The 61,130-nt window shown below is 47.6% G+C and overlaps 5 protein-coding genes, 1 long non-coding RNA gene and 1 pseudogene across 6 annotated transcripts; 3 read left to right on the top strand and 4 right to left on the bottom strand.

The window, feature by feature from the left end:
- Positions 1 to 9,490: 9,490 nt before the first annotated feature.
- LOC124663154 (pentatricopeptide repeat-containing protein At2g38420, mitochondrial-like) lies at positions 9,491 to 10,510 on the bottom strand. Its single transcript, XM_047200887.1, has one exon. The coding sequence runs from the start codon at positions 10,508 to 10,510 to the stop codon at positions 9,491 to 9,493; it is 1,020 nt and encodes a 339-aa protein (XP_047056843.1).
- Positions 10,511 to 11,188: 678 nt separating this feature from the next.
- Positions 11,189 to 13,946, bottom strand: LOC124660232 (epoxide hydrolase A-like). Its single transcript, XM_047198025.1, has 4 exons — positions 13,779 to 13,946; positions 13,491 to 13,673; positions 12,080 to 12,321; positions 11,189 to 11,645 (listed from the first exon to the last, which is right to left on the bottom strand). Exons 1-4 carry the CDS (start codon positions 13,929 to 13,931, stop codon positions 11,399 to 11,401), a joined length of 825 nt encoding a protein of 274 aa, XP_047053981.1. The 5' UTR covers positions 13,932 to 13,946; the 3' UTR covers positions 11,189 to 11,398.
- An 862-nt stretch (positions 13,947 to 14,808) lies between these two features.
- LOC124660234 lies at positions 14,809 to 16,329 on the top strand. The gene is made up of 3 exons (XR_006989823.1): positions 14,809 to 14,950; positions 15,478 to 15,564; positions 15,679 to 16,329. It is a non-coding gene; the product is annotated as an uncharacterized LOC124660234 (long non-coding RNA).
- A 3,518-nt stretch (positions 16,330 to 19,847) lies between these two features.
- On the bottom strand, positions 19,848 to 25,149 carry LOC124660233 (epoxide hydrolase A-like). The gene is made up of 4 exons (XM_047198026.1): positions 24,844 to 25,149; positions 24,547 to 24,729; positions 20,788 to 21,029; positions 19,848 to 20,341 (listed from the first exon to the last, which is right to left on the bottom strand). Exons 1-4 carry the CDS (start codon positions 25,138 to 25,140, stop codon positions 20,095 to 20,097), a joined length of 969 nt encoding a protein of 322 aa, XP_047053982.1. The 5' UTR covers positions 25,141 to 25,149; the 3' UTR covers positions 19,848 to 20,094.
- Positions 25,150 to 39,343: 14,194 nt separating this feature from the next.
- LOC124666451 (syntaxin-22-like) lies at positions 39,344 to 45,429 on the top strand. The gene is made up of 7 exons (XM_047203788.1): positions 39,344 to 39,690; positions 40,245 to 40,338; positions 41,615 to 41,754; positions 42,683 to 42,757; positions 44,502 to 44,659; positions 44,779 to 44,879; positions 44,995 to 45,429. Exons 1-7 carry the CDS (start codon positions 39,500 to 39,502, stop codon positions 45,058 to 45,060), a joined length of 825 nt encoding a protein of 274 aa, XP_047059744.1. The 5' UTR covers positions 39,344 to 39,499; the 3' UTR covers positions 45,061 to 45,429.
- Positions 45,430 to 51,590: 6,161 nt separating this feature from the next.
- Positions 51,591 to 54,508, top strand: LOC124663152 (ABC transporter F family member 4-like). Its single transcript, XM_047200885.1, has 3 exons — positions 51,591 to 52,088; positions 52,163 to 54,187; positions 54,268 to 54,508. The coding sequence occupies exons 1-3, from the start codon at positions 51,591 to 51,593 to the stop codon at positions 54,340 to 54,342; spliced, it is 2,598 nt and encodes an 865-aa protein (XP_047056841.1). The 3' UTR covers positions 54,343 to 54,508.
- A 3,806-nt stretch (positions 54,509 to 58,314) lies between these two features.
- Positions 58,315 to 60,259, bottom strand: LOC124663151 (annotated as a pseudogene).
- Positions 60,260 to 61,130: the final 871 nt, after the last annotated feature.

Here is a 61,130-nt window from a genome sequence, read left to right as displayed (position 1 = left end):
ATGTTTCAATTGGGTTGAATTGATCATTTAGTTTAGACTTTTAATATCACCATATGCTTTAATTAATAAGTTTTGTCGCTATGCATGATTATGACCATTATTTCTCTCTTAGTTGGTCGCTATGTTTCTTTTTGCTAGCCTTCATTCTGTACTGAGTATGATCTCTACTCATGCATCCAACCACCAAAAACCAAAATATGCCAAAAGTGTCCACCATACCTACCTATATGTGGTATTTCACCGCCACTCCAAGTAAATTTACATGTGCTACCTTTAAAACCTTCAAAATAATTCTTTGTTTTTGCAATACATAGCTCATGGGAAGTAGCCTAAAAAAATATTGTGGTGAGGAATATGTCACTTATGTATCTTAGTTCTTATAAGCTGCTTGTTGTGTGGAAACCATGCTGACATGGGGACACCATCATCATATTTTTGATAAATATCATGTGAGTTACTATGCATGTCCGTCTTGTCTCGAAGTAAAGGAGATAACCATGATAAAAGGTTAGAGTATGCATATTGTTAGAGAAAAACATTGGGCCGCTAACCAAAGCCATGTTTACATGGTGGAAGTTTCAAGCATGGACATTAAAACCTCAAAAATCTCTTATGAGAAATTTATGTTGCCAAAAGCTTTAAGCTTAAAGAGGAGTCCATTTGTCTGTTGTCCGTGTTGTCCCGGTATGGATGTCTAAGTTGAGAATAATCAAAAGCGAGAAATCCAATGCAAACTTTCTCCTTAGACCTTTGTACAGGTGGCATGGAGGTACCCCTTTGTGAAACTTGGTTGAAACATATGTAACGTGATGATAATCCATGGAAATCCGAGCTAATTAGGACAAGGTGCGGGCACTATTAGTATTCGATGCATGAGGCTTGCAACTTATAGGAAGTCTTATACATAACCTATATTACTTATTGCTACCATTGACACAATTGCCTCTCTTAAAATTTTATATCTCTATGTTTTCAAAATAAAAAATCTCTAGCACATGTTTAATATCTCGCTTCCCTCTCGCGAAGGGTCATTCTATTACTTTTATGTTGAGTCTTCATCTTCTAAGTTATATGCACTGTCTTATGAGAGCATAGTTGTCATTCTTAGTTCTATGTGCATGGTCCCAAAATTATTATTGATTGAATCATGAATGTGTTATTAATTGTTTTTAAATCATTTGTATCTAGTCATCCTTTGAACTTTGAAGGTGCATGTCACCTCAAAAATTATTCTTTTTGTCACTTACCTACTCGAGGACGAGCAGGAGTTAAGCTTGGGGATGTTGATACGTCGCAAACGTATCTATAATTTTTGATGTTTCATGCTTGTTTTACACCAATTACTATATGTTTTAAGGGACTAACCTATTAATAGTTGCAAAAGTGCACAAGTTCTTGGTTTCAACTTTGTTGTGCGGGAAATAGGCAAATATGGAAGGAAATAGCTCATTATGGTGAAATCTGGAATTTCCCGGAATCTGTCCCTACTAAACACTTTTTAAAGATCGCTTTGAAACTCCATCGAAACGATGTCTAATGGAAAAGTCGTAGATAATTTCAAACCGAACAATTTGGACATCTTATTCATCCATAACAGACAACGGATGCATCCGGCAGAGCAGAATTACTGCGGAGGTTCGTGCAGTCTCGGGACTCCGAAAGTTGGTGACGTATTTGACACAAACTCTTTCCATACCTGGATATTTCGGCCCAGCCACGAGTTGTGAGGCTCATGAAGGACAGAGGGGAGTCCTACGAAGGTTCTAGAGGTGCGCAAGAGCCCTTGGATCAAAGGGGCATCCATCCAATGGCCTAGATTGCATCTCCAACACTATATATTGATGGGAAACCCTATATTTGGAGGCCCCCAAGCATTATGACAAAAATCCTCCTCCTTGGCAGCAGACAAGGAGGGGGAAACACTCATCTACACCAGCACCAACTCAAGGAAGAAGAAGGCTAAGGGGCGGCGCTCCCCCATGATGCCGGCGGCGGGGAAGGAGTCCCCGCGCCGCCGCCGCCCACGCCTCCCGGCGCTACTCGCTGAGCCCTCCAACGTCTTCACCGCCATCTTCATCACCAACTCCTCATTGTATTCAGTGGTCCATCCTCTCACAAACCTCTGTACCGCCCTATGTAACCATGGTGTTTGATGCTATAAGTTATAATCCTATGATCTATGTTATGTTGCCATAGTTTATTTGTTCTTTGATTGATTGGTTGTTTCTCTTTGGTTCATTAGAGTTGTATGTTGATATGTTACCGTCCTTGGTGCCCATTATATTTGTGCGCGCATGGATCAAGCACCATAGGGTTGGTAGTACTTGTATACTAGAAGGGGGAAGTTCTGCCGGAGTGACAGAAACCTAAGGACGCGAACCGGATAGTTGCATGTATTGGAGTAAGAGGACCATTTACTTAAGGCTATGGTTGGGGAAATCTTAAAGCTTGCTAGTATTTACGGATGTTTGCTAGCAAGCCAATCATATAGTACTTGTAATCCCGGAGGGAGAGCATGTATATTTAGCCTCTCCTACATAGAAAGCTGCATCGAAGATATTGAACCCAAGATCTTCACTAATTGATCTTGGACAAAGCCACCACTATTACCACCGCCTTTCCACACTCATTGTACTGTTAGTTTAGTTTATTTTATTGCTGCAACACAAACATTTATTCCGTGTATTTTATTGTTTTGTAAAGTCACCTCTCATACCCGTTATCGCTCTAGTTTTATTTCCTAGATATTGCAAACGCTTAGTGTGCGTAGAGTTGTATCAGTTGTTGATAGAACTTAAGAGAATGTTTATCCTAACTTTAGCTCCTCGCTGGGTTCGACACTCTTACTTATCGAAAAGGCTACACACGATTCCCTATACTTGTGGGACATGATATGGTAAATATCCGGATCCGAATATAAGAAAATAATAGATTCATGTCTTATAATGAACCAACTATAGAATGGTAGAGAGATAAATATACTGATATAATGCATAGTAGTTTCAAATGAAATGACATGAAAGACCATTTGGCCCATTTCTTAGTTTCTCTATGTTAGATAATTGGCATATTGGGGTCGAATTACTAAAATTGGATGACATAATCTTACTCGAATACGGATATATCAATTTCCATACATTTGCTTCAAAATTGAATACCATATTTGTATTTTCTTTTTGTAAAACGTATCCGCTCCGAATTGAGAAAACACCCGATCCGTATTCATATTCGAGTAACATCCGCTCCGAATTCGTATTCAGTAATATCCGTATCCGCATTCGTATTCGTTTTGGAAATATGGAAACAGATATGGGAAGGGCACTATCTGATCCGCATCCGATCCGTTTCCACCCCTACTCGTCCTCGGTGAGGTCGACGAGCATGGGGTGTGTACATGGCCCCTGCGCTGCGGCAACTCAGGATTTTTTGGTCGCGCCGTTGGAGCATGCGCGTTCGGTCCTCAGGGCATCTCCAACGGGGGCACCCAAACCAAAAAACGGACGTCAGATAGGTCCGTTTGGGTAAAACCTGCTCCCAATGCGCGGACCCATATTAAAAACGGACTGTCGTGGTATCCGACACGACCCAAAGCCGGACCAAATTTGGGAGCAATTTGTGGCGAGCCGGACGCGTGCGGGCATTTCTGGTTATCCGCGCGTGTCCTCCCATACCCCACATGGCTATTAGAGATAGAGTTAGTTACGGTTCATGTTGAACCGTACTCGATACAAACACCTCCTCCTGTAACCTGTAAAACCTGCTATATATATGAGATCATTGGGGCTCGGAGATTCAACCGAGTAGACCCGTTATATCTACCTGTGGCGGTGACCGTGGTGATCGCCGCCCTGACCGTCGGGACGACAGGCGCGCCTACAACAATTACTCTGATGATCGCTCACAGCAGGCCGGGCGTGGCAGTGGTCGTGCGCAAGGGGGAGGCCGTGGCCGTGGTCGCCGCCGTACCACGCCATGGGTAGATGTGACGTGCCAAATCTGTGGCCGTGATGGTCACCCTGCCAAGGATTGTTGGTACAGATGGACTGAAGCTGATGATGACTCGTTTGAAGGCAAAGGAGCTCATGTTGCTTCCTATGTCATTGACACAAATTGGTATCCCGACACCGGTGCTACTCATCACATCACAAGCGAGCTCAACAATTTGACTGTTCGAGACAACTACCAAGGCTCTGACAAGGTCAACACTGCAAACGGGCAAGGTATGAAAATTTCCCATGTTGGTCATTCTATTGTTCATCACCCTGCTCGAAATTTCCATATTCGCAACATTCTTCATGTTCCCACCGCTTCTAAAAATTTGCTATCTGTACATCGTTTCACCCTCGATAATGGTGTCTATATAGAGTTTCATCCGTTTTTCTTTTTGATCAAGGATCAGGTCACTCAAGCAGTTCTTCATAGAGGCAGATGTGTTGGTGGACTTTATCCCTTTATTTCATCCTTGGTGTCTTCTCAAGATTCAAAGCATGCCTTCATCGTCGTCAAGCCCTCACAAGACAAGTGACATAGTCGTCTAGGTCATCCATCTATAGTTATTGTTAAACAAGTTGTTAGCAAAAATAATCTTCCTTGTAGTAGTCAGTCTTCCTTAGAGTCTATTTGTGATTCTTGTCAGCGAGCCAAAAGTCATCAACTACCTTACCCTATTTCCACCAGTGTATCTTCAGCTCCCTTACAGTTAGTGTTTACTGATGTATGGGGTCCTGCACCTACCTCTGTTGGTCGCCATAACTATTATATAAGCTTTATTGATGATTATAATAAATTCACTTGGATCTATTTACTCAAAAAGAAGTCTGATGCTTTTGATGCCTTTGTCAACTTTCAAAAACTTGTTGAAAGGAAACTTGATCGAAAAATTCTTACTGTGCAATCTGACTGGGGGGAGAATATGTTAAGCTTAATTCTCTTTTTCAGTCTCAAGGCATCTCTCATTTAGTTTCTTGTCCTCATGCGCACCAGCAAAATGGTGCTGCTGAACGCAAACACCGTCACATTGTTGAAGTTGGATTGTCCCTTCTTGCCCATGCCCATATGCCTTTGAAGTTTTGGGATGAAGCTTTTCTCGCTGCCACCTATCTGATTAATATGTTACCTAGCAAAGTTATTCATAATGACACTCCTGTGCATCGTCTGTTTGGTACTCAACCAGACTATAAATCCCTGCGTGTGTTTGGTTGTGCCTGTTGGCCCAATCTCCGTCCATATAATCAACGCAAACTTGCTTTTCGATCCAAGCAATGTGTGTTTCTAGGGTATAACCCTCGACATAAGGGAGTTAAGTGTCTAGAGGTCGCCACAGGACGTGTCTATGTCTCTCGTGATGTTGTCTTTGATGAGGCTGTGTTTCCCTTTCAAAATCTTCATCCAAATGCCGGTGCTCTCCTCCGTAGAGAAATTCTACTACTCGATCCATCTCTTCTCAATTTTGAGCAAGGGGGTGACAATACTAATGACTCACATGTGGATAATTTTCCTACTAATCCTGCTTCTAGTTCCCCTTGTTGTGCTCCTCAGGTAACTACAGGTCCTCAGCTGGCTGCAGGAGAAAATTTGGCTCAAAACGGACAAAATTTGACTGAAAATTGGCAGAAGAAGACAACAGCACAGAACACGGTACAGATTTTCTGCCAGATTCGGCATCTTCCTCGGATCGCGCGTCGTCGGATCACGCGCCGACCGCCTCAGACCCTGCGCAGTCTGCGTCACCTGTCGCGTCGTCTGATTCGTCGCGTGCGCGTGCTGGCCACGCCGGGCCCTCGCGTGCGACAGGGTCGCCCGGATCTTCTGCGCGCGCCTCGTCCCCGCCGCGATCTCCGCACACCGCCACATCGATGGCCACAGGATCGTCTGTGTCGCGCGGGACCAGCACAGCTGCAGCAGGAGATTCTCCCAGCTTGTCTCCTAGTGCCGGATCTTCTGTGCCCTCTCCAGGTGTGGATCACACTGTGCAGCAGCAAAATGTTCGCAGGACCACACGCCCTCGACAGCCTCGCAAATATACGGACGGTACGATACCGTGGTGTCTCTCCTCTACGGTTGCTGAACCAAAAAATGTTCAAGATGCTTTGATAATTCCCCAATGGAAGGAAGCTATGGATGAAGAATATGGTGCCCTTATGCACAATAGCACTTGGAAGCTTGTTCCTCCACGCTCAGGTGTTAATGTCGTTGACTGTCGATGGATATACAAGATCAAACAAAAAGCTGATGGCACTGTTGATAGGTATAAAGCTCGGCTCGTTGCAAAAGGGTTCAAGCAGAGATTCGGTATTGACTATGAGGACACGTTTAGTCCAGTTGTTAAAATTGCGACTGTTAGGTTAGTTCTCGCCGTTTCTGTTTCACGGGGATGGAGTTTGCGACAGTTGGATGTTAAGAACGCGTTTCTTCATGGTGTTCTCGAAGAAGAGGTCTACATGCGACAACCTCCTGGTTATGAAGACAGGGGGAAGCAGAACTATATTTGCAAACTCGAAAAGGCGCTCTATGGTCTTAAGCAGGCACCTAGGGCTTGGTATGCCCGGTTGAGTTCTCAGCTTGTTAAGCTTGGTTTTGTTGCTTCCAAATCTGATACTTCCCTGTTTATATATTGCAAGCGTCATATCACTATCTACATGCTCATATATGTTGATGATATCATCGTGGCCAGTTCCTCAGAGCATGCAACTCAGGCGTTGTTAAAGGATCTCAGCAAAGAATTTGCATTGAAGGATCTTGGCAGTCTTCATTATTTTTTGGGCATCGAAGTTCATCAAGTTGCTGATGGATTGCTTCTTAATCAGTCGAAGTATGCTCAAGATGTACTAAAACGTGCTGGTATGAGACAGTGTACAGGTGTGTCTACACCTTTGTCATCTTCTGAAAAGATTACTGCATATGAGGGAGATTTGTTAGGCCCTGAAGATGCTACTAGCTATCGGAGTATGGTTGGTGCTTTACAATATCTTACTCTTACTCGGCCTGATATAGCATATGCAGTGAATAAAATTTGTCAATATCTGCATGCACCCACTACAGTTCATTGGACAGCTGCTAAAAGAATACTGCGGTATATCAGTGACACATTGGACATAGGACTGACCTTTATGCGATCTAGTTCTACACTGTTGAGTGCCTTCTCTGATGCAGACTGGGCTGGTTGTGTTGATGATCGTCGCTCAACTGGAGGTTTTGCTGTGTTTTATGGACCAAACTTGATCTCTTGAAGTGCTAAGAAGCAAGCAACTGTTTCCAGGTCCAGTACTGAAGCTGAATATAAAGTTGTGGCTGATGCTACAGCAGAGATGATGTGGATGCAGTCTTTACTTGCAGAACTTGGCATCAAGTTGAGTCAAGCACCTTGTCTTTGGTGTGATAATTTGGGAGCGACGTATCTTTGTGCTAATCCAGTGTTTCATGCACGTGCCAAGCATATTGAGATAGATTTCCATTTTGTGAGAGAAAAGGTTAGAAGGAAATAGTTAGAGATTCGGTTCATTCCGTCTAAAGATCAATTGGCAGATGGTTTCACTAAACCACTTCCTGTAAAAACGTTTCTTGAGTTTAGACATAATCTCAACTTGTCTAAGTTGTGATTAAGGGAGGGTATTAGAGATAGAGTTAGTTACGGTTCATGTTGAACCGTACTCGATACAAACACCTCCTCCTGTAACCTGTAAAACCTGCTATATATATATGAGATCATTGGGGCTCGGAGATTCAACCGAGTAGACCCGTTCAATCTACCTGTTCTACGTTTTACAATGGCAGCCACACTAGTTAATCCACTCAGACTCCCACAGCCTTCTATCTCCTCTGTCTTTCTCTTTCTTTTTTCTGCCATAGATGTTGGCTTCGTTCCCCACCGGAATAGGGCTCGCCGGCCAACCGCCGCCGTCGAGCTCGCGTGGAGGCTCCCTGTTAAGAACGACCCCTTTTTTTCGTCCATGCCGGAGGTCGCCGCGGCCGAAACGGAGCACACTCAGTCTGGCGGTGGTGCTGGGCATGGCCGGCGATGCAGGCCTCGCTGATGGCGCGAGGAAGCTGCATCGTCCTGGCCGCGCTGCATCTCTGTCCGCTCCCAAGCCGCGCATCTGGCCTCGCCGCACGGGGGCGTCGGCAGCAGGGGATGGAGCGGGCCGGAGCGGGCGGGGCAAGCCGGGCGTGCGCGTCTCCCGCGCGGGGGCGGGCGTCGGCAGCAGGGGTGGAGCCGGCCGGAGCTGTCCGTGCGCGCCTCGACTTCGGCCGCGTCCGTGCTTGGCAACTAGTACTAGTACTAGGAGAAAAGGAGTGAAGAAATAGTGATTTGAGTCTCAGTGTGCGTTGGGGAATAAAAAAAGGCACGGACGTTCTCGTCTGTCCACGTCTTCGGAGGCCGACCCAAACAGCCAAAATCGGACGCGAAAACGTGTCCGTTTGGGTAGTAGCATTGGAGATGCCCTCATGTCCACGCATTGCGGCAGGACCGTTTGGATCGTGCAGTTTTGTTTGAGTCGTGCGGTTTTGAGATGCCTTTGAATGGGGTTTTCCCACCAATGAGCCTGACCTCACTGGCTCACTATGGTTGTCGACCTCACTTCGGCACTGACCATCCTTGGTGCTGAACTGCAATACTCCAGCTTCATTCTTGCTAGCTCAGAACAATAGAGAATAGAAACATAAGGTGGCGAAATATAGAGAATGTCATTCCAGGGAATGTGTTCTAGCAGCCTTCTCTGAACCTCCTCTAAAGCCCTATAGAGAGTAGTTTTTAGAGAATTTTCTAGAGTTGCTCTTTATTTAGCTTTGCATTAATCAATGTCTATTTCTCTCAAAGAAAAAGAGAATTATTGTTGCTGCTAGGAAACGACCAGTTTTAAAATGGGTTCGTTACAAAAGGTTTCATGAGACTACGAGTGAATGTAGACACCAGTAGTTTGGCAAATATAATACTAGTACCACTTTAATTTCTTCATATTTTAATATAGAACAAAAGTGTGTGTCTATGTCTCAGTCCACTGAGAATTTGTATGTCTCAGTCAACTTAGAAAATTGCAACTGTAGTTCAAAGAAAAATGCAACTCCATCTAGTAGTGCAATTGCACTTTTCTAAAAAGTGTAAAAGTGCAATTGCTCTTTTTTAGTAGAAAAGTGCAACTATAACACTTTTTTGTAGATGGCTGAGACTTAAAAAATTCTTACATAGCAAACCTGGAAAAAAACACCTAGGGACGAAGTGAGTTAACCCAGTTTTGTTCAAATTTTCATTTTAGGCCGAAAAATATTATCCAAAATATTTAGTGTTGTTATATGGTTCACTATTTGATGCTGGAGTATATATTAGTAACAAATCACAAATCTATGAAGTATTTATATTTCCCACATCCATGTAGTGCAGCAATCCGTCGTTGAAACATTCGGGACAGAAGAAACGAAACATGGACCTCAAATGTGAAATTTCCTTCGGACCGACTCTTGCAGCATCGGCGGTCGACCGCCACCGCAATCACTAGAAGCTCGGCGAGCAGTCGTCGCTGGCACATATCAGCTGCCCGAACGCCGAGGCGTCCACTCCATTGCACCCGCCATGCAGGAACACCTCCAGCAGCAGCCCGTGCGCGGCCGCGACGTGTCCGTCCGCACGGAGCAGGCCGACCATCTCCGCGAACGCCGGCGCGTCCCACCGCAGGCCGCGCCGCACCGCCTCCGACGCCACGTCCCTGGCCGCGGCCGCGTCCCCGGCGGACACGCACCCGGCGACCACGACGCCGAACGTCCTGACGTCCGGCGGGCACCCGGCGCGCTCCATGCAGCCCACCATCAGGCGGGCGCCGGGCAGGTCCCCTTTCCTGCACAGCGCGGCGACGTACACGTTGTACACCGCGACGCCCGGCACGAGCCCGCGCAGGAGCATTTCGTCGAACGCCTCGTCGACGGCGTCGAACTGCCCGCTCTCGCTGAATGCGCGCAGCACCAGCTCGAAGTCGGCCACACCCGGGGCCACGCCGTCGGAGCCCATCTTCTCCCTGACGACCCCGTACGCCTCCGCGACCATCCCGTCCCGCAGGAGCGCGCGGAGGACGGCGCGGTGGTCGAGGCCGCTGGGGGACACGCCCCACCGGCGCATGTCGTCCAGGAACGCCGCCGCGTCCCGGGCCGGCGCGCACCGGCAGAGGGAGGAGAGCACGGCGCGGCACAGCGGCGAGTCCGGGTCGAGGAGGAGCGGGGGCATGCAGCGCAGGAGGTCGGCGGCGGCGGAGGGGCGGCGGGCGCGGCAGAGCGCGGAGGCGAGCACGCGGAAGGTGGCGGCGTCCGGGGCGGCGGTGGGGGCGGCGAGGAGGAGCACGGAGGGGGCGACGCGGAGGAGCGACGGTGTGGAGCAGAGGGCGGCGAGGATGGTGTTGAGCGCGCGCGTCGTACGGACCGCGGTGGAGAAGAGCGTGGCGGCCGCGGCGAGGCGGCCGTGGCGCGCGAGGGTGGCGAGGAGGCGGTGGTGGTGATCAGGCTCCGGCGGCGGCGAGCAGCTCATCTCGCGGCCGTCTGCTGCAAAATGGAAGCAACCCTGGTAAGAAAACCACAAGATCTACAGGGTAGTCGTTAGTCTGTCAGTGCATTGGCAACGCGTATATTCAGTTGCAGGCAACAACTGCAGGCCTGCAGCAGCCATACCATTCCCCATTTGGCGCGCAGTAGAAACCAAATCGAACAGAAGTCGAAGCTCGGATGCGGGTGGCGTGCATCCGCGCCTCTGCCTCCGTGCCGTGCAATGGTTCTAGCGCCGGCGAGCCGGAGCTGTCTAGCCACCGACGTTGACCATGACGGCCGCGACCACAAAGAGGATGCCGCTGCCGTTGCCCATGCTGAATTGCTGACCGCGTCCCCAAGAGGAGGATGGCGAATCCGGCGATGCCATCTTCTACTGAGTCACTGAGCACAAACAGCAGTGCCAAAATTTGCAAAGTGAAGGCAGACTGTAGTGCAAGACCTGTCACCTATTCACGGCTGTTAACTGAATTTGAAACTGAACTAATTGGCAATTGTTGAATTGAACTAAATGGCACATACAACTGCTTCGGCTGAACTAAACGGGAACTGTAACACACAAGCCCACTTTCAGAACTAGTACAGAATATCTATCTACATGGGGTGAATTCATCCCAACACTGAAGCAAGAAAACAAAGAACACACACCAACAGAATGTTGCAGTTTCCTCAGAAAATATTCAGAAATGCTATATAGATACACAGGTAGGTTCGCATAATTTATTTATTCAGATAATACTTCTCGCTTAGTTTCATGGTATGTATAGTTTTTTTTAGATGTCATGGTATGTATAGTTGACATCATTAATAACATTATAATAACCATATAAACACACCGAAGCAACTAGGCTTCCCTGAGACGTTGCTTATATCTTCAGAACTTGCTAAAGAACTCGCAAATGTGTTCTGAAACCTCATTAGGCTTCTCCTGGTTGAGGAAGTGACCCACTCCATCCATGATAACCACATCCTCCAGATTCGGCACGCTCGCCTTGAAGCCACCCTTGTGAATGTAGTCTTTCACCCCCGGTGTGTTGTATGTGAGGTCCAGGTCCCCAACGATGAACTTGGTCGGTACTTTTACTGGAGCTCCAGTCCATGGTGCAGAAAGCTCCCAATTCCTGCATGAACACAAAAGAAGTTGGGGGGTATCTCATGAATGTTTGCGCTAACTCTGACCAATGCCTTCACCAATGAACTTTTGAACTGAAATTGACAGAAACGGTTATGTGGTTCACACATACATATATTGGCTTAAAGTTGATGAACAAAACAATTTTGGCAGATTTGCCACTAGATTCCTTTCTTTTTAGATTACAGACTTACATATAGAACTTAGGATTTTAGGAGGTAACTCCCACTCATATGATGTGAATTCTAAAGGATAAAGACATGACTCATGAGTCATGAGTCACCAGTTGACATGATTCTTCCTTAGTAAGTCTGTAACCTAAAAAGAAAGGAATCTAGTGGCAAATCTTTCCTGACTAAAAACAATAAATAAAGTATTATTTTGTAAAATCAAGACGATGAAAATGAGCCATCAACGACATACAAGTCCAGGCATCTGTAGAAGTTTAGCCCTCCTGTAAACCCTGTCTTCTCAAACTTTTCAGCGTAGTAGGAAATATCTTCTTCAGACAACCATGCAGGGAGGGTACCATCCGAATCAAGCGACTCAAAGAAGGTCTTGCCCTTGGATAGAATAATAGGAGCTGCCTTGCGCATTCCAAGGATCGTCTTAAACTTATATCTATGGTCGTATAGAGCAAATTCAGCTTCAGCAACTCCAGGGTCCTGCATGCATAATTTAGTAATTAGTATGTGCAACTGTTTCTGACAGACCAAATCCTGAGAGATGCTGGTGCAAAAGGAAAACGATATCTGAGACCAAATAAATAATTAATTAAACAGTAATATCTTGATTCCAAGCTAACCTGAATCTGCAGGTAAGAATTGTTGAAGTTCTATACTCAAAAGGGAAAAGCCATGTGATTACATAATAGACAATTACATTCGAAGACAAAAGTCATTTAAAGGTTTTAAGGCCAACTGTACTGCTGTAATACACCAGATTGTTAGCTTTTACAGCTCCGCAGAGAGATGTTGTGTTCAAATTCAATGAAACTTTTGGTGTTCGTTACCGAGATGTTTTACCTGATGCCTAGGGATACTATCACAATTTCTGTGTGCTGCTTCAGATTCAAATAAATTAAAGAACAAATCCTCTACATCTGCTCACAGATGCGTTTATATGATGTTACCTGAAATGAACCGACCACTTTCATGGCGTCAACGAACGACATTTTTATAAGAGTGAAGATAAAGATTTCCGTAGTAGTTCAGCGAATAAAGCTTCAATGGAAAACATGGGGTCTTTCAAGAAATTGATAATGCGATAAGTTAAATTTTGGGCTTCGACAAAAAGACAGTGCTAAGTATCTGATTTCCATTCAACCAAGAGCTCTAGTTCAAGTTACCAAGGTTTTACCCCGATAAAGGCATGTGTAGAAAAAAAAGCTTCGATACAAATCATGGCATGTTCCAAGAAACAATGGTTTTACTAGGCTCCTTACACACTCTGTATCTCATAAATGCAACAGCGTTAAGTTTCTGGCTTAAAAAACGATAATGATAAGTACTGTATCCGATTTCCATCGAACCAACAAAAACAACTCAATTTCTTACTGAAAAACAATATTCCACCTCCAATCAAATAATACTACTTTTTTTGTTTCTTAGCCATTACGCCAGTGTTCTATCCGGAGTTCCGATGTCAATGGCTTACAGTATCAGTTAGCTGCTTATGAATAATTACTATCAATCAATTCAATTGTCCGCAGTGATCAGTAAAACAAACCAGTGCCAAATAATGTCAACAGGACAGGGGAACGCAACAAATTATACCATTGATTCTGTCTGCCGCAATCAGGAGTTCACGACCAGGAAGGATGAGGGAGTTTCACCTGGAAACGGCACATGTAGTGGTCTTCCCCGCAAAGGGCCCTGATGGCCTGGAGTGGAGTCCCTTCGGACCGGCGCGGGTGGTACTCCACGCTGAGGTTGACGAGCGCCCGCACGAGGTCTGGCCGGAGCAGGCAGAGCTGCCACGCCACGTAGGCGCCCCAGTCGTGGCCCGCCACGAACACCTGCAGCCGGAGGCCGGGAGGCCGGAGATCAGTTAAGTTAACAAGGAGCACAGCCTGCGCTAGGAAATTTGGGAATTGAAGGCCTAACGGGTCCGAGGGTCAAACCTGGGGCTGCCCGAGGTCGGCGATGAGGGCGACGAGGTCGCCGACGAGGTGGAAGGTGGTGTAGGAGTCCTTGGCGGGCGGGACGTCGGAGTCGCCGTAGCCGCGCAGGTCGGGCGCGACGGCGCGGAAGCCACGGGCCGCCAGGGCGGCCATCTGGTGGCGCCAGCCGTACCAGAGGTCCGGGAAGCCGTGAACGAGCAGCACCGCCGGGCCATCCTCGGGTCCCGTCTCTGCCACGTGCAGCCGCACACCGCGCGCCACCTCCACCGTCCGGTGCCGCACGCCCTCCGGCTCCATCGCTGCTCGCGGCCCGCCGAGGGATTGGATTAACCCGGAATCCCGGATGTTTACGGGAGAGCCTGAGCGCGCTGCTTCGGGTGCGTCGCCGGTCGCCGGCTGTGGACGATAATTCCGTGGTTTGTGTTGGCCGGCAGGTTGGGGTTTTTGGCAGGTTGCCGAAACTCCCTGGAGCTTGCGACTTCGTTGGACCGGTCGGCATCGCGTGCGCTTCCCTCGACTGTGATGCGTGGATGGCAACTGCCACAACGAGAGGGAAAAAAATGTACAGTACTGTACTTTTTTTTCTGAAACGGAGAGGGAAATTTTGTCTTCTCTGAATTTCTTTGCATCGCATGAATTTGAAAACATGACGATAAGAAACGCAATTTCTATTACTCAGTCGACCTTGTTCCAAGGGTTACAGCGAGGTCACGTTTCATGGCCGCGCGATCGCGATCGGACGACCCGACACGAGCGGGGCGTTTCACTCTCTTGGCCCCAGCGCGCAGAAGCCTATCCAGTTGTTACCTATGGACGAGTTGTTTCCTCTTTTAGTCGATTCGCTCGATCTCGCCGGCGATTCACAGCACCGGGGGAGAGATTCGTCGGCACCGGCTGTTTCCTCTCGCCGGGGGCCGCTTCCTCATGCCGGCGGCTGCTTCCTCGTGCCGGCTGCTACATCGTGGCAGAGGTTGCTTCCTCGCGGCGGCGTCCGCAGCTACCTCATGCCGGCGGCGGCCGGGTTCTCGTGGCGGCTTCAGCGGCTACCTCACCGCGGCAGCGGTCGGTTTCCAGCTACCTTCTCGCGTCGACAGCTAATTCCCCGCGTTGTCCGGCTACATCCCCACGCCTCCTGCTAAATCAGCCGCGTCTCCGGCTACATCCACTGTAAGGTAATCTTCGATCTAACTGAAAACTTTTTGATCTAGTAGATTTGTGTGGTTTTTTTTCGATTCATGCTAGGAGAGATTTCTGCCGCTGATGAACATGTGTTTCTCTGTACATTTTGTGTTTGTATGTGCTTTCTAGATGTAACCTAATATATTTTTCCCACTAAATAGATTACCTAGGGAGCTTAGGGTGAGCCAATATTTAGGCCCCATGTCATACTAGAATGGAACTTCTCAGCCGATGTATCCAGTGAACACTAGTTGTAACATAGACGATGATAGGTGGTAGTGTTGTACATGTGGTTTTCCGATCATTAGATGTTAATTTGTGTGTTACATTTCATATCATTATGTTCGCCGGTATGGTTGTATCCCACTTTTTATTTTGCATTTCTTGTTGTTTTTACACATAAGAATCAAAAATAGCTTACATGTCTGGATTGCCATGAACTACAAGGAATTATGTCATTCATACTTTTGAGAAAAACTGAATGATTTTTTTGCAGCCAAATTGACTGTTTCTTGTCCAGGGTTTGGAGTATAAGATCAAGATAGTTGAGATCGATCTGGCAGACTGGCCGGTTTGGTACAAGGAGAAGGTTTACTCGAGGAACAAGGTGTGGTTCATCTCAATTCTGTCTCACGTGTACAATATGCTACATTGTTTCAGGATGCAGTCCATTATCTCTCTATTATTCATCCACACTTATGTACTTTCATTGTCTTGACAGGTGCCTTCTCTGGAGCATAACAAACAGGAGAAAGAGAGCTTGGATTTGGTCAAGTACATTGACAACAATTTCAAAGGCCCAAGCCAATGTAGTAACAAAACGGGGGCGGCGCATGGTTTGCCCAAAAAAGAGAAAGGAAAGAAGCATCTGGAGTGACCAAAATCACGAGACGGGGAGGCCGAGGCCCCGGTGACCGACGTCTCCCTCAGTTCCTCGGTTTGCCGACGTGCTCGTGGTGGAAGCCGAAGTCCACGGAGTAGCGCCGCCAGCCTGATCAAACTAATCGACGACGCTGGCGCTCGTACACCGCTCCGAGTCTAGAACCACCTGTATGTCAACCAGTCGTGTCCTGTCTGCAATTTAGATTTTTCACCTATTGGTTTTGAAAATCCCATAACTTGCATCAGTCTAAAAATAGGAGGCGTGCTGGATAATTTCTATTCTCTTTACTTTGCTTTAGATTTTCTCTCGGCCTTAAAAAGCATTGACTTGCAATTGACCTACTCAGCCATTTGCGGCATATAAGCTTGACAGGGAACACATCTAGTGGAGAGTTAGTTTTTGCGTGTTTCTTTTCTTTTTCTTTCTTTTTGAAAAGTGGTTATGTATTAATTAAGAAACTGAATTTGGATTACACCCAAGCCGGTCTCGACGCGCAGGTCCGTACCGCACTTAGTAACACACCACCACTAAACTCTGAACGTCCAACCTTATTACATGATCTATCAGCCTTCACCATGGATATCCACTAGCAGACGGTTGTTGTCAGACAGCGCGGCGGCGGCGAAGTGTCCATCGGCATCGTGGTGACCTGGTGGTGCTACATGACCTGGAGAGATGGCTGCCGGGATGACTTGTCGCAGGACTTGGAGAGATGGCTGTCGGGATGACTTGTTGCTGGTGCGTTGACTGATGGTGATGCAGTTTCAGACTTCACCGGTAGCTTATAGCAAAATAGTAGGGCCTAGCGACGAGCAGTTACTTTTTCTGTTTGCAGAATGAAGTCAATGATAGACAACTAGATCTAGTTAAATTTAGTGCGGCTCAGTTCACATGGATGTAGTTAAATTTAGTGCGGTGCAGTTCATTTGATCTCTTTTCTGTTCGCAGAATGTAAGTCGATGATAGATAACTGGATGTAGTTAAATTTAGTGTGGCGCAGTTCCCATGAGATGGTTGAATTTTCACCATGATGTAACTGACCGGGCTGTTAGTGCAATTTTTATCGCAACATAACTCACCGGAATGTTAGTTAAGTTCATGTTATCGTAACGTAACTTATCTGGGATGGTGATTTATTTTTATCATCAACGTAAATGACCAGTGACCAGGATGTTAGTTTATTTTATTTGTCAACGTAACTATCCTGGATGTTTGTTAAATTATCGTGATGTAACTCACCTGGGATGATACTTTATTTTATCGTCAACATCATAACCGGGATGTTAGTCTATTTTACTGTCAACATCGTGACCAGGATCGTCTTCATTTCCCCTTTTTCAACAGACTTTTTTAAAAATGCATTGGAACAATAAGTTTTGTATGGAATTTGTAATTCTAGTGAAGGAACTAAAGCTATTTGTAGATGTTGGTTGAATTTTCACTGCGGCGCAACTCGCAGGGATGTTAGTGCAATATTTGCCGCAGCGTAACTCACCTGTGTGTTATTTAATTTATTGTGATGTAACTAACCTGGGAAGGTAGTTTATTTTTATCATCAATGTAACTCACCGGGGAAAGTAAATAGCCGTGATGTGACTCACTTGGGATGGTAGCTTACTTTATTGTCAATATAACTGATCCGATTTTTCTTAACCGTCGATGTAACACTGCGTAATTTCTCTAGGTGTAATCTTTTTAGGTATGCATTTTTCTGAACTGTAGATGTAACACATGGACAAGTTTTTCTAGGTGTAATGTTCCTAGAAATATAGAACAAAAAGTTACTTTTTCTCCAAAAAAAAGTTCCATGTAAAGTAATGACGAGTTATTTGTCTTATGTAATTCGTGTCAAGTTATCCACTTATCTCACTTATATATAGATGTTCACACTTTTTTTACACTGCAGATTTATGTTTCTACTGGGTAGGATCTTTCTTCAAAAGAGGTGCAATGCAGCAAGTAGTTTGATAATGCGAACACTCATCCTCATCATATAATGCAACATGAAAGTAACAAAAAACCATCATGGGTCCAATCTATTTTCCAGTTACATGAAGAAGTTGTCTACCTTGGTGATGTCCAATTAGCAAGTGAATATTAACTTGCAGATTGTTCTTTTTATGTGCATGTTTTGCCTTCCTATGATTTTCTTGCTTGGACGGAACCAGAGTTCCAATATGTTACTAATGATTACTATTTCTGTCCCTCAAAAGTCCCCTAGATGTAATGAAAAACAAAATATGCTACCAACAATAAAGTTCGGTCTTTTACGTGCTCTGAAAATACATAACCTGCCGTTATGCAGTTGGGGACACTACAGTTAATAGATGTATCTTTTTAAAGATAATTTTCATGCTTACAATACTACAGTTTATCATGTTCTGAAATCACTCTGATCTTCACTACATGTAATTGCTTCTAAGTAGGATGAGACTAGTAGTATTTCTTGTACTTGCAGCTCAATATGATGTATAGTATAGGTACATGTAACCTACCAGGTGCATGAAAGTTTTTTCATGCTAATCTGTTCCTGGTAATGGATGTTTGGTAAATACACTTAACCTGGATGTAGCCAATTGACACCCAGGTACATGCAACCTACCCAAATGTATCCAATAATATTTTCCATCAGATAGAACCTACCCAAGTATATCTAACCATAGAGTACAATAGCCAATAATATGTTCCATTAGATAGAACCTACCCTGGATGTATCCAATTTACACCCAGATACATGTAACCTACCTAGATGGAACAATTAATTTTCTATAGTGTTAAATCAACGGTACAATGTAACTTACCTAGATGGAACCTGCTATTGTAATTCTCCTGTTACATTGGATTCCATCCGGCCAAAATAAATGGAATCCAATGTTCTAATCAATATACATGTGATTTATTTTCTACCAGTTCCATCCATAATTTTTCCTGGATGAGATCTGACATCTGACCAAAAGATGTAGGCATTGAAGGTTAAGTTGCAGCTACTATACAGATGATGGAACCGATAATATTTTGTGTGTGAACTTCTGATGGAACATATTTTTGGTTCAGAATTCGTCCCATTTTTTTTTTTTTTGGATGAAAGAGCAAAGAGGCAATGGATGGAACTGTTAGATACATGGATAGATTGTGAACTTACAGGTGATTACAACTGCAGAGAAGCATGGCGCCTGGAGATGTAGCTTGTTCCAGTTTATTGGTGTTAAGGAGATTGATTTTAATTTCCTGGGTGTTATTCACAAAAAAATCCTGGGTGTTCTTATGATCTATTTCTCCCTTTTTTTTTGCTGGGATGTAACAGTCGTTTGAGTCGTGCATGCATTCGTTTTACTTGGTTCAGTGTAGTCGCTATCGTGGGCACATACAAATAAAGGTGGGCCAGCCGGGGCCAGGTAGAAATATCGCGAGCGCGAAGTCCTCCACCCCGCGCGCCCCATAGGCCGTGCCTTTTTCTGGAAAGTTCGTCCGGCCGGAAACGGTATGTTTAACATGGTCGGACTGACCTCGCGTTAAGGTCAAAACTAGGTCGACCTTGATGTAGGTCTAAGGGCTCAGTAGAGTGAGACCTAACTTATTGTTCAGTAGGGTCGTCACCTCCTTTTCCAGTGCCAGTGTGCCCCCACCACCACCGATCAAACCACCGACCTGCTGGCTCGCGCTGCCACGACGCCCCGCCCTGTTAAATCTCCTCCTCCGCCGGTCTATCGCCACACTGGCGATCCCTCTAAGCCACACCCCCTTCTTCACCGGCGCCGGCACCTGCACCCTAAGATCCATCCTCGCTATCGCCGTCTCCACCACGGCCAGCCGTGCCATCACCAGGTCTAGCTCGGCGGACGTTCCCCCGCCCCCTCCCTCCCGCTTGGTGTGTGCAAGGTAGAAGACAACCAAACGAATCTTGGCGCGATTCAACAGCAGCAGATTCTAAGGTAAAACTCACTTTACTAAGAATTAGCAAAACCAATTTAAAAACACAAGCCATGTTTACGGTGAATATCAGAAAATGTCTCTAAAAATCATATTATTGCAGGCATTATTAGAAAGTGCCACTAAAAATCAAATTTTTACAGGTGCCTTTGAATGTATTTTTCCTGCTAGGAAATTGCCCCCAAAAATCAAACGTTAGTAGTGCGTGTCTTGAGAAGACGAGTAAAAGAGCTAGAGTTTATCCATAAGTATAACTGTTTCATAATCGATAGCAACATCATCCCTTCTACTTAAATTAGGCTTCCCGCGACCGTGCTTATATCATCAGAACTTGCTAAAGAACTCGCAAATGTGTTCTGAAACCTCAGCAGGCTTCTCCTGGTTCAGGAAGTGCCCCACTCCCTCCAAGATAACCACATCCTCCAGATTCGGCACGTTCGCCTTGAAGCCGCCCTTGTGGATGTAGTCTTTCACCCCTGGTGTGTGGTATAAGGCGTCGAGGTCCCCAACCATGAACTTGGTCGCTACTTTTATTGGGGCTCCAGTCCATGGTGCAGAGAGCTCCCAGTTCCTGCATGAACACAAAAGAAGTTAAGTGATATCTCGTCAATGCCTGCATTAACTCTGCCTAATGCCTACAACCATGAACTTTGGAACTGAAATTGGCACAAACGGCTACTTTGGCAGATTATCCACTTAAAGTTGCTGGAAAGAGCTATTTCGGCAGATTATCCACTTGGTTCTTTTCTTTATAGGTTACAGTTAGCATTTAGAATTTTGAGAAGTAACTAATTCATTTTTTGCGGGTAACTCCTTCGTATGATGTCAATCTAAATCATACAGACATCAGTGACCAGTTTAAATGACTATTCCATTGAAAACAAATAGTTTTCCTGCAACTCCTAAGAAAAACAACTTTCCTATAAATCCTAAAGAATTAACTTTCCTGACTAATGACAACAAATAAAGCGGTATATTGTAAAATCAAGAGACCGAGAATGAGCATCGACAACATACAAGTCCATACATCTGTAGAAGTTTAGCGCTCCTGTAAACCCTGTCTTCTCAAATTTGTCAGAGTAGTAGGAAATATCTTCTTCAGACAACCATGCAGGGAGAGTGCCATCCGAATCAAGCGACTCAAAGAAGGTCCTGCCCTTGGATAGAATAATAGGATCTGGTTTGCGCATTCCAAAGATCGTCTTAAACTTATGCCTATGGTCGTATAGAGCAAATTCAGCTTCAGCAATTCCAGGGTCCTGCATGCATAATTTGGTAATTAGTATGTGCAACTGTATCTGACAAACCAAATCTGAAGTGATCTTGCTGTAGAAGAAAACTTTACGCAAGAAAAAACAATTAAACGGTAAAATCTGATTCCACATTAGGAGATACTTTTTAACCTAAATCCGCAGATAAGATTGGTTCAGATTATATAATCGAAAGGGAAGAGCCACGTGATTACATGATAGAATATTACATTCCCAGACAAAAATTATTTAAGGTTTTAAGGCTATATTTACTCCCTGTCATACAACAGATTGCTAGCTTTTTATAGCTCTGCAGAGAGATGCTATTGTGTTCAAGTTTGCTGATATTTTGGTGCTCGTTACCGAGATGTTTTACCTGATACTGAGGGATAATAGCACAATTTATGTGCATTGCTATGGATTAAAATATACATCTGCTCACATCTAATTCGTTTATGTCATATAAAAAAATGTGGCCTGAAAGTGATTGGACCAACGTCACGGCATCAACATTTCAAATCTTTATAGCAATGAAGATAAAGGTCTGTGTAGTTGTGCAGCGAATAGAGCTTCAATGGAAAGCATGGTGTCCTTCAAGAAACAATAACGTGATAAGTTAAGCTTTGGGTTTCGACAAAAGGACAATACTAAGTATCCGAGTTCCATTTAACCAAGAGCTCAAGTTCCTTAATTAAAACTTTGGTACAGAGTACTTAAGTTACCGAGGCTTTTACCCTCGTAAGGACATCTGTAGTTGTGCAGTAAATAACGCTTCAACAAAAAAACTTGGCATTTTTCAGGAAACAATGCTCTATATGATTGTTAATTTCTGGCTTAAAAATCAACAATGCTAAGTATTCGAGTTCCATTAAACCAATAACTCCATTTCTTACTGAAAATATTATTCAAGCTCCAATTAAATAATACTATTTTTTGTTTATTAGCCATTTACTCTATCTGGAATCCCAAAGCCAACGACTGACACTATAAATTAGTCGTTTCCCAAAAAACTAGTTTAGTCCTCTCAACTGCCGTAGATCAAACCTCTTGTCGAGCATCAATAACAGCCCGCAAGGAACAAAAGCAGCATGCAAAACAATCAGCTAACATAATAAAATTATTATATTCCTACAACTAGTATGTTACCTGAAGTGAACTGACCACCGTCACGGCGTTAACGATCGAAGAAAAATTAAGAGCGAAGATAGAGATATTTCTAGTTGTCCCGAATAAAGCTTCAATGTTGAACATGGTGTCTCTAAAGAAACAATATCTTGATAATTCGATAACTTAAATTTTGGGCTTCGACAAAAGGACAATGCTAAGTATCTGATCTCCATTCAACCAAGAGCTCTAGTTCAAGTTACCAAGGTTTTACCCAGATAAGGACATCTGTGTAGGTGTGCAGCAAAGAAACTTCGACAAAAGACATGGCATGTTTCCAGAAACAATGCTTTTACTAGGATCCTTACACACTCTGTATCTCATAAAGGCGATAGCGATAAGTTTTTGGCTTCAGAAACAATAGTGATAAGTATCCGATTTCCATCGAACCAATAACTCAATTTCTTACTGAAAAAAAGTATTCAACCGCCAACCAAATAATACTTTTTTTTTGTTTATTAGCCATTTCTCCAGTGTGCTATTTGGACGAGTTCGGAAGTCAATGGCTTACAGTATCAATAAGCTGCTTATGAATAATCTAGTTTCCTACAGGCAACGACCACAAACCCTATCCCTTCTGAAGCATCAAGAACAGCCCGCAAGGAGCGAGTAAATTACAGAAAACTACCACATTTCAGGCTAGGTTAACAAGTCAGTACCAACTTTACTAATTTTTGCAAAAACGTACCACTTCTGGGGCAACGAGTTACAGATTGCACAAATAGACAGTTAATCGCATTCTAAGAGCGGTGAGCCCACTGTCAGGCACCACGTCAGCAGACGGCCGTTGGTCGTCCGTTTACTACTCGTGCCATGCCTCTTTGTTGCTATTTTTCAGCGGCATGCATGCTCCTTGGAGCCGAGAACCGTGCCGTAGTCCAGCAGGCTCACCATGACACGCACGGGTCAGCGCGTGCAGCGCCTCCAGCGTGCAGCGCCTCCAGCGTCGCGGAAAGGTTCTTGAGGGCGCCGGTCGTTGCGGACTGGGACACAGAGTCCCCCATCTGGCAGATCTCGATGAGCAGGCAGGCGCCGTCGTAGCCAGCAATGGCGCGGGCAACGTCGGGCGACGTGGAGAGGCGGTGCAGCGTGAGCACGGCCTTCTCGCGGCCCACGAGGCTGCTGCCCGACTCGGCCAGCCGGATGAGTGGCGGCACCGCGCCCTCCAACACGAGCAGCGCGTCGCAGACGCCACCCCCGATTCCGCGAGCTGGCATATCACCGTCGTCGGCGCCGCGACCATCTTCACCAGCGCGGCGACTTAGCGTGGCTGAGTGCCGGAGACGACGCTCTTCTCGTCTTTATCCAGGGCGTCGAGCTTCCCGTTCATCGCTCGGGCCTTGGCCTCGCCGTGCCTGATCTGTCGCCGCGCGAGCAGCTCCAGCACGTCCGTCTTGCCCGCCGCTGGAGGAGTCGAGGCGTCGGATAGCACGCCGGATCAGACACGCAGTTAATGTCCAGCCTGCTTGCAAGTGTGTCAACCGCGCTCTGCCTCTGAAGCTTTGCGATGCCGGACGGCCGCGCGCCGAGCTCCAACGCGTCGGCGAGGGTGGCGGCTACATACTGCAGCATTTCGCGGCAGAGTGCGTTTCGAGCGAAACAAGGGTGGCTGGACAGGTCCGACAGGCGTGCTGGGCGCGTGCCCAGCTTCACCGCGATGGCCTTCCACCGACCCGGGAAGCCCACGGCAGCGGTCGCCGCGTTCACCGCTGTCGGCACCATCCCGGTCACGCCGCCAGCATATCCCCGTCCCTGTACACTCATTTCTCGCAGCTGGCGGCCGTGATATAGAATCTGGAGTGATTCAGAAACTCGAGAAGCTTGTCGCAGTTTAGTGGTGCCTGGTGCAAGCTGGCCATGAGCACCACACCAAGCCAAGACACCAAAGTCAAGTTCTGTAGGCTAGCAGGTTGACCATGTTCGATCTTAACCAGTCGGAATGCTGAGTAGCAAACGGATGATCAACGGCCGTCTGCCGGCATGACGCCTGATAGTGGGTCCGCCCCTGTTAGAATGCGATCAACTGCCCATTTGTGCAATCTGTAACCCCTCGCCTCAGAAGTGGTACGTTTTTGCAAAAATTAGCAAAGTTGGTACTGACTTGTTAACCTAGCCCGAAATGTGGTAGTTTTCTGTAATTTACTCGCAAGGAGCAAATATCAGAGAAGTTAAGCACCATGCAAACAATTGCCTAACATAATGAAATTATTATGCCTACAACTGCCAATCGATTCGATTGTACGCAGAGAACAATAAAACAAACCATTGCACAATAATGTCGACAGGACAGAGGAACAGAACTCATTATACCACTGATTTTGTCTGCCACAATCTGAAGCAGGAAGGATGAAGGGGATTTCACCTGGAAGCGGCACATGTAGTGGTCTTCCCCGCAAAAGGCCTTGATGGCCTGGAGTGTAGTCCCTTCGGATCGACGCGGGTGGTACACCACGCTGAGGTTGACGAGCGCCCGCACCAGGTCTGGCCGGAGCAGGCAGAGCTGCCACGCCACGTTGGCGCCCCAGTCGTGCCCCGCCACGAACACCTGCCGCGCGAGGCCGGGGATCAAGCGAACAAGAGAGGTCAGCTAACTTAGCAAGGAGCATGCCTGTGCGAGGAGATCTGGAAATGGAAGGGCTAACTGGTCCGAGGGTCAAACCTGGGGCTGGCCGAGGTCGGCGATGAGGGCGACGAGGTCGCCGACGAGGTGGAAGGTGGAGTAGGAGTCCTTGGCGGGCGGGACGTCGGAGTCTCCGTAGCCGCGCAGGTCGGGCGCGACGGCGCGGAAGCCCCGGGCCGCCAGGGCGGCCATCTGGTGGCGCCAGCCGTACCAGAGGTCCGGGAAGCCGTGAACGAGCAGCACCGCCGGGCCGTCCTCGGGCCCCGCTTCCGCCACGTGCAGCCGCACCCCGCGCGCCACCTCCACTGTCCGGTGCCGCACGCCCTCCGGCTCCATCGCTGCCGCTGCTGCTCGCGGCCGGCCGAGCGATTGGATTCACCGGCGCTGCTTCGAGTCTGTCGCCGGTCGCTGGCTGTCAAGCGGTGTGGCTAAACGGGGGATAATTTCGTGATTTGTGGGGCCGGCAGGATGGGGGTTTTGGCAGCTTGCCGAAATTCCCCGGACCTTGGACTTGGTTGCACCGGCGTCGCGTAAAACGAATTTTTGGAACACGTTATAGAAATTTCAGCTTTAGACTGTTCATATAAAACTTACAGTTTTTATTTCTAAACTGTATACTTCTAAATTTAGGTATGAAAATTGGCACGCACGTACATCCGTGCATTCTCTATGTTGAATTTTTTTGTTTAAAGTTTTTAAAGATACGAAAATACCAATTTTTGGAGTGGCCTATTCAGCTGAACCCAGATTAGTCACAAGTTTTGACTCGGCTTGACACTCTTAACTTATGTTGTTTAACACCAGTGTCAGGATTACTTGAGCCTTACTCACAAGGTAAATACATTAATTTAATGACGAAAGTATGTATAAATATATTTTTTTTTGAAATAGAGAAATATCACCCAGCTTCTGCATCCAAAGGATGCACGGGCTTTTTTATTGGATTATTCACAAAACCTTACAAGAACAGTACAAAAACTTACAAGAACAGTACAAAAGATTAACCTCGAAGCCACCTTACTAAACTTACAATGGGATGAAGGGGGTGACAATACACCAACTCACATCAACCAAAAAACCAAATCAGATGAGAAGTACATCCAGTCAAACAGACTCTCAGCGCACGCCAACGCACACGCCAAAGAAGTTGCTACCGCCATCTTCCTCGACTCCATATTCAAAAGAGATCATCGCATTAACCTTGCAAGACCTATCGTCGATGCCACCATGACGCCAAACGGCTCCACCATCCTGCACGCATACATCATCCCGCATCCGTCGTCGATACCCTGTAGCACCATGCCACCGAGACTCAGCGCCAACAATGCGGTAGATAAATACCACTCCACCAACATCTGCCAACATCCAGCAGCTGTTCAAAAAAAGAAGCCCCAAGAGGTAAAACTACGCAGATAGCGCCGCCATCGTCCGATCCGAGAGACCCAGATCTAGAGTTTCCCCCGGAGCAACACGAGTGATTAGATGCAGGTTGCGACGGCGATGGCTTCAAGAAGATAACGACGCGTAACGTCGCCATCGCCTGCCATGACCAGGGTCGGAGCATGATTTTCGCCTGCCTTGACTTAATAAGAACATCCTTGCGCCCGCCGAGAGTAGCTTTTCTAACCATCCCTAGATCCTTCTCCAAATACTATCTTTGATGTATTTAAAAGCCCCGCTCTTGGATCTTCCAACGTCCGATGGCATCCCTAGGTATTTCTCGTTTAGAGTCTCACAGTGGACATCGAGAGCGGCCTTGACCCCCTCCTTTACTAAGCTTGCGCATCCCTTGCTAAAGAAGATGGATGATTTATCCCGATTAATCCGTTGGCCCGAGGCCATACAATACCAATCCAATAAAGCTTGGACCTTCCCCGCACTCTCCGTATCCGCCTTAAAAAGCAACAAGCTGTGATCTGCAAAAAGGAGGTGACTAATCGTCGGGGTCGACGGAGCCACCATTAATCCATGAAGTTCTGATTCTAAACTGTGATGTTTAAGAAGGAACGAGAGGCTCTCTGCTGCTAACAAAAACAAATACGGGGATATAGGATCCCCGTACCCCTCTTGAGGGAGTAAACTGTCGCAACTTTCCTCCATTAAACAAAACTTGGGAGGACATTGAAGTGACTAGTCTCGTACATCTGCACTCATAGTTTATGGAAACCCAGCTTGATCATGACCGCCTCCAGATATTGCCACTCATCTATCATAAGCCTTTCTCATGTCCAGCTTCAGGGCACAATAGCGATTTTTCTTGGAAGAAACTTAGCTGAGGATGACCTCTCACCTAAAAGCTAGAGCAATCGAGGTATGTATCTGCAGGTCATTAGATATTAATTTTTCATCTTTTCAAGGCAGATTTATGAATCGTCGGTAAGGGTTCAAGTGGGGCGGGACAGTCCAAATGCATCCCAGTAATCACCGCCAGAGCAGCGTGTTAGGGGAGCCGGTTCACACATTCTGCCTGAGCTTCTGAGTCACGTTAAAATCCATGACATGCCTGATAGTCAACAGATGTATCTCTTCTCTTAGAGGTCGCTTGGTATCCATCATTTGAGCCTGGAATTCTGGAATTCATTTTAAAATTCTATAGGTGTGCTGTTTGGTTGCCACAGAATTGGGCCATTATTTTATTTAGAAAATCCAGCAAAATGATGCCATGTGTAATCACAATTCCGAGCTGAAACCTGTCATTCATAATTCCTGTGGCAACCAAACAAATTCAATATTGAATTCTACTGTCATTTACAATTCCTGTGGCAACCAAACAAGTGTCCATTTCTGGAATTACAATGTAAATGAAATGAATACATGTATTCATTTCAAAATGCTACAAATGAAATGAAAACCTAGCTTCCAAACGACTTCTTAGTGTAACCGTACCTGCTTTGCCGCTCACTCTGAAATGTTTGCATTGTGATTCCAATAAGATTGCCAAATGTTAACAGAAATACTAATGCGGAATTTTCAATATTTTTTATATATTTTTGGGGTATTTTGTATTTGTCAGAAGTTATGTGTTATTGGTGGTTTTAGACGATGCTAGTGTTTCACAATCAGTCCCTGAATACCTATGTCAAATTCGTTGCTCATGGATTCTCTGGCATCCCGATGGACCTTGCGAAATTCATAACTCGAATGAACCTCGTGTTTGTGGCCTGATCTAGATCCATGCCTACTTGGATGCAAGCTTTTTCCAGCAGAAAAGAAGCAGACATTCTTGTACCCGGGAGTAGTTTTGTCTTTAAAAATAGCCCCACACAGCAGCATAGGAGCTGGGTAAAGCGTCTGTCACTAGAGGATCTTCGAAAAGTGGAATTAAGGTCAGGCAAAGGGGCATCATATCAGCAGACAGGTCGGCACGCCGACACATCGAGAGCTCGAGAGTGGCCACAGCTCCCCATCACTCCGTCGATGCGACGGAGACCAGCTAGCGACACCATCTGGGAAGGCTCGGTCCAAGATCGAAAGAAAAGCTGCCGGAGGAGAAAAGGTCCGTGAACAAGGCAAATTCGCTTAGTTCGTCGATGACGTCGAGCCGGCGCATTTGCAGCTACGGGAGGCCAGCTGCAACTTCTGCCGCTGGGCCGTGGAGGTCCTGTTCGACGGGCAGGGCAAGATGTACTTGCACACCGGGTGGGGCAAGTTCGCCCGTGACCTGGCGCTCGAGCCCGGCTGCCAGCTCACCTTCCTCTACGAGGGAGACGCTGAGATGGTCGTCAAGGTCTTCGACGACACGGCCTGCCGCAGGCATTACCACACCGGCGAATCCGAGTCGGACTCCGATAGTTAGAACTGTTATCACCAGATTTTGGCCAAATCAGGAGGTGGGCCGCGATCAGGATGGGCTTAGAAGATTACACGTGGAAGATCTCTGAAGCGGCCTTGCACGGAGAAGTTGGGCTTGTTTGCCCGTGTATCTTTAATTATAGTAGATTGTATCTAGATTAAAAGTTAGAGTTTTACCCGTGCACGGTTTAGTGCACGCCCACATTAGAAAGTCCCCTGGACTATAAATATGTATCTAGGGTTTATGGAATAAACAACAACCAACGTTCAACCACAAACAAATCTCGGCGCATCGCCAACTCCTTCGTCTCGAGGGTTTCTACCGGTAAGCACCATGCTGCCTAGATCGCAAGGCAGCGTAATGCCTATCACGTTGTTCATGCGTTGCTCGTACTGAAGCCTTTTTGATGGCGAGCAACGTAGTTATCTTAGACATGTTAGGGTTAGCATTGTTCTTCTTATTACATGCTATCGTAGTGCAACCCTTGCATGTCTAGCCGCCCTTACACCTATCTTAGGTGTAGGGGCGGCACCCCGCTTGATCATAGTTTAGTAGATCCGATCCGTTACGATTGCTTCTTGTTCTACAAGGATTAGTTTAATATCCGCAATAGTTACGCCTTACAAAGGGGGAGGATCCAGCGGCACGTAGGGTGTCGTTCGTTGGCCCTAAGCGGGATGTTCGGGGATCAACCTCGTGTTGGTTTTTAGGCCTTGTTTAGGATCGGCTTACGATCACCGTGCGTGGCCGCGAGGCCCAACTCGGAGTAGGACGATCCGATTATGCGGTGAAAACCCTAAATCGTTGTAGATCTCATTAGCTTTACCTTGATCAAGCGAGGACCACCATATATTCGGACACCCCGTCCGAATCATGGGTGGATCGGCTCTTTGAGCCGATTCACGGGATAACCCGAGAGCCGATCGAGGCTCGTATTTAACGTTTACGTGTGTGCCCCGCAGGAAACTAAGCGAGGCATCATCCACACCTTCCGACCAGGTATAGGTCGGGTGGCACGCCCTTGTGATAAACATCGGCGCGTGCGACCGGGAGGCTTTGCGGGCCGTCGCTCCGAGGGACCGGGGCCAGCCGCGGCCCTAGTTGTTCCCGGCTCTACGGTGTTGCCCGTCTCGCCCGCCGGGGGTTTCGACGTCAACACATTCTCGGCACGCCGGGTGGGACAGCCTTCGACATCCACAACATCGCCATCTACATCCGAGATGGCGGAAGACACTCCGGTCACGTACGAGGATCCGCTCGATGAGCTCAAGAAGAAACATGACGAGATCAAGGCAACCCTTGAAGCCGAACTCATCGGCTCCTTCCACCGAACCCGCTCCCATGGCGTCGGGTGGAAGGGTTTCACACCTGAAGGCGCACTCGATGGAGTGGACCTTTCCGCCCCGTCGGAATAACGCACCGGGTCGGCTGCGGCAGGAAATCAACTACATGGTGGCTCATTCGCTGCACCGCCACTGCGAGAGCCTCGGTGAATACCTTGGAGCGTGTCGCCTGCGCGTCGTCAAGGAAATCATGAGCCACCGGTATTCTCCATCGGGACCAGCTGCGGGGACTTTCAAGGGAGAGATGCCGCTCCGGCCCCGGCCGTTCGCATGGGCAGCACCGGAGCTGCCGAACTCATCGGCATACGTCGTCTACAAGGTTGGTGGTGATCCTAGTGACTACCAATTCCTACCCGAGGCACCCAAGGAGATCCCGCACGGATACGCGTGCGCATACGTACCGGACCGCAACGCCCGGGCACTCTCGAACCGAGGCGGCAATATCGAGGGCCTGCGGAACGGCGGGGAGGAACGTCAGGAGCCGATCCTGAGAAGCAATCATGGCTGGCTAAGTACGCCACCCCGACAAACCTCCAAAGCCCAGCTCCTGCAGTTGGCTTAGAACCGGAAAAGCAACATGGCTAGTTAAGTATGCCACCCCGGCGAATCTTCAGGGTTCGACACCTTCAGCCATCACAGCGAATCAGATTTGTGCAATTCTGAAAGATCAGTTCGGTATGATGCCGAAAAGGAAGGCGTTCGGCTACACCAAGCCGTACCCCAACAACTACGAACCGATCCCGCTGCCACCCAAATATCGGCTCCCGGACTTCACGAAGTTTAGCGGATCGGGTGGGTCCAGCTCCATCGAGCATGTGAGCCGATATTTGGCACAGCCGGGCACGATCTCGGCGTCGGACGAGTTGCGCGTGAGGTTCTTCGCACGGTCCCTCACAGGATCGGCTTTCGGGTGGTACACATCGCTACCACCGAACTCCATCCGGACTTGGAAGCGAGTTGGAAGAGCAGTTCCATGAGCGAGTATCACTCGAAGCTTCCGATGTTGGTATTGCCGATCTAGCGCAAGTACGACGAAGCGCGGGGAGACGAGTGGCGAGAATACGTCCGGCGCTTCGGGACCATTAGGAACCGATGCTTTTCGGCTCATATAAGTGAAAAAGAAGCGAGTCGAGTTGGCGGTGGTGGGTCTCTCATCATCAATCAAGGACGTGGCCTCCCAAGCGGACTACCCTTCGCTGGCGCACATGGTGCGAAGGCTGTCAGCATATGAACAGCGCCACCCGGATGTTTACCGGGATAAATTCAAGCGTGCGGTGACCCTGGTTGAGGCGGACGAGGATGAAGGTGCTTGCGGGAGATCGGGAGATAGCGGTGGCTGAATGGACTCGAGCGACGAGGCCCGTGACCCGCAAATGGGTGAAGCCACAAGGCCCTCCAAAAGGGTTCGACTTCGACGTGACCAAAACTGAGCAGATTTTTGATCTCTTACTCACGGAGAAGCATATAAAGGTACCCGAAGGCCACAAGTTCCCCACGGTGCAAGAGCTGAACGGAAGGCCATACTGCAAATGGCATAACACGTTCTCCCACACTACCAACGACTGCAGGGTGTGGCGGCAGCAGATCCAAATGGCGATAGAAAATGGACGGTTGATTTTCAACCAATACGCCATGAAGGTCGACACACACCCCTTCCCCGCCGTAAACATGGTGGAGTATACTTGCCATGGAGGGTGCCAGCCGGGTTTCCTGTGCAATATCAACATGGTAGATCTTGGACACCACGCTGGCAAGGATGGAGATGAGGGCAGCTGCTCTCATAGCAAAGATACGAGAGGAAGCCGCTCCACGCGATCGGCTCCGCCAAGACGGAAAGCGTTACGTCACGGAGGGAGAAGTGAAGAACATAAGATATCGGCGACCTCTCTCGATCACCTCCTCGGCAAGTATGTGAGTCGGCACGACCAACGCCGACGGTCCGGCGATGATGATGAAAGAGATCGTCCGGCTAGAGAAGCCGAAGACATCGTCGGCATAATCGCGATGAGGAGGAGCACGAGCGTTGTGCCAAGGAAAAGGCAAGGGAGCAAGACGACGAGGACAGAGACCGGGATTGTCCCTTCTTCGAGCAACTGCTGGGATTCAGGAATGAGCCGATTGCCAACAATCGGCAATTGCCCGAAATGCAACCGGAAGAAGAAGGAGGCAGCCAACGTGTCCGTGTTCGAGCGCTTAGGACCTCTCCCGCCACGAGCAAACGAGCTGAGTCCCCTCGGTTGAAAGATCTCGAAGATTCGGAAGACGAGGGAGAAGCGGAAGACGTGTATCACCGGCCAAGGTGGTGCCCCGATGGACTCGGTCGTTCCCGAAACGCAGTGGTTCAACGATTGCGCGGCCCGGAAGAAGCCGAGAGGTTATACTTGCATACATTGAGGAAGGCAAGGCCCGATTCGTGCTGCGAAGGTTCGGCGAACCCTGGATGAAGAGGGTCGCCCACGGAAAATGGAGTGGCGCCCCAAGCAAAGGAAAGCCGATGATGAAACATCGGTCGGCACAAACATGGTGCTCGTTCTTCCGACAAAGCTTAGCGCTCCACGATCACACGATGCACTCAAGGTGGGCGACAGACAAGCGCACCAACATGATAAAGTCAGAGATTGGGCTGGTTTTATCTACCGGCCTGAACGAGTAGCAAGAACACGTCAATGAGCAAACGTGGCGAGGCTGATCCTTGTGATCGGCCCCAAAAATTTATGAAGGGACATTACAAACCTTCATCGAACAAGCAACATGGAGGCCGATTCCAGCAATCGGCCAAAATTATCCTCACCATCCATTTTGTCTGGGTTCGACATGTTATCCAACAGAGCCGATACCATCAATTCTCTTGACAGAATCGGCTCGGGGGGGCACCCAGGTGGATAAAACACGAGGATATGCAGTAGAAATAGCTCATCCTTTGGCGATGGGTATTGGAGTATGGGGGCCGATGCACAAGTCGGCCGTAAAAAAAAATTCTGAAAATTCGAAAATTTTCGAGCACAGCCGATGCAGCAGACATCGACTTAAGGATATGTAACTGTTATGATCAGAGGGTCAATGGAGCACGAAGGGAGATTTTAATGGAAGAACTCCTCAATGGAGTAGTTTAAGGGCTCGGATCCTCTCTTCTAGAACAATGCCAAGAGCAGCCTGGACGTGCAGATCAGATCAATGATGGATTGCATTAGATCCACCAAAGGAAAGGAGACGATCTAGCCGGCAAGAACTGAAGAAGCTCGGGGAGCCGATCTAGCCGGCAAGAACTGAAGAAGCTCGGGGGGCAGCTCACCTTGAAGGCTCTCTGCTTTGAGAAGCCGATTTATGTTCAAATCGGCTGGCTCTGCATAAGAAGCTCCCTCAGACATGATCAAGCCCAGGTCCATACAGCTAATTTGCGTATCCTCGTCTCTCGTTTTGCCTTGGCCGAGACTCGGGGGGCAACATGCCCGGTAGGTGCCCTGTTTTTGAGAGCCGATTGGAGTTACCTCGGCCGTCATCGCATCATGATCTTCTCGGGGAAGAACTGGGAAGGAAAAGCCGTCGTCCGGTACGAGGTTTGGACCGTGGCTGGTGCTGCAAGAAAAGGAAGAGACTGGTTTCTCAAATTAGCCGATGAATAGTCATCGGCCGCGGGACCGCAAAACGCCACGGTCGAGAAAAACAATAATAGCCCGATTCGTTACTATCGGTCTTGGTGTGGCAAGCGGGAGGATGGAAATTGGATTAATGAAAGGAGAAATTGGAAGAACAATTCTCATTAATTCAAAGGAGCAACTTTACAAGAAGAGCCGATGGCTCTCAAAAGAGGGATCTAGTGCCTAGTGCACTGCTACTGCTAGTCCTACTCTACTAGTCGTCGCTGTCCTCATCGTCGCCGTCGTCGAGGTCGTCGGCGCTGCTCCCGGGAAGCTCCTCGCCGCTGCTGCCCCAGCCGTCGGTTGGAGCTTCCTCCTCCTCCTCCTCGTCATCATCATCATCCTCGCTATCCACCCAGCTGCGGAAGCGCTTCGTTGGAGGATACCCAATGGAGGAGGAGGAATCATCTTCCTCCTCCTCATCTTCTTCTTCCTCGTCGTCATCGTCGTCCTCGCTGTCCGCCCACATGCGGGAGCGCTTCTGCGGCGGAAGCCCGGCGGAGGGGAGGCCTTGGTCCCCTCCGCTTCTCCTCCCTTCTTCTCCTTGTCGAGAGGAGATGGGGTGCGCCCCGGAGCGGGGATCGTCCTCTTCCTTGTTCTTCGGCAACGGTTGGAGAGAGAGGCCTGAAGCGGAGGAGGAAGAAGAAGACATGGCTGCAGGGGAGAAGGGTTTTTTGGTTTGGTGGACAGAGCGGAGCAAGGGGATGGAGTGGTGAACCGTTTGGCACAGATAAATAAAGAGAGTGTAGTGGAGATTTAATGCCATGACGGTTCTCGAGGACGTGAGGCCGAAATTGACAATTCATACAGAGAAGCCCAGGAGACGAGGCGTAATGATGGAAGATTCTGCGGCAGTTACGCTCCGCCACGACATGACCCGACGAAAGAAGAGCATAATGATTTTGGAAATGTCATTTCCAAAACCAGGGGGGCATGTGTTATCACCAGATTTTGGCCAAATCAGGAGGTGGGCCGCGATCAGGATGGGCTTAGAAGATTACACGTGGAAGATCTCTGAAGCGGCCTTACACGGAGAAGTTGGGCTTGTTTGCCCGTGTATCTTTAATTATAGTAGATTGTATCTAGATTAAAAGTTAGAGTTTTACCCGTGCACGGTTTAGTGCACGCCCACATTAGAAAGTCCCCCGGACTATAAATATGTATCTAGGGTTTATGGAATAAACAACAACCAACGTTCAACCACAAACAAATCTCGGCGCATCGCCAACTCCTTCGTCTCGAGGGTTTCTACCGGTAAGCACCATGCTGCCTAGATCGCATCTTGCGATCTAGGCAGCGTAATGCCTATCACGTTGTTCATGCGTTGCTCGTACTGAAGCTTTTTTGATGGCGAGCAACGTAGTTATCTTAGACATGTTAGGGTTAGCATTGTTCTTCTTATTACATGCTATCGTAGTGCAACCCTTGCATGTCTAGCCGCCCTTACACCTATCTTAGGTGTAGGGGCGGCACCCCGCTTGATCATAATTTAGTAGATCTGATCCGTTACGATTGCTCCTTGTTCTACAAGGATTAGTTTAATATCTGCAATAGTTAGGCCTTACAAAGGGGAGAGGATCCAGCGGCACGTAGGGTGTCGTTCGTTGGCCCTAAGCGGGATGTTCCGGGGATCAACCTCGTGTTGGTTTTTAGGCCTTGTTTAGGATCGGCTTACGATCACCGTGCGTGGCCGCGAGGCCCAACCTGGAGTAGGACGATCCGATTATGCGGTGAAAACCCTAAATCGTCGTAGATCTCATTAGCTTTACCTTGATCAAGCGGGACCACCATATATTCGGACACCCCGTCCGAATCATGGGTGGATCGGCTCTTTGAGCCGATTCACGAGATAACTCGAGAGCCGATCGAGGCTCGTATTTAACGTTTACGTGTGTGCCCTGCAGGAAACTAAGCGAGGCATCATCCACACCTTCCCGACCGGGTATAGGTTAGGTGGCACGCCCTTGTGATAAACATCGGCGCGTGCGACCAGGAGGCTTTGCGGGCCGTCGCTCTGAGGGACTGGGGCCAGCCGCAGCCCTAGTTGTTCCCGGCTCTACGGTGTTGCCCGTCTCTGCCCGCCAGGGGGTTTCTGACGTCAACAAGAACGTAGAGTGTTCTTTCTTCGCAACGAATCTGGCTACGGGCTAGACTAAGCCAGTAGTGGAAGGTTTCTGTCTGTTCGCCATCGGTAGAACCAACAAGGGCACCGTCAATCCTCCCGCTGGATTTTCCAGTTTGGGTGACTGGATGTGCCCTCGAATGTTCTTTCTTGGCGACGAACATACGGAAATCAACACAACTCGGTTTCTATTTTTAAAATATTTATATTTGTGTCCACCATGGTGCAAACTATGCATTAGTTTGTGTAAACCATGTTCCAAACTATGTATTAGTTTGTGTAAAATAATCTTCCAATTTGTAATATTTGGAAGTATGTTGAAATGAAAAGGAGAAAAAAAATGCGTCGGGCCGCTGGAGCCAACCCCAGACGCAAACGAACACGCGGACGAAAACGGTCATTTCAGCGTCCGCTGCGCGACGCAAACGGACGTGCGCGGACACTAAAATGCGTCGCGCCGCTGGAGATGCCCTTAATCTAGATCCATGCCTACTTGGATGCAAGATTTTTCCAGCAGAAAAGAAGCAGACATTCTTGTATCCGGGAGTAGCTTTGTCTTTAAAAATAGCCCCACACAGCAGCAGAGGAGCTGGGCAAAGCGTCTCTCACTAGGATCTTCGAAAAGCTGCAGTGGAATTAAGGTGAGGAAAAGGGTCATCATGTCAGCAGACAGGTCGGCACGCCGACACATCGAGAACTCGAGAGTGGCCACAGCTCCCCATCACTCCATCCATGCGACGGAGACCAGCTAGCGACACCATCCGGGAAGGCTCGGTCCAAGATCGAAAGAAAAGCTGCCGGACGAGAAAAGGTCCGTGAAGAAGGGAAGGGAAGACGCCGAATCATCTCTCCGATTATTGTACTCGGCCGCCGTGCCGTTCACAGCCGAACTTCCGGCCGTCCTTCTCCACGGGCCACGGCAAGCTCCAGTTTCTTCGCCCCCACGTCGCCGCTGCCGTCTATCCCACCAATGGATTGCCGAGCGAACCAAGGCATTCCAATCCTTAGCCGAACATCAGATGCTAGCTTTATCCAGCTCTAGAAATAAAGTTGTTGTATCTTAACGGTATACTCTCTCCATTTTTTCGACGAATAAGGCGAAGCTGTCGATTGGATACTTTTTAACAGACCAAAATACAAAATCGAATTCTACATGTTTAGTTCAAGCGTGAAAAAACAGGATTTTGCGTTCTCGTTTTTCGACTTTTTCTCTAATTAAATATTTCTCCAAATATTTAAAAATTATTGGTATAAAATTATCATCTTTAGAAAGTGTTTTTTGATACTAATTATGTACAATAAAAACAACATTGTGTTGCTTAATTTTTTCTGGTTAAATTTCATCTTAAATGCGTGTGTGTCTTATTCATCAAAACGGAGTAGGGTTTTGGACAAAAAATTCCAAACAAGATCCCGTAAACTTGCAAAATTGTAAGAAATTTTAAAAAAAATCCATGAATTGATCCCTGCAAACCATGAATAGCCACAAATTTTATGGGACATTGTAAACCAGTTGGTGGAAGAGATTGTCCAGGATGGCTCACCGGAATCAGGTCAACTCCCGTTGCACCGTCCCAAATTCCGGCCATTTTTTACAGACATGCCTGGTTTTTGCTGTTTTCTGACAAATTTAGTAAAAAGATCTCGAATTTGGAGCTATGAAGCTCCATGTCGAGCTCGAGGTTGTTCTCGTGTTCTCTTCAGCCATGACCACCTCGTCTTCTCCTTGGTTGGCGGGAAGTTGTAGATGTGGGGGCGGGTGCGTGCTGCACAAGGCGGCTGCAACATTGTAAGCCACCTGGCGGCATGGGCTTCGCTCGCGTCTATAGTGTATATGAAAAAAGGAAGAGATGAAAGTTATTTAGGAGTTCCACATGATTTTGAGGGCTTTTTGGATATACTTCAGAATGATCAAGACTACATTCTTTTTTTTTTTAAGAAAAGAGACCAACAAAGGCTAGCCCTTGGTGGTATACTGCGTGGTTCACAAAACTAGAGCACGTCAATGCAAACGCACGGTAGAGGTGTGCTAAACAAAATAAATCAATATCTGCTTAGCACATATATGCTATAAAAAACACTTTTGTTTATTTTTTTCCACAAACGGGGGGGGGTACTTCATTGAAAGAACACGTGGTAGGTACAGATTGCAGGAAGGCCCCTAACATCACGCGCCCTAAAGAACCTAGTATTTAAAAATAAGGCTTGCATATTTACATAAAATACCCCATAACAAAAGATGAAAAGAAATCAAGTCCTCGGGCGCCTCCGCCACAGGTCGTCGTCATCCACATGGCGTCACCGCCGAAGAACAAGGGAAGGATGCTCGAATGCTCTCTTCTGGCGAGGAATGGCTGCCACTGGGCACCTCCAAGCCGCCAGGGACGAACCACTTGGCAGCGAAGAAACGCCGAGGTCCAGTAGCAGAAGCGATGAAAGGCCTCCTCGTCGAAGGTTAAACAAAGGCCACCATACCGGTCGAAGATCGCGGAGGCGTGGATGCCGTCCGCGTGGTTGAGCTCGAAGTCGCCGCACCACCGCAGCAAAGGTCGGCGCCATATGAAGAGGATCACAGCGCCACCGCCTCCTCTCCCCTCGCCACCACGGCAGGATGGAGAAGAAAACGAGATGGAGCCCCACCTCTCCAGATCACACCCGCCACCGAACCAGAACACAACTTTATTGAAAGAGACGGTGGTCTTCTCCTCCACTACCAGCTCCGACCAGAGAAGCATGGCAGCAAGAAAGAAGAACCCTAGACCCTAGATCTAGCTGCCAATATCTGGTCCGCCCCAAACTGCCATCATGAAGCCATTGTCCACATGGGTAAAGCAAAGAAAACCTAGACTACTATACATAGAGGGAGGCCGGCCTCCTCTCCCTCCTCCACTTCGGCCGGTGAGGCCGCCGGAGGAAGGAGAGAGAGGAGCCGGAGCAGATGAGGCTACTCTCAAAAGGAGAGAGCGGAATGAGAGGAAGAGAGGAAATGAGAACCCCTTTGTTAGTTCTAGATCGACCGAGATCTAAGTTTGATCTAGGTAAATTTTAGAACATCACTGAAAAATGCACATGAGCAAGCAACGTCCACACGAAAAGTATTGGTTATTACTGGAAGCATGAGTGCTTGAGTAGGCACCAACATAATAAAAGAGTAAGTGCACATGCTTGATTATATAAGCATTGCATTCTAGTTAAATGAAGCTTACACATGTGCTTCATAGCGTGTCAATGTTCTCTCTCCTTAAGCACTCGCTCGGTCGGTCATGAATAAAATTGAACCTACGAAAAAACAAAGAACTGCAACAGCAAAACACGGAGTGTTATTTAACTGTGCGTGTCACACAAATTGACTTGTGTGATGAAACGTAAACAATGGTTAACACACGCTAATTAATTCGCCGGACCTGTCAACTATCTCGTCAGTCCTCACCCGCTCCCCTAGCCGGCGTTTGCGACCGCGTGCGATTCATGCCGCGCCCCAACAAAACAAAACAAAACAAAACAAAACAAAAGCAGCTCCACTCGACGTGTCCTGACCCGGCCCCGGTCCCAGCACCAGCGCAGCACAATTACCACCCCAGGAGGGCCGAGCGAGTTCCTTCCGGAATCTCCACGAGACCAAAACCAAAACCAAAACCGTGACAGCCCAGACAACAGGGAAGAGAGGCACGCAGCCCCAGCCAGCGAATTCCCCTTTCGGCCGGCCGCGACCTTGACAAATTCTCCCCGGAATTCCGCAGAGCTCCCCGGGAGGCAGGCCGCCGATCGACCGATCGATCGATTCGCCAGGGGGGCGGGGATGAGCTTCCAGGACCTGGAGGCCGGCCGCGGGCCGCAGCGGAAGGCCGGCCGGCCGGCGGGGCCCGGCGCCGGCGCGTCGCAGGCCGTCGCCTCCGGCGTCTTCCAGATCAACACGGCCGTCGCCACCTTCCAGCGCCTCGTCAACACGCTCGGCACGCCAAAGGACACGCCAGACCTCCGCGACAAGATGTACGGCGCCCTCTCACCCTACCTACCCCCCTCCCCTGTCTTCGCTTTTCCTTCGATTAGGGGACGAATTCTGCGATCCGAACGATTTTGGATGTGCGCGCGGAGGAATTTGGGGGGAGAATTCTTCCGCGGCCCGAGTCTGATCCCGAACTAGGTTATGCCTGTTTCATGGACGCGTGCTGACAATCGATTTCTGTCAGTCGAGGGTTGCATACGGCTTAATTTCGCCCATAATTTCCTCTGGTAGACTCCGTTGTTATTATATATCGTGCCTCCGGTTCATGCTTGGCTGATAGCCTTTGCGCGTAGCTATAATCAAGCGAATCAGGCCATACGCCCTAGATGAATCGCTCTGTCGTCAGTGTCATCAATCGAAATGTTCTAGTGCCTTTCTGTTCTGACGAAACTGGTGTGATTTTAATCATCTATTATAACATGGCTATGCCATCTTTCAGTTTGTAATTTCATAACTTCGCTAAACTTGGCTCCAATTAACCTACTGGTTCGGATTAATTCGTTTGGTCGACTAACTATCAGTTTGCTGTTGCCTGCAGACACAAGACGCGGACAAACATAACACAGTTGGTGAGAGATACATCCGAGAAGCTTAAACAAGCTAGTGACGCGGATCATCGTGTCGAAGTTAGCGTATGTGCCTACCCCTTTCTTGTACCTGTATACCTCTGTTTGAGATATCTTTGTAACCTCAATTGTTTCTTCTTTTCTTAAAATATTAACTAAATTAAATGATTTTTCTCTTTGCTTCTTATCTTCCTTAAACAGGACTGATAACTGTCATTAATTTTTTTATTTGCATGTAGGTGTGAAAGTAATATTGAATTTTAGAGTTCAGTTATGGGCTTATGGTTATTAACCTGTCGAATTCGTCTACCCTGACTGGAATACATAGAGTCATGCTATTCTTATTGAACAAATATGAAATATTGGTCTTTTACTGATGCACGAGGAAATTAAAAATTAAATCAGCTCCTTTCCTTGATAACAAGCCTTTCCTTCATTATTAACATGCCCAGCCATGCTATTTTCTTGCGTGGTGGCATACCCTGCTTGACAAAATTTACGAGCAACCCTTGGAATCATGAATATAAGAAATATCGCACTCACATTTCTCTTATATGGTGTCTTTACTCATAGTTGCCAGAATTCTGGGTCGGTCGGGTCGAGGAATGGGATTGCGGGACTAGGATTGCTGTGGCTGAAATCAAGGGTCGAAGAGGGGTACTGTTTTAGGGACGTTATTTTGGATCACGGGAGGCGACCCCGAAGAAACAGCGTCGAATAGTCTGGGTTGATACTCCCTGTCACAAAACTATTTCAGAGGAAAAGAGAAAAAAAAACTGCCTTTTCATGGTACTCTACGTGCATCCCTGAAGTCCACTAAAGCCCAATAGCCCACTAGACCTGGCATTTTCATTCTCCTTCCCTAACTCAACTCAGAACCTGGATCCGTGAGCCCGCCGCCACTGCTTCTTCCTTCTCTTGTTCAACGCCCGCACCTCCATTGCTCCATGTTCTCAAGCAACTGCTCACCTCTGCCATCAAAGAAAGCTCCAGTGGGATGGTGAGGGATTTGGGGTTGGGGGTCTACTCATCTCCCCGCGTTCGCCTGTCTGGGCTCAATTGGCTGCGCCCCATCGATTCTTTTGGGGTCACGTTTCGGTCACCGAACCTTCTCGATCTAGACTTTGACCTGGACCCTTGATTTGGGTTGACAACCCTGGTTCCTGGGACGCGGTTTGACCCCTGTTTCTGGCTACTCTGGTCTTAATTGGATTTAGTTTTCCATCTTGGAATCTTTGTTCCTCTATGGCTTTGTTATTTGGTTGTATTTTTATGTTTTATATGTGCTTGTGGTTTACTCTTTACATAATGCGTTTCTGACCATTCATTAATTAAACTACAGGCTACCAAAAAGATTGCTGACGCAAAGCTAGCGAAGGATTTCCAGGCAGTTCTAAAAGAATTCCAGAAAGCTCAACGGTTAGCGGTAGAGAGAGAAGCTGCATATGCACCTTTTATTACTCAAGCGGGTTTACCACAGAGGTAATATTACTCAGGCGGGCTGCCTTTTTTGCTTTGAAATAAAAGGAGCTCTTTTTAGGAGTGCATACTGTATATTCTTTTCTAGGTAGTGCATTAACTTTGGTACTAGAATAGTCTAATCAAGCCACATCATGTTGTATAATTTTTTATATACTTCGCACGTTTCAAATTAAATGACGCAATTCTTTTTTTTTCCAAAATGAGCGAACATGCACACTAAAACGTGTCTAGATACATAAGCATCTGGAGCAAATCCGACCAAAGATGCGTTAGTTAATTTGGAACGGAGCCAGTATGTCTCTCTTAGTTAATAGCGCGGTCTAATTAATGAAATAATATATTGATCAGCCAAGTACAGGAATATGCAAGTGAACTCGACTTGATTCCCTTGCATGACTACATTTGTTCCCTTGTAACACTTGACATTTCGTTTTTCAATGATTTGGCTCTCTACAGTCCTTTGCATGCCTCCGTGGCATGTTCTGGAACACTGTATTGAAATTTATGCGAACAATAGAGGACTAATACAACCATTACATGAACCTAAACCTGGAAATGTATGTTATGGTCCATTTTTATAGGATTTTTCCATGCGTACTATTTCATCCGTTCCAAAATATAAGCCTTTAGCCCTTTAGCTTTCTAAAAAACCTTATATTATGGAACGGAGGTAATACTTCTAGACGGCATAGTAGATCTTATTTGCCCATGTTTTCCATTGACATGGTGGTCTATTGTAGTAGAAATTTCTCTGCACTGCTTTGTCATTGTCCTCACATGATAAACAACCGTCTAGAAGTATTGTATTCTCATTTTTTATTTTTGTGACTCTATACCTCTTAAGGAATTAATAATTATTTCTTTTAGCTAGTATAAACAAATTCCATTACTATAGTTTCCAAAGGTCTGATCTAATAAATCTCTGCAGCTATAACTCAACTGAAGTGAACAACGGTGCTGATAGGTTGGCTGAACAGCGCACACAGCTTCTAGAATCAAGAAGGTGAGTTAACAATATTGTTCATATCTGTTTCATTGAACATGTTACTGTGTATATGTTATGGTGCTGCTAGGGTTTGGGAGGGTGAGAGAGGGCTGCGAGGGTGCGAGAAGGCCGGCCGGGGGCCTTGCCCACGGCCGGTGGCAAGAGGGAAGGGATTTCCTTCTTAATTTTTGCTTGATTAGATTGATACATCTCCTCTCCTTATATAGAGAGGTTTACTTGACCCCTAAGTAAGCGACCCTTATCTCTAAACCCTAAGATTAATGGGCTATAGCCAGGCCCATGACGTACTCTAACACTACACCCCACCTGGACATGCAGCTCGTCCTCGAGCTGCAACCTAAACAAACCATGACTCGACGCAACACAAACCTAACACCTAAAAACGAGCCTTTTACATCTCGGCTTGTTTTATTACTCTCAACTCTGAAATGGACTGGGACGCTTTATTGTTGACCCCTGAACATAAAGTGGACACCATCCGCCCGTCGGACGTGCACCTGTACAGCCACCTGGATCCCATGGAAACCAGCGGGACAAAAGGAGCCCGCGCGGCGGCCAGCGACGGAACGCACTAGTGCTACGCGGTGTCGATGTAGAGCCCGGGTCCAAGGTCGCTCCCACACCGCCCAAAGGCAGGGACGGCGTCGGTGGCGGCAGCTGCTGCTGCTGTTGCAGCTGCCCACCGAACGGCAGGGACAGCGTCGGTGAGGACAGCAGCTGCAGCGGCGGCGTTGGTGGCGGCGGCAGCTGCTGCTGTTGCTGCTGCAGCGTCCCGGTGGGGAAGAAGGCGGCCGGCTGCTGGAGAAGAGGGACCCCCGGCGCCGAGGTAGGGCCTGGCCCGGAGATGGTGGACAGCGGCAGCGGGGACTGCAGCAGCCCGGCATCAGGTGGCGGCGAAGACAGCAGCCGCGTCGACTGCAGCGGCCCGGCGATCGCGGCGGAGGCCGCTGGTGCGTCGGCTGCCACGGCAGCAACGCCGGCCCGGGGCTGAGTGGCGGCGGCACCGGCTGCTGCAGCGGGGCCACGGCCGCGACGGGGCCCGCGAGGGCCTGGGACGGCCACGGCAACCAGGGCGGCGGCGCCGGCTGCTGCAGCGAGGCCACGGAATTAAGAAGGAAATTCCTTCCCTCTTGCCACCGGCCGTGGGCAAGGCCCCCGGCCGGCCCTCTCGCGCGCTGCAGCAGCCGGCGCCGCCGCCCTGGTTGCCGTGGCCGTCCCAGGCCCTCGCGGGCCCCGTCGCGGCCGTGGCCCCGCTGCAGCAGCCGGTGCCGCCGCCACTCAGCCCCGGGCCGGCGTTGCTGCCGTGGCAGCCGACGCACCAGGCGGCCTCCGCCGCGATCGCCGGGCCGCTGCAGTCGACGCGGCTGCTGTCTTCGCCGCCACCTGATGCCGGGCTGCTGCAGTCCCCGCTGCCGCTGTCCACCATCTCCGGGCCAGGCCCTACCCCATAACAGTATACCTCTGTGGGTTCTGTTTTCTTGTTTTCTTGGTGTAAATGTGAGAGAGGCATCTCTGTAACTTCATGGAGTTGCCTGGACATATATACCCTGTATTTGCCGTTCAAAAATTTGAGCCTTCTTATGTTTATACTTATTCGCATCTCTGTAACTTTATGGAGTTACCTGGAGACATGTACCATGTATATGCTGGTCAAGAATTTGAGCCTTCTTATGTTTATAGCTTATGCGTAATAATTTAATATCTGAAGTAAGGTAAATTTAACCTTTATGTTGTACTGTAGGCAAGAGTTAGTTTTCTTGGATAATGAAATTGTCTTCAATGAGGCTGTTATTGAAGAGAGGGACCAGGGAATAAAAGAGATTCAAGACCAAATTAGTGAAGTAAACGAGATCTTCAAAGATCTTGCTGTGCTAGTCCATGATCAAGGAGCAATGATTGGTGTGTGATTCCTTTTCATCTGATATATGAGACTGTACCCATTTCATCAATAAGTTAAAGTACGATACTGTTTATTTTCCCACTATTTTTCTGATTGTATTATTCCTCCTGTACTGCAGATGACATAGACTCTCACATTGACAATTCTGTTGCTGCGACTGCACAAGCAAAAGGCCAGCTTTCAAAAGCTGCTAAAACTCAGAAGTCGAACTCTTCTCTGGTACGTTTAGGAGCCCATTCCTGGTTTAACATCCTCAATGTCCATTCTCCACTCGTTTGCCAAAAGAATATCTTCAGTCTCCTTAATCTGTGATCCCCTGATTTCCTTTTTGCAGATATGCCTGTTAATGGTAATTTTCGGGGTGGTGCTGCTCATAGTGATAATAGTCCTTGCAGCCTAGCAATCTGGAAGACACCTGGTGCTCCAAAATCTGGTCAAGCCTAGCGCGGCGAATTCCTTCATAATTTAATTTTGCTGTGCAGTCAGGAATGTATCTAGGTCTCCTCCTGGAGGTTGTGATATGGTGGTGTGTGTGGTAATGGTCTGTGTTTGGGTTGCGTGGTTTACATAAGTAATCAAGTATACTCGCTCGATCGAGTCTAGCTCATTGTTTCTCCTGTTAATATCTGTGATGTAGTATCTCTGAGTGAGTGCTGTAAGAACGCGGAGGTTAGTTTATATCACATGGGTTTGAAGTTTCTCGAGTTGGTAAGAAGCGATTCTGAATTTCTTTATACCAAATGTGATACTGATTATCTTTAAGTTGTCATGACTTGCTACTCTGAGTTCTCTTAATCTTTTTCATGAGAAAGCCATCATGGTGTATGTTATTAATATTAAACAATAGTTGCATTATAAGTAACTAAGCTCAAGATAAAATGAGGGGCCGTTTTTGCCCAGTTACTTAAAAGTTTGAGTCAAGTACTAGACCTAGATAATTTGTGCGCCACAGCATTTTTCTGATCTTGACAGTGGTTGAACTCGTCTTCGTCGTCAAATTAGTATGCACAAATTGTTGTTACATATTTGTAAGACGTTCTGGTAAACTAATTTGGTTTGCCAATACATGTCTTAGAATATGAAACAGGGTATTAGAGCATCTCCAGCCGCGTCCCCCAAACCGCGCTGGATTGAGCGTTTGGGGGACGTGTTTTGTTCGTGCCGTCTTTAGGGGACGTCGCTCCCCAGCCGCGTTCCCCAAACGCCGCCCTCAAACATTTAAATTACTTTTTTTTAACACAGAACCATTTATCAAATATAGCATATGAATAAAAATGTTTGCGAGGATTGTTTTCAAATTAAATTACAACAAATAATAAAACAAGTAAACAAATATAATAAATAGGGGTAGATGCTGGAGGGACGCGATGATCAGCAAATGCTCCCGCAGGTCGTCGTCGAAGGCTTGCTCGTCCTCCAGCAGCAGGGCAACCATCTCATCGTCGCTGTCCATGGCTGAAGCAAAATCAATGGTTAAAATTGTGCCGAGGCAGACGACGCAATAAACAACGGCCAATCGCGCCTACCTAGCAAGTCGTCGAGCACCTTCTGTGCGCGGAGGTGGGGCGGATTTGACGGCGCGTTCTGGACGCGGCGGCGACGCGGCGGTGGCGGCACGGCCGGCGGGAGCCCCGGCCGCGACAACGGTTCCGACTCTCGGCGAGAGATCGGACGCCCAACCGGCCGGGAAATCCAGCGGCGGCGGTGGGGTGGGAGCGCGAGAACGAAGGAGCGACGAGAAAGAGGCGCGAACCAACGGTTTATGCAAATAGTCGCCGACATGTGGGAGCCCGCCTCGCTTTTCGGTGTGTCCGGCGTCCCCGGTGCGTCCCCTGTGGGACGGGGACGGGCTCGGGGCGCCGGACACCGTATCGGACCGTGCCGGACAAAAATGGGCTTTGGGGGACGCGGCTGGAACGCATTTTTGTCCGGTGCGCCCCAAATCCCTTTGGGGGACGCGGCTGGAGATGCTCTTATATGTACAAGCAGGTGCGCCGGCGCGTGTTTACGAGGGACGCTGTGTTTACGAGGGACGCTGACACGTATTTATGGGGGATGCCGGCATGGCCTGCTGAACTATAGGGATGGCCACCCAGGACAGGGATTCAGTAACATTGAAACAGCATGGCACGTTGTGCCATGACCTCTCATCCACCCTACACTTTTCATCTAACGGCTGCTATCAATCGATCTGAAAATTTTGCTAAATTTGTCTTTTTTGCTGCGCCCAAAATACAAAATATTTTTGATTGAAACTTTCCGTACTTACAACATGATTCGTTGGTAATACTTACATTTTTTGTTTTGAATTTTTTGATGATTTTTAATTTTTTTTGAAAATCATCACAAAAATTCAAAATAAAAAATATACATGTTGCCAACGAATCATGTTGTAAGTACGGAAAGTTTCAATCAAAAATATTTTGTATTTTGGGCGCAGCAAAAAAGACAAATTTAGCAAAATTTTCAGATCGATTGATAGCAGCCGTTAGATGAAAAGTGTAGGGTGGATGAGAGGTCATGGCACAACGTGCCATGCTGTTTCAATGTTACTGAATCCCTGTCCGGCCACCCACACCGGCGTTCCCCAAATTTTTTCATACCGTACTTTAAATTTCAGTGAAATAATAATTATTGATACAATAATTTAATATAGTTTAACATAAATATAAATGGAATTATCTCCCCTCGTCCACAGATACACAATAAGATCCACCTGAAGTTGAGCATGAACATCTACATCTTGAATTTCTGCATGCATGTTAAGGAAAACCGTGAACTCTTGGGGTACATGCTCAGCTTGAGCAAGAGGCTCTTGATAATCAAATGGTTGATCATCATCTGCGTCACGCTCGCTTTCAATGATCACGGTGTACATGATCACACAGATGTTCATCATCTCCCACATCTGAGACTTCGACCAAGTGAGAGCAGGATACCCGACAACGACGAATAGCTGCTGGAGCACACCAAAAGCCCTCTCAACATCCTTGCGAGCTGCTTGCTGGCACGTCGCAAAATAAGCATCCATCTCCGAACCGGAATTAGGGACTGTCTTCACAAATGTAGCATGCGGATACATACCATCAACTAGATAATACACTTTGTTGTATGCGTGACCTTGAAGCTTATCTCTCAGCTAAACACCGGAGAGCGCTGGAGCACGTTGATATCATTGTGGGTTCTTGCCATGCCAAAGAAAGCATGTCAAATCCAGAAATCATAGTCTGCCCCACCGCCTCAAGAATGACGTTGCACAAGCAAAAGAGCAATTCTTCCAACCTAATGCATGCAATCGATGTCTCCGAGCATCCTAGAAAACCCTCGAGCGGCATTTTGTGCCAGGATCCAAGCTGTATCATCTTTCGTCGTGCTCTCAAATAATCTCTAGCAACCACCGCTATGACGGCTCGGCAGAACCTGTAGACAGTCTTGGAGCATGTCGACTTCTCCATGCACATGTAGTCATCAACTGCATGCGGGGAGCTCCATATGCAAGACAACGGAATGCAGCAGTGCACATCTAGATCAAGAAGAAGCCCCACATACCAGTGCAATCTTGCTTGCACATCAAGTAGATATCGTACTCCGTGACGCCAAAGACAATCTTCATGAACAAATCCTTGTTCATCCGGAACCAGCGGCGAAAACCCTTCGGCGTGTAAGTTGCATCGTCGGTGAAGTAGTCACAGTCAAGCAGCAACGCATCGGCTTGACGATGCCACTCCTTGTTCTTCTTATTGCCAACCCTTGAACTGCCGCGTCGAGGCATGACCAAGGCCACAATGAGTTGGCGGAGGCGGAGGAGGCTCGCCAACATCAGTTGCTGTTGGTGCCATCAGACGGCGGCAGTGTTCTCCTCCTCCATGAATAGCTGCGCCAACATCTCGTCGTCGCTGTCCATCGCGGCAATTCGCAGAACACCTTGCGGGCGGGACTGACTGATGATCGTGGCAGCAGCCTCCTACTGCCGGCGAGGAGGCTAGGCGCTGAGATCAGGCGCCAACGGTTTTGATGGCCGGTGGTTTCTGGACAGGCGGGTTGGAAGGCAACCACGGGGGAGGCGACGACGATCCAGAAGGGTGGGAGGTGGATCGGGCGGGGGTAGGAGGTGGGCGAAACACGCACGTTTGGCTCGTAGAATGGCCCAGTGGGCGTTTTCCTACGTGGACAAGGGTGCTAGCGCCCCGATTTGCACCCCATGTGAAGGGCTAACATGGGGTTGCCAGTGATTCTATTAGGCTCGAAACAGTGCTGACGCTTTATTGGACACGCCGATGTGAGCCCAATTTTGCCGCCGACCCTCAAATAGCTATTGGGTTCGCCGGTGGAGATGCTCTAAGATGAGCACAATATGTGTAACAACTATCAATCCAAGTCCATCTAAATATACATTCCTTCTAACCTCCCGATAACTTCCGTGCGACGGTGGACGGTGGGAGTAGTATAAGTTTTAATTATTGTTCACACAAAATGTTCACTTGGTTGTGGACCAAATAATCCTGCCCATAAATGGACGTCTTAGATTTTTTTAAATTTAGATGTACATAGACACTAATTTTGATATATCTACATATATCTAAATTTAAAGAAATGTAAAATATCTATTTATAGATGGAGGAAGTAGTATATACCGAATGTTGAGCATATAAAAACCAAACAACTTTCAGTTCCTACTACTCATCTGCCATATATTTTCATATTTTTAATGTTTTTAAAACAAAATACTTTCTCTGGATTGGTTTAACCGGCGCATACAGTTTAAAACAAACTTTATCCATTAATTTGATCAACAAACTATAAATATTACGTATGTCTATAAAATCTACTATACTGTTAGATTTATATTCTTTTTTCCCGCAAAAAAAGATTTATATTCTTTTTTCAATGATATAATTATTATGGCATATATTTTATATTTTATTAACTAAAATAGTGGCAAAGCAAGTTTTTGAACTAGGTGTGCGTCTGCTAAACCGATCCGGACGGAGTAAGTTTGAAACCTAGCAGTCGATGCAGCAGCGTCAACGCGGATAAAAAAGTTCAAAATCCAGCCATATGGCATTTGCTCATGCTTTGAGAATGTCTCCCAAATCCCAATCGCAGAAGCAACGGTCGAGCCCCTCGTATCTATAATATTTAAATTGGAGCAACCCACTAAATGTAATTATCTTAACATGCAAGCATGCCACATCATCCCAATTCTTTCTATTGGCTGCCACATGTCCCCACTGTTAGTTCAGACCTTTGTTTGATTTTCTTGCTTGCATATTTACTTCGTCTTCCTGCCAGGGAAAATGCCACGGGTCGTCACATCCCTTCAGCTCCTCTACGTTCTTTGTAAATAGTTAACCGAGACATGTGCAGAAGAAGTTCAAGGGACGCTCATTCTATTAAAGGCCTCGCTCAACAAAGACAAGCCAAAAAATTGAGCTAGCGATAGACATTGGATTGCTTGAGATCCTCTGCCGGTACACTGCAGCCATCGTGCGCCAGTTCGGTATCAACAAATTGAGGCGCATCGATGCCTCGACGCCCTCAGCGAGCCAGCGGCAGCTTGCTGCTTTCTTCCTCCACCAAGGTATCAAATTACTAGGTGTTTCTCCGTTCCCAGGAGATGTGTTTTCTCTCTGTGATGAAATTGCTTCTTTTCGTTTTTGATGAATTATTATGACATGTTGCTATGCGGGTTTCCTTTTGATATTCTTGCTACACACCTATGGCGCGTGTGATGGGGGGCATCGATCTGGCTCCTCATCTTCCACCAAACTCCACGCTGAATGATGACAAGAGCTTTTTTAACTATGCCTGAACAGGTTCTATATATCGCTCATCATCTGCTGTTTCGAATTTTGGATAACTAAATTTCCGTAAAATTGTACTCCTTTTTTTTTTGCAGGAAGGCCACTATTACAGATCCAACTAGCTTAATTCACCATGTAAGTTATCCACATCCACATATGCCGTTCTATGTTGTTTGTGCGTGGAGTGTAGCCCATTGTTTGATCATATAAATACTTATATGATACTGTTTGATATTTGTTGTACATAGGTATAAAATAAAGGTAATGAAAGTATGAGCCTATGAGGTATGTCTCTAATTCTTTTCGTGGTTTATGTCAGCGCTGCTCGATATTTTTTTGTTTTATCATGGCTTCTGACTTTATATGCCAGTGAACATTTGGTGCATTTACATGAAATCAGTCGTAAGTTGAGTTTGTCTAAAATAATCTCAGGTAAACATTTGCAGGTCGTGATTTACGGTCCAGATGAGAAATTAAACCAAGTTTGTCTTATTTTTGTATTCAACCGGTGTTTAATGTAGCGATGTCCATTCCAAGAACTATTGTATTCCTTTTCCCTAAAAAAAAATCAACCATTTTAACGAATGGGCAATAATGTTCATAGGCTAGAATCAAGTTGACGTGATTTATTTTCCATTTGGAAAGTTATGAAATCATCAAAGCTTTCTTTTTGTTTTCAATGACAAGTATCTTGCAGTCTCTTTAAGAGAAAAAACCGATGTATATATATAAGTTTTCATCCATGGTTTCCTACATCGATCCAAAGCTCTTAACCTATCATTTGACACTATTTTACTGCAATAGGCGTGAAGGCGGTCTGTTCTGTACATAGCTCTGAACCAGTCTATTTTCTTTGGAGAACTTGCTCTCTTTGTTATCACATTGTTGCCAAGGAAATCACTGCCAATTTTGCATCATGTATCATTTTACAGACTTAAAATTCTAATGTTGACTAAGAAATACCGCAGCAACGCGCGGGGCATCATCTAGTTCTAATTTCCGTAGCAACCGCTCCCCGCAAAATGCTCCATAAACCCAAACCCTCCCCACACACATTTTGAAATCTCACCTACAGGAAAGAAAAAAACAAAGAGATCCGTTCCGTTCCGATTCCCCACCCTCTTCCATGGCCGCTCCGCCGCCGGTGCTCACGGTGGCGGTGGAGAAGGGGCCACGCCGGGGAGAGACCCGGCAGTGCCGCGCGGGCGCCGCGCTCCGCGTCGGCCGGGTCGTCAAGGGCAACGATCTCGCCGTGCGCGACGGCGGCGCGTCGCAGCACCACCTCGTCATCGAGTTCCTCCCGCCGCCCGGCGCCGGGTGGGCCGTCTCGGATCTCGGGACCTCCAACGGCACCCTCCTCAACGGCGCGGCCCTCGTGCCCTCCGTCCCCGCCCCGCTCTCCCACGGGGACGTAATCAAGGTCGGGGATTCCACCGTGCTCGCCGTCTCCATCGCGCCCGACTCGGATCCGAACCCTGTCGCCAACCCCACCTCGCGCCACGCGGCGGCGGCGGTGGAGGAGAAGCCCGCTGCGGTGACCCGCCGCGGGAGACGGAATATTAAAGCGGCGACAGCGGCCGAGGCTCCCGAAGTGGAGAAGGAAGAGCCAGATGCAGCGGCAGTGGTGGTGGTGGAGAAGCCCCTACGAGACCCGCCGCGAAGACGGAATATTGAGCGTGGCGCGGCCCCGGGGAGAAGGAAGAGCCAGATGCAGCGGCAGTGGTGATGGTGGCGGAGAAGCCCCCTGCGGTGACCCGCCGTGGCACACGGAGTAAAGCGCCGCCGGTGGCTGAGCCCCCCGAAGTGGAGAAGGAAGAGCCGGACGCCGCGGCAGTGGTGGTGGAGGAGAAGCCCCAGGTGGCTAGACGCCGGGGCGGACGGAAGAAGATGGCTCCGGGGCAGATGGATGAGACTGCAGAGGCGTCACGCCAGTGTGAGCAGAAGGAGGCCCCGAAGCCCTCTGAACCAGAGAAGGACGATGAGGAGAAGGAGGAGGTCATGGTACCGATGCGCCGCGGCAGTCGGAGGAGCGTCACAGAGCCCTCTAAACCGATGGAAGAGGAGAAGGAGGAGAATGCCCCTGCAGTGACACGCCGCGGAGGGAGGAAGAGGAATGTGGCGACCGTTGCCCCTCTGCCATTGCCTCCAAAACCGAAATCTGTCAGGGGGTGGGGTACAAGGGCTACTGCAAGCACCACCGTTCTTCAGGAGGAGCAGGGAGGAGACGAGTTGGCTGCGTCAAGAGCGGAGACAGTGAACCTGCTGTCTCCGACTGCGGTGAAGGGTGGTGAGGAGCAGAAGGGGTTTAAGGTGGCAGCTGGGGATGGAGGGGTAGAACTACAAGATACTGCAAAGGCATTGAAGGATGAAGAAATACCAAAAGGGAGGGACAATGCTCATCATGCTGCTTCTGACAATGATGCCAATGCGGCCGCAGCAGAGCCCACTGGAGAGATGGAGGAGGCTGCAGAGGTAAACTGCCACAGGAGGCGGATGAAGGTTGTGGAACATTATGAACCTGAGAAGGACGGGGAGGAGACCACCGTGGTGACACGCCGTGGCGGGCGGAAAGTGGTTATGGAGCAGTCAGAACCAGGGAAAGATGATGATACCACTTTGGTGACACGCCGCGGCCACGGCAGGCAGAAAAAGCTCGCCGAGCAGCCTGAACCAACGAAGGACGTGGAGCAGACCACGGTGGCGACGCGCCGTGGCGGGCGGAAAAAGGCCGCTGATCAGCTTGAACCAGAAAAGGGCATGGAAGAGACCACTATTTTGACGCGCCGTGGAGGGCAGAAAAAGGTAGCGGAGCAGCCTGAACTAGTCAAGGAAGATACTGAGAAGGAGGAGGGTGCCCCTGTATTGGCACGTCGTGGTGGGAGGAAGAAGAATGCATTGTTGGTTGCCCCTCCGTTGCCTGAACTAGTGAAGGAAAATGACGAGAAGGAGGAGAGTGCCCCGGCGTTGACCCGCCGTGGCGGGAGGAAGAAGAATGCATTGTTGGTCGCCCCTCCATCACTTCCCCTGAATACGAGCTCCACAAGAGGCCGGGGAAGGGTTACAAGGGCTAGTATGACTGTGAAGGCATTAGAGGAGGAACTGCCAGAAGGGAGGGCCAGGGCTAAGCTTTCTGCTTCGAACACTGTGGCTCATGCGGCTGCAGTGCAGCTCACTGTAGAGATGGAGGAAACTTCAGAGGCACCTCGCCGAGGCAGGCAGAAGAAAGCCATAGACCCCCCTGAGCCAGAGAAGGAAGATGAGGAGAAGGAGGATGCTATCAGGGTGACGCGCCGCAGGGGGCAGAAGAAGGATGCAGTGGTGGCATGCCATGCCGGGAGGAAGAAAGATTCCACGGTGATCGCTCCTCCGCCCCTGCCTCCAAAGACAGCATCCGGAAGGGGCCGCAGAAGGGTTACAAGGACTAGTGCGAGGAACAATGTTCTTGACAAGGACGCCAAGGGGGAACAAGAGGAAGATGAGGTGAATGTGCCAATAGAGCAAGCCGGGAATCTGCAGATTGCGATGGCAGTGAATTATGGTGAGGATAGAGAAGTAAAAGGTGCTGCGAGAGCATCGGAGGACGACTCACCAGAGGGGAGGGACAGTGTGAAGCATGCTTCTTCTGAAAACAGGGGCCAGGAGGATCAGGGTGGTGTGCACTGTTCTTCCAGAGTTCATTCAGGATCTAGTGGAATCCCCAATACTACAAGCAAATATAGAGAGGTGAAGTAAACATTTAAGTCAATGAAGTAATACATCTTGATATTTTGGGATGATGTACTTACTTTAATTAATTGCTGCAGGATAGAAAGCTGAAAGCATACTCAACTCCCTTCGATGTCAGGGTGGATAGAGCTCTGAAGAAATATTCTACATGAGTTGCCGCTTGCTAATGATTAAGATTAAATGTACTGAGTATGATGTGTCGATAGGCTCTATCTTCTTTGTGTAGGAAGAAATGCCCCATAGAGTTATAGTCTAGATCCAACTGAATTTTGTGTACATTGAAGTGGAGATGCATGTTCCCTGCCTATGGCAGATATAAAATTGCCCAAAATTACTTGTTTGAGCCTGTGCATTGCAAATAACTCTGAGGAAGCTGCTTAGGTTTTTCCCCTTGTTTCTTCAATTCCATATGTCTTACCTTTTCTCCCTCTTCTTATTTTGTATGATATCAGGAGTGCTGGAGTTATTCTGAAGCGCCTACCGTCACCTTGATTTGGCAGGAGGTTGACTGGCGCAAAGAAGGCAAGAACAAGATAATCATGGTCATTTTACAGTTTTCGTTTATAGTGGCATTCTGAGGTCTTCTTAGTTATCCTTTTCTGTTTTCAGACTGAAAAAATGCATTATTTTAACTCTGGATGGAATTCAGCATTTTCGGCTTACTGTTCACTCAAATTGACCCATTATACTCCCTCTGTTTCGAAATGTAGGGTGTATATTGATTGGTCAAGACAAGATTTTGACAAACAATTACTTCGTCAGTATGTGGTTTATGTTACAAAATCAGTCAAAGTACTTTTTAACATGAATCCAATGATAGAGATTTTATTTCACATAAATTGCATACTAATTACAACTGTTGGTCAAATGTTGTATTAACCAATCAAAATATGTTGTAAGCTTAGTAATTTACTTTGCTTGACGATTCATTCAGTTTGTTCAGATGATTTTTCATCCAGTTTGTTAAGTTGACTCTTCATTCAGTTACAGGGCTAACATAAAGAAAACACCAAAGAAAGGGTATCAAAGCTGAGGAAGGATGAATTTGAATACTTGATAGGGTTTAGTAGAGAAGGTATCATGATCAATGTTGGAACTGTTTTTTCTGAATATAGGTTTGAATATTTTCAGTTCATGATCAAGGTGGGCTTTCATGCACTGTTATTGATCTCAAAGACTTCTGGGTGTTCTTCCAAATCATAAACTGTCATCCTCCATTCTTCATTTGTTGTCTGGACTCATCACCCTACTTGGTGCATGTGATTTTTCTTGTGCATATTCACACTGTGCCTCAAGAAATTGTGACCTATGTGTAACTTTGACACAAAATCAATCTATGTAGGGCTTCACAGTTCACAATAAACAAAAGATCTGACAAAAGAACATAAGACCAACATAGTTTGGATAAAAATTCCCAGCATTCGATAGTAAATATGTTAAGGGTGAAATGTCTATTGGCTGTCATATAAACGGGCAAAATTATATGATACTTGAAGTTAAATATAAATACTACTGGTTTCCCATTTAAATATTTATTGGCTGTTACACAAATGGTTCAGTTTACTTCCTGTCACACACGTGAACATTGTACATAGGGACTATGAACTCAATTTTGTACATATAAAATAATACAAATAGACCATCTGAACATTGTACATAGAATATAATATTATGTAGATTATCTGAACATTGTACATATAAAGTAATACAAGTTAAACGTAAATGCTACTGGTTTTCCTATTTAAATATTATATGAACATTGTACTTACTAAAAAATAGTACAAATAGATTATCTGAACATTTTGCACGCATGCAGAAGTTAGACATAATACTACAAGTAGCATACGGATGCACTTCTTAATCTTGAAATATTCTGCATAAGGTTCTGCGTTAAAGATTAACAATTAGATGTATTTTGAGGTTGAGGTCTGGATAGACGCTGTTCTACTATGTGCTGGAAGAATGTCTCCCAGATTTGGAATGTGAATCCAATTGAATTTTGTGTACACTGCAATGGAGATGCTCACTCCTATGGCAGGCACAGAAGCCCAAGAAAATTGCTTGTTTTACATTGCAAATAATTTCGAGGATTATTTCTGTGTTCCATTTTCTTACCTTACCGTCCAATTCCTCTTTTAATATGACATCACGTGTGCTTAAGTTGATGTGAAGCGCTACTGGAAGCTGACTGAAGCTAAGATTGCAAGATCAGCTTCACAGTTAGGACTTGCAGTTGGACTCAGAGTTTCTTCCGTTTAATCATTTCCTGCAACTTACACTACAAAGGCATGCTATGGTCTTTCTAAAGGGAATTCAGCATACATTTATTTGTTGGCTTACTGCTAGTTCAAACTGACCCAGTATAGTTCACTTGGTTTGATAGCTCATTCCATTCTTCTCATGCAATTACAGCATGGGCATAAGAGAAAAACCAAAGGAAGTATATGAAAGGAAGTTCTATATTTTCCAAGTTTATTAGAAAAGGTATTTTGATCCATCTTGAAGCAATTTTGTGTAAACTGAAATGAAGATGCATGCTCACCCTCTATGGCGGGCACAAAGGTCCGAGAAAATTGCTTGTTTGCATCTGTACAATGCAAATAATTTTGAGGAAGATGGTTTGGTTATTGCCCTTCTTTTGGTGTTCCATGTTTCTTACCTTACCGTCCTGTTCTTATTTTGTACAGTATGTCATAGTCAGGGTGTTGAAGTTGATATGAACTTCATACTTGGGTGTTCACTTTTTCCGTTTCTGTATTTCCATTCTGTTCCCATTTTTCCGCGGAAAAGTCGTAAATTTCCGCTCCACTTTCATCCCAAATATGAAGCACCACCGAAAAGGCCAGTGTCACCTTGATATGACTGGAAGCTGACTGAAGCAAAGATTGCAAGATGACCAGCTTAACAGTTAGGACATGCAATTGGTTTCTTTTTGACCCATTCCTGCAGCTTACACTACAAAAACATATTATATGGTCTTCTAGAGGGAATTCAGCATATAATTTTTTGTGGCCTACTGTTATTTCAAACTGCCCTGATATTGTTCACTAGGTTTGACAGCTCATTCAATTCTTCTCATGCAATCACAGGACTGGCATAAGAGAGAAACCAAAGAAAGGACAATCAGATGTCAAGAAGGATGAAATTATATATTTGCCAAGTTTCCTAGAAAAGGTATTATGATCCATCTGGAAACAGTTCTGCAGAATATGGGTGACATATGGTCCCAAGTGGACTTTTTGCAACTCTATTAATTTCATAGACTAATGATTGTTCATCCAGATCTTTATTTGGGGTCCTCCATTTTTTCATTGTGAAATTCTTTCACCTGCCACGCCTCTTGATATTTTGAACAACATAGAGGTTTTGACAACATATTGACCAAAATCTCACAATAAACATGAGGAATTTTAACAAAACAAAAAGTAAAACCAACAGAATCAGGAATCAGGGTGAAAGTTCTGAACACATTTAATAGTGCATTTATTCAGATTGAAATGTTTATTGGTGTTGTACTTGTACAATTGCTAGATGATATGCTACCTGTTTGTTTCGCTTTGTGCTTGAAGCTCTAGGAGGTTCCTGTCACACAGACCGAACTTGATTGATAAAAATCAAGACAAGTAAATTGTCCACACAGTGTACACCTGTAGAAATTAGGACATATACCCATAGACCATAGGGATGTGATCGTGAATCTTGAAATTAAGACATATACTCCATTGGGAATAATATTAAAGTACCACGGGGATGTGCTTGAACTTTGAAGGCTTGCAGAAAATTATGCTGAACTGTTGCGACCCCCTCAGTTCAGTCTCTGTTTGGAACTTCAGTTTTTTCAAAACCAAAGTTTCCCATACCAGTACCATAGTATTTCAGTGTCAGCCAAGCAATACTTCAATTTTCCTCCTTTTATCAGTTTTGCAAAAAGAGGATTGGACCACTTTTTCCAATACTTCAAAAAACAGCAGTTTTGAGCATACCATGGTTTTCAGAGCTTCAATTTTTGTTAGAGCCAAACACATAAAGGTATGTTAAACTATAGTATTTCTATAAACCATAGTATTCCAAGAAAACTTCAAATATACTTTGCTACCAAAGGCACCCTACGTTTTCCTGATCTCTCATAAATCTAGAGCACAGCTGCAAGCTTGGCAACAAGCTCTTTTGTAATAGAGGGGCAACTCGACGTCAGATGCTCGTAACCATCGCTCGCCACAACTGCTCTCAAGTTGGCAGTCGAGCTGCAGAGGAACGCGAAGACGGCCTCCTTGAGTCGTGGACAATGGTGCTGCTCAGCCAATGCCAGGGTCGTCGCCGCGGTGCTCGTGTCGAGGTGCCTGCACAGCTTGTCCTCGCAGGCAAGCTTCAGCCTCTCCATGCCGTACCTGTCGGCCGCGACGAGCAGGTGCTGGGCCATCGTCGTCACTTCATCTTCTGTCATTGTGGGCAGCTCGTCGGTGTAAATGAAGTGGAGGAATGCTCGGAACACGGCTGCATCCATGTCGTCGATACGGATGCAACTCGCTTCGTGCTCTCTCATCGGGCCGAGGAGTTCTGCCTTGAAGACCAACGACCGAGCAGAGAGGACGCACCGGTGTGCTGCGAACGTTTTGCGGCCAACCTTGAACGACACGTCGCTCCTCTCCTGAGAGGAAAGGAGCTGGCAGAGGTGGTGTGGCAGGACAGGCGGTGGCACCTCTACGAGCGGCTCCGCCCGCAGCTCCTTTACGAAGACGGTGAGGTCACACCGGACGCTGAAGCAGTCGTCCTTGAGATAACTCGACTTCTCCAGCTGGTCCCTCGCGGCGTATCTATCAAAGCTGATGGTGTTGTCCTGCTTGGTGAAAGTCCACCGGTTTTGGCCGTTGTAGTAGGTACACAACGCAACCAGCTCCCCGCCGGGGCCGGGCAAGCTGAGCTTGACTTTCCCGTGGACGGCCTCCTCAGTCGCGCCGATGCTGGTGGACAGGAGGTGCATCGATATGTAGCTTGCGGTTTCTGGCCTGTGGCCGTTTGGGTAGTACCTGAGATGCCAGGTGTGGCCTCCTACCTGGAACTCTCCCGAGCAGACATACTGACCGTTTGCGAGCATCATCTTCGTCCTCGCGTACCCTTCGATCCTCAGCACGTGGTGCCCGGTCCTCTGCGAGACAACGATGGTCGAGACGGAGACCAACGGCCTGGCCTCGTCATCGTGGGGTTTGTCAACGGAGGTCGACATCATCGAGTGGTGGAGAGAACACCGTGGCGGCTGGCGTCGAAGCCCAAGCAAATTCAGAAACTTCAAGCACAGCTCCATGAACCAACAAATTATAATGAACCATCGGTGCGTGCCGTGATGCCCCCGTGGCTGAGCCCTGACCGGCGGCGAGTTGGCGTTCCGCTCCGTGGTCATCTTGTCGAGGCTCCCGCTAAGCTTGTCCTCGCAGACTGACCTTAGCCTCGCCAGTTGGTACCTATCTGCCGCGGCAAGTAACTGCCGCGCGACCGCAGGCATCGGTCGTCTCCGGCAACACCTCCGTGTAGATAAAGCGCAGCAAAGCCTGGAACGCCGTGGCATCCATGTCGTCGATCTTGACGCATGCACCGGCCGTGGAGCTGGAGAGGTCGGCCTTGAAGACCGGAGACCGTGCCGCGAGAATGCACCTGTGCGCGGCGAACGTCTCACCGCCGACTTTGAACTCCACATCCGCCCCCTCACTTGTATCAAGGAGGCGCGCGAGATGGGCGTGCAGGTCAGGCTCCGGCACGTCGAGGAACGACTCCTCCAGGCGCAGGCTCGGGGCTCTCATGAGCTTGATGTCGCACTGGATCGCGAAGCCATCGTTCACCAGGTACGCCGAGCTTTCCAGGTCGAACCTCCTAACGAAGCGGTGGAAGGCCCACCCATGAGTTGCATCCCGGCGGCGTGAACCCTCGTATCCCGTAGCTGGTGGATGTGTGCGCCGGAACCGGCTTGCCGTCCACGTCAAGAATGCTGAAGCTGCACCACGGGTTCACGGCGGTGGTAGCGGCGGCCTCCGGCTCAACGATGAGGATGACGGAGATCCAGTCGGCATGCTCCATGGTGGATCCGTTCGGGTAGCACTTGATGCGCCATGTGCGGCCGCCGACGCGGAAGCCGCAGGAGACGACGTGTTGGCCGGTGGCCACTACCGCCTTGGTGTGGGAGTAGCCGCGGATCCTTAGATGTGGTGCCCCGTCGCCTTCGCCCGGGGGACGATGGTCGAGGTCGACATGGCGGCGGCAATGGAGCGATCAGATCGCCTGCAGCAGCTTATCTAATGCCCCTAATAATTTTAACATGGAGCTACGAAATCTATTTATCAGCACTCGTTACAATCGGAAAATATGCATATACCGATCTCATCTCCAAGGAACAGTCCTAGCGTAGTACTACTCCGGAAGGCCAAAACACAATGCAGTTTGTGGTTTATGCCCAGGTTGCTCTACCACTGGTTTGGATATCCAAAATTGGTTGATATCACTGACTTACCTATAAATTAGCCAACATTAGCTTAAACCTCCCTCATCCTCCATACAGGTTAACCTCCCTCGTCATTCTCATTTTTAGAGGTAGATTTGCCTTTATTTTTTGTTTTTCCCTGGTTCGTGCCTATTTATTCTAGATCCATGGAGATATTGCTATGTTCTTGTTATTTGGCCATATTAAATTGACTGTGTGCACAAAGGGGTGTATGTATTTGGGTGAAAGAAGTATTTTATGGACGCCTATGTATGGATTTTTGTTTTAAATATGGATGTATTTGGGCTCATGTAGCTGTTTGTGGTCACTGTTTAACATATATTTGTGGTTTCTTTGGGGTATATAATTGTACGATAAACGTATTGATGATTAGAGTATACCTTGTATGGAGGGTTTGATGCATGTGTTGTTGGAAATAAAATTGTATATGAACATGTGTACGGGTGGATA

Source organism: Lolium rigidum, chromosome 6 (genome assembly GCF_022539505.1).
Source record: "Lolium rigidum isolate FL_2022 chromosome 6, APGP_CSIRO_Lrig_0.1, whole genome shotgun sequence".
Taxonomy (NCBI): Eukaryota; Viridiplantae; Streptophyta; class Magnoliopsida; order Poales; family Poaceae; genus Lolium; species Lolium rigidum.
The sequence above is the reverse complement of the archived record's forward strand: the minus strand, read 5'-3'. Positions and strand labels throughout refer to the sequence as shown.

What these genes read in the sequence shown, in the direction of transcription:
- LOC124663154 (XM_047200887.1), bottom strand. Translation starts at nt 10,510, where the DNA reads ATGAGCTGCTCGCCGCCGCCGGAGCCTGATCACCACCACCGCCTCCTC.
- LOC124663152 (XM_047200885.1), top strand. Translation starts at nt 51,591, where the DNA reads ATGGCCGCTCCGCCGCCGGTGCTCACGGTGGCGGTGGAGAAGGGGCCA. An exon ending in AGCCAGATGCAGCGGCAGTG is followed by an intron (nt 52,089 to 52,162) that starts GTGGTGGTGGAG and finishes CCCGGGGAGAAG; the next exon opens with GAAGAGCCAGATGCAGCGGC. An exon ending in CTACAAGCAAATATAGAGAG is followed by an intron (nt 54,188 to 54,267) that starts GTGAAGTAAACA and finishes TAATTGCTGCAG; the next exon opens with GATAGAAAGCTGAAAGCATA.
- LOC124666451 (XM_047203788.1), top strand. Translation starts at nt 39,500, where the DNA reads ATGAGCTTCCAGGACCTGGAGGCCGGCCGCGGGCCGCAGCGGAAGGCC. An exon ending in CCAGACCTCCGCGACAAGAT is followed by an intron (nt 39,691 to 40,244) that starts GTACGGCGCCCT and finishes TGTTGCCTGCAG; the next exon opens with ACACAAGACGCGGACAAACA. An exon ending in CAGCTTCTAGAATCAAGAAG is followed by an intron (nt 42,758 to 44,501) that starts GTGAGTTAACAA and finishes GTTGTACTGTAG; the next exon opens with GCAAGAGTTAGTTTTCTTGG.
- LOC124660233 (XM_047198026.1), bottom strand. Translation starts at nt 25,140, where the DNA reads ATGGAGCCGGAGGGCGTGCGGCACCGGACAGTGGAGGTGGCGCGCGGG. An exon ending in ACTACATGTGCCGCTTCCAG is followed by an intron (nt 21,030 to 24,546) that starts GTGAAATCCCCT and finishes TTATGCATGCAG; the next exon opens with GACCCTGGAATTGCTGAAGC. An exon ending in TTCTACAGATGTATGGACTT is followed by an intron (nt 20,342 to 20,787) that starts GTATGTTGTCGA and finishes GTGTTCATGCAG; the next exon opens with GAACTGGGAGCTCTCTGCAC.
- LOC124660232 (XM_047198025.1), bottom strand. Translation starts at nt 13,931, where the DNA reads ATGGCCGCCCTGGCGGCCCGTGGCTTCCGCGCCGTCGCGCCCGACCTG. An exon ending in CCGACCTCGGGCAGCCCCAG is followed by an intron (nt 13,674 to 13,778) that starts GTTTGACCCTCG and finishes CTCCGGCTGCAG; the next exon opens with GTGTTCGTGGCGGGCCACGA. An exon ending in ACTACATGTGCCGTTTCCAG is followed by an intron (nt 12,322 to 13,490) that starts GTGAAACTCCCT and finishes TTATGCATGCAG; the next exon opens with GACCCTGGAGTTGCTGAAGC.